Source organism: Acanthisitta chloris, unplaced genomic scaffold, assembly GCF_000695815.1.
Source record: "Acanthisitta chloris isolate BGI_N310 unplaced genomic scaffold, ASM69581v1 scaffold20020, whole genome shotgun sequence".
NCBI classification, from domain to species: domain Eukaryota; kingdom Metazoa; phylum Chordata; class Aves; order Passeriformes; family Acanthisittidae; genus Acanthisitta; species Acanthisitta chloris.
Window position 1 is genome coordinate 1 of NW_008650177.1, and position 52,716 is coordinate 52,716.

At 45.6% G+C, this 52,716-nt stretch overlaps 2 protein-coding genes across 2 annotated transcripts; one reads left to right on the top strand and one right to left on the bottom strand.

Annotated features, from left to right (window-relative positions):
• The first annotated feature begins 1,539 nt into the window (after positions 1-1,539).
• NPRL3 (nitrogen permease regulator-like 3 (S. cerevisiae)) lies at positions 1,540-40,522 on the top strand. Its single transcript, XM_009084012.1, is given in 13 exon segments — positions 1,540-1,601; positions 9,145-9,274; positions 12,342-12,416; positions 15,015-15,082; positions 15,084-15,154; positions 15,967-16,048; positions 22,660-22,797; positions 23,505-23,661; positions 25,309-25,415; positions 26,339-26,468; positions 33,995-34,184; positions 35,311-35,503; positions 40,327-40,522. Coding segments are annotated over 12 exon segments (1,461 nt in total). The 5' UTR covers positions 1,540-1,601; positions 9,145-9,190; the 3' UTR covers positions 40,493-40,522.
• A 1,656-nt stretch (positions 40,523-42,178) lies between these two features.
• On the bottom strand, positions 42,179-48,931 carry MPG (N-methylpurine-DNA glycosylase). The gene is made up of 3 exons (XM_009084023.1): positions 48,710-48,931; positions 45,495-45,699; positions 42,179-42,573 (listed from the first exon to the last, which is right to left on the bottom strand). The coding sequence occupies exons 1-3, from the start codon at positions 48,929-48,931 to the stop codon at positions 42,179-42,181; spliced, it is 822 nt and encodes a 273-aa protein (XP_009082271.1).
• Between the last annotated feature and the right edge of the window lie 3,785 nt (positions 48,932-52,716).

Sequence of the window (52,716 nt, forward strand, 5' to 3'; positions counted from 1 at the left end):
CCCCTCACACACACCCTCACACCCCACGGGGGAGCCTGGCACCCCTCACACCCCCAGGAGCCCTGGCACACCTCACACACAGCCTTCACACACACCCTCACCCCCCAGGAGCCCTGGCCCCTCTCACATACCTCCCTCACACCCCACAGGGGAGTCTGGCACCCCTCACACACACACCATAGGGGTGTCTGGCACCCCTCAGGCTCCTTATACTGCTCAGGTGCCCTGGCACCTCTCATACAGAGCTCCCACAGCCCTCACACACACCCTCACACACCCCACAGGGGAGTCTGGTACCCCTCACACTCCTCATACTGCTCAGGTGCTCTGGCACCTCTTATACATAGCTCCCACAGCCCTCACACACACCCTCACACACCCCACAGGGGAGTCTGGTACCCCTCACACTCCTCATACTGCTCAGGTGCCCTGGCATCTCTCATATACAGCTCTCACAGCCCTCACACACACCCTCACAGTCACAGGAGCCCTGGCAGCCCTCACACACCCCACAGGGGAGTGTGGTACCCCTCACACACCTCCCTTATGCCCCACAGGGGAGTCTGGCATCCTTCACACTCCTCATATTGCCCAGGTGCCCTGGTACTCCTCACACACCTCCCTCATATACCACAGTGGAGTCTGGTATCCCTCGCCCCCCCAGGTGTCCTAGCTCCCCTCACACCCCCCTCCCTCCCAGCCCATGTGAATTTAGCCACATTAGTTCCAGATGTTGCTACCTGGCTGTGCTGTGTTGTGTTGCTGCTCCTGGGGCAGGTGAAACCTCTTTGCTTTGGGAGCTGCAGGGGCAGGAGGAGGTGAGGTGAGGAGTGAGGGCACTGATTTGGGAGAGGGGATGCAGGAGGCAGTGTGAACTTGAAATGTTAACAGGTCAAAACTATGAAGCTTTAGTCCCTGGTGGAGAATAATGGGCTGGAGGAGGTTTAGTTTCTCCAGTTCAGGTGGCTGCTGCAGAGCCAGTGTTGGTTGTGCTTTTCCAAAACTCCTGGTCTGGGATGGTGCCTTGGGCTGGATTGGTGCAGAACCTAAAGGTGCCATGGAGTGATGAGGCTGTTTGACTTGGGTTGTGTACTACCTGCTCTGTATCATGGGAAGTTTGACACCCCTGCTTAGGTTGTGAGGTACTTTTTACCAGCAGAGAATCAACTTAAAATCCCTGTTCATTTTTATAGGTGAAATCTACGAAGATCTATTTTGGCTAACTGCTTCCTTCCTTTTTCCATCCCTGTGACTGCAGGAAGGGCTTCTGGAGCATTATCATTGTCCCAAAACCTCAGCACTAAAGAGGGAAATGCTTTGGGCAGAGTTTGATTCTCCACCCTCTGTCTCGAACTTCAAACTGTTACCTGTGTCAGATTCCGTGAATGTTTTGCTTTCTCCTCTAGAAGAATAAAATCTCTTTCTCCTGTTTGTTTTTTTTAAATATGTTTTTGGGTGAGCATAACAAAACACATGAGCCCACATTGAGGACATTGTTCCTTGATAAATCTGTCTTTATTCTTTGCTTCAGACAAACCACGGAGTCGATATGCTGTGAATGGCTCTGGTGACACCACGGAAGATCAAGATGGGGACTCCAGGTAGGGGGAAAACATTTCTCCTTGCCTAAGAGTTTGAAGCAGAGGGGAAAGAGCTTCGTGCTCTCTTGCCTCCTAGTTCAGTAGGCAAATTCTCTTGGACTGTATAGAAGACAACCTGCCAAAAAATGCTTTAATGCCAAGTTATGAGTAACTTAGTGCTCAGTAACCAGGAGTGTCTCATGAGGGAATGCTGCTGAATCTGTTTTCTGGGCAAGGTGCAGGTCAGGTATTTTGTGCTCATTAGAAAGATAATATTCCCCTTTCCAAACTAGGAGTTTTAATCCTTTGGCAAAATACACTTTTCTCTACCTGCCTAACTGGATATATTATTCAGTTGCCTCCAGTCCTTCCTTAGCTCATGTAATTGTCATATGGAATTGCTGTGCACTAATGAACAACTAATTTTGTTTCTCCAGACAGAGCTGCTGTTATGTCAGTGGAGTGAAGTAGTAGCTCAAAAGGACACTGAGACTGTAAGATGGTTTTTTAATTACAGGAAATCAGTGGATACCAAATGCATTGCACACAGGCAGTGTGGTGTTCAGCCTGTATGGATGGACCCTCTAATTAGTTTTTGTAGAACATTTGAAATCTGCTGCATAGTTCTAAATTTATGACTATCAGATAGGAGAGAAATCTGGGAAAGAAAAAGGGGTTTGTGTCTGTTGGCACACAGCTCAGTTGCAGAGCTTTTGTGATAGGTATTTTAATCTCCAGTATTAATAAAAGGGTAGTTGCTGCTCTTCTCTCCTGTGAGAGTACAAAAGAAGTAACAATCACTTTCCTCCAAAAAGAAGTGTAAGTTTGTTCTTAACTTTATGACTGAGAAAGGTGTAGCTGAAATTAAAATCACCCATGACAGTAAACATCATCAATTCCTTTGGTTTTCCAGGGCTGGGGTCTTATGAAAACACATTTTGATTGAAGTGATTTGTATCTCTTGCCTCTTGTGGTGCCTTTGGAACCTTCAAACGAGTGCAGTACAGACATGGCCCAGCTCCTGCTGGGTTTGGTAACTGGTGAAAGGTGTTTCAGACTGGGCTGTGGGTGCCAGGAAGGGTCAGTGCACATGTTTACTGGTTATCCCAGAGGATTTGTTGGTTGCTGTTCAAAACCTTGGCTCTGGTATTTCCCAAGACAGATTAAGACAATGTTGGAATGATACTAACTTCTGTCTGGTGCTGATTCTTGTGGCCATTTTGGCAGATTGGACAAAGCACTTGATGTGGAGCTGTTTGTTGGACGTTGTGTGGTGCTGAATTAGTGTGATGCAGAACGTGGCTACTGCAGTGGTGTAGGCAAAGCTTTCACCTTTTCAAATGTTGGTCAGGTGAGGAAACTGCTAATATTTTTCTGATGCTGGTTTTAAGTAGATTGAATGTGCATGTAACCTACATGAAACAAATATTTAGATTACTTCATTGTAGTGATGTCCAGAACTCTGAGCTTGAAATCTAGTCAGGTATCTGTTATTAATCTTTTAGTGTAGAAAAGAATTGGTGATCTCTCAGCTAAGGTCACTAAACACAAGATATCATGGTCCTAAAGTCCTGAATGAAAAAATACAGACAGAAATCCTCCTGTGTGGTGATGCTCCTCAGAACACAGAAGCTGTCACTTGTGCAGTGTTGGATATAGTAACACACACAAATTCAGGCTGCAGTGTCTGCACTTGACTCTTACTGAGGTCAGTCTTTCTAATCCTCTGGAGTTGTGCCTGAGGAAAGTAATTTATTTAGTGGTTTTATATTATTTCAAGGAAGTGTTGGCAAAAAATTCCGTTAAATCAGCACGTCAGTATCTCCATGGATGTTTTTGGTGGCACAGACTGAGGCTGTGGAGTGGGCAGACTGGCAGGTTGAGTTGGTGGTGTATGGCAAGTTTGATAATATTGAAAGGTTTGATAATATTGAAACATCTTTCCCATGTTTTCATGTTTTAGTAGCAAAGGTTACTTCAGATTTATCTTGTTGCTGCAATGGTTCTTATGAGGATTGGATTAATCCTTTTTTGTGTACTGTATGTTTGTCTTTAATTTACTAGCAATCGAGCACCAATTGTATCCTAGATAGGTTTCACTGTTGCTTTTTTCCAAAACTGTTGGAACCCAAGTTGATTACTTTTGTGCTGACCTTTCCCAGAGCAGTTGAGGTGTATTTCTTCATGGCCTCAGAAAGGACAAAATTAGATCACTTTAGGTGCCTTAGGTCCATTTCAATATAGCATATTTGTATACATGGTTGGATTTCTTTTCGCCTCCAGTCTCAATTTCCTGGTCATTGTTTTGCTTTTTGTTTGCTGGAGGTTTTTAATAGACAATGGCAGATTGTGCTAATCCTCCCTCCAGGTTACTGCTGTGTGTTTGCTTATATTAATTTCTACTCAATGAAGCTGTGTTTGGGCCTTCAGAATGTAGATTTTTCTTCCTGTTAAAAGCAAGTTGAGCTGCAAAAGTGGTTGAGGTGTGTTGATGGTGGCCACGCACCAACTGTCAAAACAAATTGCTCGTGGAGTGTCTCTCTTTGTTGGCTGCTTCTCAGCCTTTCATCATTTGCTCTCTTCCAAAACATCCGTCAGCTTCTGAGTGCTCTACCAGGAACACACACCTCTCACAGCTTATGGAGATGCCTGCCAGTCTTTTTTTTTTATCCCTGAAAAAAGTGAGGCAATTACTCCTTTGAAGCCGTGAGATAATGCTTTGTTAAATTGGTTTGAAATGGTTTTGTTGTTTTTCTGCAGGTGGTACAGTCAGCAAGCACAAATTCTAATGAAGAGGCACCTATAGTAACATATGTTACACCAGACTCTGCATTTTTAGCAGCAAAACTGACTAACTGGAGGAGGTTTAGCAAATTTGGCAGCACTGATGTCATTAATTGGCCAAAGGCTTCTGTTATAAAAAACCCAAGTTTCTGACAAACAAGGATTTGAATGTCTCTTTCTAACAAACAGTGGCTCTCCTGTGATAACATTTCTGTCTCCTCTGTCCCTCTTTCACTGGACCGTAGTGTTCTTCCTTGTATTTATGCTGAAAGGCTTCCTTTCTGTGGTCTTCCATTCATCCACCATCCATCCATCCTTCCTGTAATATCATCACTCCTTTGTGTGCTTTGTCATTTAGAAATGTTCTCTAGGTTCTCTTTTCAATATGACTGTCAAAAATCTGCTGTGTTTTGTATCAAATAATTGTTGGAGGCTTTCATTTGGTCTCCCCTTTCTGATGTGGACAATACAAAGCTTTTATCAGATTGATTTTTTTCAATATATTTAGGAAATTTGTTTCAGGAAACAAGTCCTTTTATTCTGGTTGTTAATTGGGGAGAAAAAGCATTTGACTGTTAAATTGGCAACAGGTGTTTGTGATCCAGAAGTGAGTACAGCTGCTAACACAGCTGCTCTCTACACCTGTTTTAAAGAAGGTTTTTGGATTCTTTGCCTTGAAAACTGTTTTGTCTGCTCTTCCCAAGTTTGTGCTTATTGCCTGGGGCAGACAGAGAGACAGAGAGTGACTTCAGGCGTGTGCTGCGAGTCTGGCCAGATTTGTACCTGCTCTGTGTCCCTCTGGGGGAGCAGAACTGGCTCTGTGTGCCAGGCTCCTTACAGAATCCTGCAACAATAAACTTTTCCTAAGTCTTTTGGGTATTGCAGCACCAGAACCAGCTGGGAAGAGCTGTGGGTGTTCTGAGGCTGCAGGTGATGTTCTTTGATGAAATGCTAGTAACAGTCTAGGAAAAAAGCTGAGGTTTAGCATCTGCTCTAAATCTGACTGCAGACTCTTCTGTTCCTTGTAAGGTAAGCACGGATTGAGAAGTGTGGTGTAAATGCAGCTCCAGTGTCAGTGCCAGGACTGAATTGCCTTAGCCTGTTTTTCTCTATGGTGTCAATCTAAGCCTGCAATATATCCCTGGAATTCACCTTCCATTAACTTTTGACTCTTCTCAACAGTTGTATTTCCTTTACAGGAGTTTAACCCTTAATAGTTCATCCTAGTTTTTAATATTATCTCTTTTTTTCTTTTGTATTTTGTGTACTTGCCTCGTTTATTTTCTTTTGTTGTGTTTTGTTTTGTGTTTATGGCCATGTTCCCATTTCAGAGACCAATGTCCTCTAACTGATGAGCAATTGGTTTCAGGGTAAGAACAAACGTTCCAAACAATCACCTTTGTCTAGAATGGCTTTCTTTTCTCACCATCCTTTTAATTGTGCTTTGTTTCTGGTTTCTGTTTGACACCGAATGATGAGATAATTACATGCTAAATCACAGTGTCTGTAGGAAATGTATTGCTAAAAGTTCGTGCCAAGGATAATTACAAAGGTCCTACTAACATTTCTGTGCTTCCTGTAGGGAATCCAGGATGGGTGTGGTACTGTCCCTTCTGTGAGCTGGGAAAAGTTATGAGCCTCCAAGAACACGGAGTATAGCCTTGGCATTGTAGTTGTTCCAACCAGGAGCGCTAAAACAAATTGCTTTCTGATGAGCAATGACTTAAAAGGACAGATTAGTGAGTAAACTATTTAATCCTAGAGTAATGATGGAGAGCTCTTCAGAGACCTGGCTTTGAGCAGCTGTGCTGGTTGCTTGTTCTTAGTGCCCCACTAAGCTAAGGGACATGGAGGGAAAAGTGCTTAACTCTACTCAGGACCCCAGAAATGAAAACTGTGTCTCCAGTCCCTGCTTAACATAAATGTGCTCACCTAGATACTCAGATCCTGCTCTAAACTACTTCAAAGCATTGCTTTGAATCCCTGTGGCATATAAACAGTTATTATCATTTTTTTGGGAAAAAATGAATTCATGTTTAGGGGTATTTTTCCCCTTCCTTTTCCATCTGCTGTTGCTATGCTGAGCTCATGATAGGAGTGGTAGGATATTTTGGGCAAATCAAAGCTTTTGTTTATTGTGTTTACTTTCTGCCTGCTGAATTCCTTAGTACAGGAGACATTTGCTTCCCTCTGGAATTCACAATGCTCAGACTAATCTCATAAAGGGAGAAGGAACTGTTACTGCCCAACTGTGAAACCTAATCTGCTTCTAACAAACTCTTGGGCTCTGATAAGTCAGTATTTTTAGGTTATCTTAATATACCCCAGAGATTGGAAAATTAATATTAAAATATTTAAAGTAAAAGTGTTATTTTCTAAGATGAGATAATGGATTGAAATGATGGGAATAACATATCTGCTGTGCCTCAATCTCCCTTTTGTCCTGAGGCCTAAGAAATGGGAAAACCCAAACCAGCCAAACCAATAAATCTAGGCTGTCAGAGGAGGAGAATGAGGCTGAGTCCAGGTGACTCTTGGGAGAGCCTGTGGTGAGACCAGGTGCCTGTACCCATCAGGTAGCACCCAGGTAACCCCTCACAGGGTTATCTGTCCTGGGCATGTCATCTGGCTGCAGTTCCAGTGCTCTCCCACACCAAGAAGTCTCTACTAGTGAGAAGATACGGAGGACTTTCCAAAATCAACCTTTTTATCTCCTCCTCCCCACAGAGCTGCATACAAGGTAGCACAGACAGGGCTGTTGGTGTCCTGAGCTCTCCTGGGGAACTGCTGAGCTCTTACCTTTGGCACCACATTTATCTGTTAAAAGGTCTAATTCCCTGTTAAAGTCATCATAATGATCAGTTTTCCAGCTCCCAAGGTATCCTTTGCCAAAACTGGGGGAGGGCAGGGTAACATTTCTTTACCAGCAAGCTGACATTTTCTAGTTTGCCCTCCTTCTCCTTCACTCCCCAAAACATATGCTCCTTTTGGATCCATTGCTGTTCCCACTTTCCTGGCTCCATGATGAGCCTATTAACACACAGCTGAACAGGGTAGAAAGGGGGGACAAGCTCACTGCTGTCATGGTGACTTTTTTTCCCTATTTTAATGCCATCTCCAGGGGCTGTCAGTCCAGGTCCTGTTTGAGGACACTTTGCCCTTTCTTCACACTGTTCCTGTGCTGTGCAGCCCAGTGCAGTGGCTGAGAAGCCTGGGCTCAGTGACCCCAGGAGCCTCTGGCTAGTTTCCCCATCTTTCTGCTTGCCCTTAGCTTGGAGTTTGGAGCAGAGCAGTCAGGGATTTGGAAGTCTGTATGCAGCTACTCCTTCCATAAACCAGGCATAAGCAGTGTGCTGTGGTCAGGATGATCTGTGTGTACAGACACCAGGGGCTTTGAGAGTTTGTAAAGCCCCTCCATGGTCCTTCATCATCAGTACTTGTAGGTCTAAGAAAAGAAATACCCCCTGGGTCCCACAAAAGACCTGTCTGTCTGCATTTGTCTTAATTTCTGTGGTACTCCCTAACTCAGAGAGAAGCAGGAATAAGGTACATTAATTCCTTCTCTGGGCATTGAGGGCTGACTCGTGGCCAAGAGATAAGGTGAGCGCAGCACACACCCACGCCTGCCCTCTTCTCCCAGTGATACTGGGTTATCTGGGATCCCTGCCTGCTGGAGGGGGATGGTCTGACAGGGACACACAGCTCTGTATGTAAATACAGAAAATGAAATAAACATTTTCATTCTTAAGAAACCATTCCCATCAGAAACTGGTTTGAAATTCATTTGGTTAAATGGGAACCTCTGGGAAATCAGATGAGGGAAGAACTTGGGAATAACAAGCTTTGCACTGCCCCTATTCTAGAGCAATGAGTTTACTCCTGCAGCTGAGGTTCTCTTCCCTGTGGATTTGAGCTTCACTGTCTCAAGGGACACGCTGGGGAAAACAAATGTTTGTAGAGACCAGAGCAATGATGCAAGGCCATTGGGAAGAGCAGTTGCAGAATTCCTGCCATGTTACGCTGGATTCTCACCCACTTTTGTAGCAGTAGCTGTCTCTTACAGAGCACACTCTTTGTAGATACTTGCCCTCCATCTGCAGCTGCCTTCTTCCCACCACCAGTCCAGAGCAATTCAGTAGCACCACAGTCAGTGTGGGGAAGGGCCTGCCCTGTCAGGAATTTGGTTTATCAAGTGAGCCCAGCTTGGGCCAGGCAGCCCTGGAAGGTGCTGGTGGTCTGCTGACTATGAGTTGAGACCTGTGAAGTGAGGAGCTTTGAATCTCACTGATTTGGGAAAGGAAGGACAGGCATTGGCTGTATCTTTCTTCTGATTGAATCAGCTCTTTCTTGCCTTCCCCTCTGCCATACTGGGTGGCTTAAAGATCTCTGTTGTGCTTGAGTGACAGGCTGTGTCCATATGTAGTTGCTTAGTAAGTTCATTAACCTGCAGCTAAATCCAGGCAATGGCTAACTCCAGCTGTTTTTATATTTAAGCCAACTGCATCTAATCTTTCCAATGTATTTTGCTGAGCATGTAATTAAATAAGCATGACCCTGCAGTCTTTGTTGTGAATGCTTCCTGTTTTATAATTGTGATGATCTGAGAGATGTAATTTAGGGGTCCTTAATTGTACATAATTGGTGGTACTACAGGTACAGCAATTTAGTCACAACTTGCAGCACCTTAAAAGCTTCCGACTTCAATGTATCTGTATTTGGAGGAATATTCTGGGGGGATGCTGTTGGCAAAGTGTAATAACTTCTCTTTCTGCTCTTCAAGGTTCTCGGATGTCATCCTGGCAACAATTTTGGCTACCAAGTCAGATATGTGTGGCAAAAAGTTTGAACTGAAGATTGATAACGTTCGCTTCGTTGGCCATCCCACATTGCTGCAGCATGCCCTGGGGCAGGTACGGTGTGAGGGCTCTGTGGGGACCTGTCTTCTCCACAGAATCCTGGTTTTAGTGAGGAAAATTGGGATTCAGAACATGTGTGGTGGCTTTTGATCCTGGTTTAATTCCTGACGCTCAAAGCTGGCCAGAGAAATAGAGAGTGGCAAACTGAAGGAGCTGTGTCAGTGATTACAGAAACCCTCTTTGGTTACTGTAGCGGATCAATGTGGGTAAAGAGAAGGAATACTAAGCAGTCCAGCTCAGAAAGCTGTTCCTCACTATTTTAGGTACCACAAGTTAGCTTTTTAGCACCTCTAATTAGTATGGCAATTAAAAAACACCAGCCAAAACCTTTTCAAATGCTAAAAGCTACGTCAGCCTTGTTTGGCTTTTAACTTCCTGGTGCTGAAGATGATCCACAAGATGGAATGTGTAGGATGCTGACAGAGGTCTAAAATCCTCTTGTGGACCAAGTCAGGCTGCTGCTTTATTGAGACCTTCCTCCATGGCCTGTGTTGTAGCTGCTTGGAATGAAAGCAGTTTGCCACCTTGGCTATGGGAACGGTCCTGATTAAATCCCTGATTAAATCTAGGAAAGAATTCACATACTTCTGTGTGCAAGACATTCCCTGTCCCATTCCTTCTGCCTGATTGACTGTAAGAATGAGCTAGGCTTTAGTAATTTCTGAATCCCACACTGATTTCTGTCACTGAGCTGCTTTGGTCTCATTTTTCATCAAATTTGCTAAGTCATTCTTTTTTTCAGGAAAAAAAATCTGCTTGCCAATTTTGTTATGCTTTCTAGCTATAATTAGAGGTGGAAACAGATTGTTGGTAACTGTTGCTTGATATTTAGAGGACCAGACTGCTTTAATCCCAGTGAGGAGCTGACCTCAAGCATCAAAAGATGCTAATGTTCCACTTTGGGAACTCAGTCATGACTGAGGCTACAGGAAATGTGATGGAGCATCACCAGAACTTAGTCCTGAAAAGTTTAAACTGTCTTGGAATGCAGAATTCAAGAGTACCCAAGCTGTGCAAGTCTGTCAGCAGCCCCAGACAAGGCAAGGGATGGACCAGGCCCAGGGTCTGTACAGCGACCCCAGCCAGGAGCAGGAGGAGGCAGGACCAGAGACAGGGCTGGAGGACAAGGGTGTGATGTAGTTAACCAAGGGTCCACCCAAGAGACAGGCTATGTACAAAGTAGATCCAAGGTCCATCCACGAGTCAGGCACACCTCCAGGGCCTGAACTGAGCTTAAATAGGGTTCTCAGGTCATGGACTGGTGGTGTGTGTGGGGCCCCAGCTCAGGCTGGGCAGGGCCATTAAGATCTTCTGATGCCCTCAAGGCCCTGACGGCAGTGACCTGTTCTCCCTCAGATCGGTTTTACTTCACTGATCTTGTCCAAAAGGCCCAACTTCCTAAATGTGGTGTAAATGTGCTTGAAAGTTTGCATTTGCATTTTTTAACCACATGTTATTCTCCATTGCCTGCACTTCCCAGTCAGTTTTATCCCAGTTGCATTAAATGTCACTTCATTTCAATTTGTCTAAATAAAATTGCATTTGGGTAAATAAAGTTATGAAGTGGTGTAAACACTTTTTCTGGATACTTCTTGTAGGATCTTCTTGTTGGGTGTGTCTTATCACCCCTGGAGGCACCCCAGAACTTTCCAGAACCTTCTAGAAGTGGCAGTCATCTCTGCTAGCTCATTGCAGCCTAAATCTGGGACCCTCCTGCACTCAGGAGGAAGTTAGATGGAGCTCCTTTCCCATGGAGCAAAGGCAGTGACCTGGCAGCCTCTGCTTTGGGTTTCCTCAGAGTTCATGCTGCAGTAAATTAAACCATGGGACAGCTCAGCAAATTCTTACTCAGATGAGATTCAGGAGTTACAGGAGCACAGAGATTTAATCCCATGTCGCCGACTGCCTTTTATGTAGCAATGTTCTGAATTCCTCAAATTCCTTCAGCAGTTTCTTTTCCAGCTTAGTCTCCTTCTGTTCTTCTGGACAAGAGTTGAAAGGAAATCTAGCCTGCATCCCAACTGGTGTTAGTGGTGGTAGTTTCTTTGATTTTTCAGGAAGGAACAGGATCAGTCCCTACTCCTGAAAATGCTTTTGGCTGTTTATTGAAGTACACAAGACATCCTGGAACCTGTAACTCCAGAACAAATAAGCACAGTAAAGAGGCTTTACCACCCTCCCGTCACTGCCTTTTAATAGAACATCAATTCCACTTTAGAAAAAACCAAAAATATATATTGCTTCTTCTAGTTTCTCTGATTTTTAAGACTCCTGAGAGAAAGTTCCTCAGAGGGATGAGGTGGGTGCTCGGCCGGGAGCTCGGGGAGTTGCAGGAATGTCCTCTGCTTTGTGTGCTCCATCTTGTGGCGACACTTGCTCCATCCAGAGTTGTCGGTCTGGATGTGCGAATTCCACTTGCTTTTCTTGGCTCCCACTGTTCCCCCTCACCAGAAAGGCTGTGCCTACACTAGGCATGGAGCTCTCTGCTGCAGAGAGAATAGGGGGCTGGAGACTGGGTTTGAAATCCTGCAGGAAGGGAAAATCAAGCCTTTTATTTTAGTACTGCAGCTTTGGAGCGTATTTCTTCCTGATAAAAGCAACAGTTTGTACACAACACAATCCAAATGGGGATTTTAGGAAAGGAAAGAATGGGTGTGGTTGGGGCAAGAAATCTATGGGCTTCTGTGTAGTTGACAATATCTGACAGTTGTGCTAAGGAATTTAAACCTAAAGTCCCTAATGATGCTAAAATGCAACAGTGAGGACACATGTAAGTTTGCAGTCTTAACTGTTGCTTATTTCCATGGTCATGACCAAAATGCTTTGGTTAAAGTTTTCACAGCTTCTGAGTGCTGCAGAGTAACTGTGAGCCTAATAAAAACACAGATCATAGTTTTGTTTTTTGCAAGTCAAATTTGATGGTATGATTTGATTTGTCTGCTCTTTGTTTCTCATCAGACTTGTTATTTGCCTGAGGCTTTTCTTTTTTACTATTATTTTCCCTGTGTTACTGGCTCCAGCTGACACTAGCACATGGAAATTGTAAAAAAATATTTTTCAGGTGTCCAAGACTGATCCCTCCCCCAAGAGAGAGATGCCCACTATGATTCTCTTCAATGTGGTGTTTGCACTGAGGGTAAGGACTGTCTTCATTCCATCTGACAGTGGGATGTGCTTCAGATGTCTAGGAGAATGCACTAGGCTCTCATTCCAGTAATCTCTTGTAAAACATTCAGTTTCTGATTTTATTGGGATATTTCAATTTGAAGCAACAAACCTTAACATGTAAAATATGACACTGACAATGGGAAAGTCTTCCAGCCCAGTGGAAAACAAGTACAGTTGTTTGCTTCAGGGCATTTTCCAGAACTTTTGGTTTTAAATACCCAGAGTGTAAAGGCATGCAAGAAACTCCTTTGCAAAGCAGATATGAACCTGCTACTAGTGCTGTGTGTGTCTTGGCTTGTTTGTGTGTTAGGACCACATCCACACAGCTTCCCTGGGAGGGTGCTGAGCCCCTGTGACTCCATGCAGGTCAGACCTTGGGGCCAGTTCTGCTCCAGATGCAGTGGCAGTGTGGGCAGTGGCTTTGCTTGACCAGCCTGAAGGGTCAGTCCCACACCATGGCCTTGTGCAGCCCAAGCTTGCTCTGTGCAGAGTCAGAAACCTACTCTGGCTGCTGTCAGCACTGTTTTGAGCCTTTGCTTGTGCTGTAGGACACAGACACGTGTCTTTGCTCAGTGCCTCCAGGCTCATGTTACCGCAAAATGGACAGTGTTTGATTGCTGCCTGTGCTGAGCGGTGACATCACTGCAAAGGAGAGTGCTAGGGAGCAGTGGCTGAATGAGGAGAAGGTACAACTGAGAAATAAGTAGGTTTCAATGCTCAGCAAAAACCTGGAACAAATGTTTCTGCTTGGAGTTTTTTTTCAGGCCTACCCTGTTGACTAGATGCCAGTGTAAAGACATCTTGGCTTGGCTAATTAGGTGGTAGTGTAAAACCCTAGAAATTTCATGATGTTGGCACATTATTTGATTTCTGAGCTTTCTCTCCCCAGCCCACAGGTTGTTGAAAAATAAAAGAGAGAGCTGGAATAGCTATCTTTCTAGAAATGGTTGATTTTTCTCAGCTGAATAATGTCATGATTTAAAAGCCTCCAGTTCCCTGCTTGTGAAATGACCTTGGGTTTTTTCAATTTTGGTATTAATACTTTTATTCCCACTGGCTTTCCAGCAGTGACTAACATGGACATGGCCCCAGTCTGGCTGACTTGTCCTTAGCTGAGGAGCAAGGCAATTATCCCAGCAGTCAGTCTGAATCAAGCAAGAAATGGTTCACTCAGCTCTGCTGGGGATCCAGTGATCCTATGCTTTGGGACACTCTTAGGCCAGAAGGGCTGAATCCACAACACAGGAGTTGATTTTAGGTTTCACACATTAAGAGACGTTGGTTTGGTGTGTGGCTGGAGCACTGTGCTTTGATTGTAGGGAAGTGCCTGTAGATGCACGTGCAGACACATCCATGCATATGAATGGCAGCAGAAGGGTTGAAACCAATGCTCTTTCATTCACAAGAGCTTGGTGAAATGCAGTGAGGACTGTATCTAGCTCACATTTTTCTAGAATCTAATTTCCAGTGGTTCTAGGAAGAGTTGCTTTTTTGCCCTTCAGCTGTGTGATGATACTGATGTAACCGTGTGTGATACAGCACTAAATCCATTTGCCAAATGAGGCACTCTTAGGTCACAGAGAGCTGTCAAGTTTCTGAAAAGTGCTGTGCAAGAAGCAAGTGGAATTTTTTTCCTAGCATGGAGTGGAGCAGCACAGGGGGTGGGTGGAGGCCCTCTGAGATAAAGATGAGTGTCCATCTGCAGTGGGCAGACAGAGCAGGCAAAGGCCCAAGTGCTATAATCAGCACTGAGCCTGCTGTGTCTGAGCTTCAGGGTTACCAACGTGTCATGACTCAGCAAGAACAGCAGAGTAAAAAATGATGAGTCATGATTAGCTAGTTTACATGCCAAGTGATGACTTGCCAGAAGTTTAAATTCCTTTAAATGTTTTAGCAAACATGAAGCAGCTGCTGACTCATGCTGAAGCCACTGAGACCCTCCACTCCCCCTTGGCAGCTGTACTTACCTGATAGATTTTTCCAGCACTTTCTGGCACTTGCACAACTGCAGTATTAATAATCAGCCATATTTGTGGAATGTCTGGGAGCATAAATCCCAAATTCTGGTTTGGGATGAAATCATTGGTCATGTGCAGGTAATTCTTACCTAATTCCTGCATTGTCAGGACACAGGACAAACATCAGTGCAGCAACATGGAGTGAGTTGGCCATGTTAAAGGCCCTGCAGTGTTCCCATGAGTTAAAGCTGAACAGTGGCATATTCTGCCTTGTCAAATGGCACTTTCTTTTCTCCCTGTGAAATTGAGTTCTTTGCTAGTAGGAGGCCCATTAACCAGGAGTATCACCCTCCAGATGCTGTGTTCATTTGATGCATATAGACAAGCTTAGAAATCCCCGAGTTGTCCCTTAACCTTTGGGCATCTTTGAGCTTCTGTTTGGTTGCTGCTGGAGAAAATTCCTTTTTTTTGCTTTTGCCAGTTGCCAAAGAAAACAACTATTGGTATCAACTGAAGATGATTATTTTGACTCCTTATCCATCACTGTAGTTCCTCCTGTGTGACAGGGGCTCAGTGACTGACCTGTTTGTGCCCTGTGTTGCCTTCAGGCCAATGCTGACCCATCTGTGATCAACTGCCTGCACAACCTGTCCCGAAGGATCGCCATCGTCCTGCAGCTGCCAGCACCTCACCAGGGAGGCCAAGCTCATCTTGGCTATTCAGGATGAAGTGTCTGCCATGTCAGAGAGTGAGTCCTGGGCTGAGCTGTGAGCAGCAATGTGTTTGTCCAGGAGCACTTTTTCAGGGAAGTCCTGATTGTGCCCTCTTTACTTCTGTGGCTGGGATCAGTATGGACATGTTTCAGTACTCTTTAGCATGCTGACATCTTTTGACTGCATTTGGTCTCATCCAAGATCACTATCCCTATGCAGACATGAGCCTTAGGAGTGAAGTAGCTACTTTACTTTCTGTGCTAGCTCAGTTCAGCACAATCCCTGGAGAATCCCTAAGCCATCACGTTTGGATCTGCCTGTCAGACTGAGGTGGAAGGGCTCACATGTAGCTGCTTCACCCAACCTAGAGCAAGTTTTCCATGCTTTAGTGCTGTGTGCTGAGTCACCACAGTGCTCATGTGGGAGCTTTACTCTTGCATGTTGTTACCACAAGTCGTTACAGAGCATTTTTATAGACTGTACTTCAGGAAAATTTAATATATGCAGTATTTAAGGTGAACACTGTGTGACAGTGATGCATTGTCTCGCTGCAAGCATTGCAAATTAAAACTAACATCTATAAACCCAAAACATTTTAAATCCTCACCTGTCAAATTCACAGTTATATGTGCCTAACAGAGTTGAGGTTTAGGAAAAGTTGGCAATAGTTCACTATTATTATTTTAACATGTAACTTGAGTTATTGTAAAAACTTTAAAAGATAATTATAGATTAAAAAGATAGGAATTCGGTCCCTAAGATACTGGTTGATACCCAGTGGGGGAAGAGGAAACTCTCTTTGCTTTGAAATCAGTTGTCTGCCTTCTTGTTTTGAAATTTTCCATAGCCACAGAAGGGCCACAGTCACCTTTTCATCACATCCTACCCAAATGCAAACTGGCCAGAGATCTCAAAGAGACATATGACAGGTAAGTTAGATTTTATTCCTGGCTCACAGTGTGCTGCTTCTCACTGAAACCTCTTGGCTTTGTTCCTTAGGGTATTATCCACCTCCTCATGCCCTTACTCATTGGGATTTGGGTTTTATACCAGGCTGAGCAATGTGAAGTTTAGCAGTCAGGTGAAATGTCTGCAGAACTGCTATGCTAATCATTACCTTGGTCTGTTTGATATGTTGTGCTGCTTAGAAGTTGGCAATGTCTGTCACAGCTTTAAGAAGTATTATTTTCTTAGCATAGAGGCACATAATGACAAGGGAATTGAACAATTGAAAAGTGTCATAATATGGATATCATGTCACTGTAGAAGTGCTCTAAACCTGCAGCTGAGGGAAAAGTGCTGCATGTAGCACTGATGGCAAGTCAGATATTGCCCTGGCTTCATTTGGTTACACTGTGCATGTCTGGACAGCGAATTTGGATTAGATGCTGAGACTTCCAGCAGAATGGAAAGTGTAACATGCTGTTTCTTGACTGCATTAGAAGTTCTGGCAAAGATTTCAAAGGAGTGTGGAGTTAGTGTTGAACTTGAGCAGGAGCTGGGCCCCAGCCTTCGGCCTCCTGTGGCGTCTGGCTGCTCTGCCAGCCTGTCAGTGCTCCCGGGGAACAGAGGCACCTCAGTCTGTGCTTGGGAAAGGGGCACAGAAGGCTTTGGTGGGGAGGAAGATGCTGTGCCCCTTGACTGGGGTATTTGTCAGGGGTTTGGAGAATTAGGCTGGAGGTGCTCGATTGACTGTAGGCCATGTTAGACAAACCCTTTAGCCTCCCTGGGTTGTGGATCCCCCCGTACAAAGGGGATCATCACAAAGCCCTGTAAGGTAAGGGACTGGGAGCCTCAATGATTTAATGATTGCAAAGAACACCAGAGCTGTGAATTTCAGCTTGCTTGAAGGAACGTGGTATAATTGTTCCATACAACTCACACAAAACCTGGACTAAAGTTTAAAATAAAGCACTTTTTATGTAGTCTGTAATTCTAATATTAAACTTACATTCTTCTGTTGCTCTAGGGTTGTGTATGACTGGGCAAATCTGATCGTGTTTCCAAACATTTTAGGGACACAGTGACATCTTGTGGCATTTAGCTGTGACTGGAGCAACACAGAGCCCGAGCTTATGGAGTGTGCTGGTGTGACCCTTCCATGAGATCAGGAGGAATAGACTGACCACGGAGAAACACACTTTGGTACTGCCCCCAGATGTCAAATCAGGGAGTTCCTCCCTCATTTAGGCATTGTGAGTGGGGGAGAAGTGGTGCCAGTTAGATTTTGACTTTTTTTTCAATGACATTGTCATAAGCAAATATAAGAAATAAGGTGTTGGTAGAAATATAAAGTGTCCGTGCTGTTGATTGGAAAGCTGCATTCAAAGAGTTGCTCACAGTCACTGGCTGGGTGATGAGGTGATGTTCTGCAGTGGTTTCCCATTAATTCTTCACATGAGAGCATAGGGAATAGGATTGTTACACCTGCATCAGATCAACTGAGAGGAGCTACAGCACCTTGCCAGGCAGGCATAGAGTTAAAATTATTTTTTGTAAGGCAGAGGAAGTGGGCTAGAAATAGGATTTTTATTCTGCTAGTCCAAGATGAATTAATTATTCCTGTGTGGCAGCAGCTCTGGAGTGAAGTCTGTGTGGTCTTCTGTGAAATGAGGGTGACTCATAACTGACATGGGGTTACAGAAAAGCAGATAGACAAGAGTGCATAAAATAAAAGCCTTGTCTGTAAGACAGGAACCAATCCTGCTCAGGATGGTAAAGCCCCTGCTGTAATGAATATTTTATCCAGTTTTGGACACCACTTTTCAAGAGGGATTTGGGCCACCTAGAGAGTGTGGAGGAGTGAGAATGACCTCAGAGGAAAGATGGAAAGATTTGGTCTGTTGCTTTTAGAGGAGAAAGGACTGCTGGGAAGGGTAAGTTTTCAAATGCCTGCAGTGGCAATGTTCAGATTTGCAGAGACTTTGGCATAGCCTTTGACTGTGGGAGAACAGCTAGTGAGGTGGAGAGAGCACTTTGAATTGCAGATGGAGCCCAGCTTCCCATCCAGGGTTTGCTCAGCATTCCCTAGTGCCTGCAGTTCCACCTGAATTTCCAGGGTTGCTCCAGAGATGCTGTCTAGCCCCTGGTTTCCTGTAGATGGTGCTGAGGTATTTCAGGCAACACTCAACATGTTCTGAACAACTTGGTTTGTGTAAAACCACAAGTGTGTGAATCTCTTATCGCTCAGGATGCTCTTTGTGCCTGCTCTGTAAGGCAGTGCCCCTGGCCAGGGCATCTTGGCTGTAACACCACTGCTGCTGCAGAAGTGGAATGTGACTAAACTGACAGCCTGGAGGTAACACCTAGTTCCTGGAACCTTTTTCAGCTCTAATGAAGAGAACTAGAATGTTTCTTTTTGTTCAGAAACATGGGAGTCTTCTTTCATCTTGTCCCCAAACTCCAGCGTTGGTGTGGAACAGAAAGCAATGGCTTTAGGCCCAAGAAAGTCCATTTGCCAGTACCTCCAGTGCTGAAAAACTTGCCATATGTGTCCCTTTTAAGCCAGTGTTAAATTTAGCAAATTAAGACAGCTTTCACCAAATTTTATCTGCAACTGCAGAGAAAATGTGAGCTTGACACTAGCTAACTGCCTGCCTGAGTTTTAGCACACTTCTCTTAGCTTTGTATGAGGAGTTTTTTGGGTTGGTTATTTCTTCTTAATACACAAAGAGCCTTTATATGTTTTTAGCCTGGTGGAATTTGAACTGGTTGGTAGATCTTGCCTATCTCAGCAGCTCATGGAGAATTAGAACAATTATATGAGATTTAATGAACTATTAGCTGTGATTTGTGTGCCTGTACTGTAAAATATAAACCAAGTGCAGTTATTTGATCAAAGGACAAGCCACGTGTCCTGTGTAAGGAAATGTGAAATCATTTCAAAGCCCTAAGAAGTCACAACCTCTAGGAAAAACAAACTCCAAAGCTACCAGCTCACCTCCACCAAACCAGAAAACATATTGTTGATTTCTGATAGACATAAAACGAGGTGTGTGTTTGTAAAAATTCATACCTCTGTTACAAACACGAAGTGGTGCCAATAGTTCTGAAAAAGAAGGCTCAGCTCTGTGAGATACTGTCCAGCATTTGGGCTCCTGTTTCGGGGCAGTAGCTCACAGCTGCTGTTCAGGGCACAGCAGAATAGAGCAAAAGAGCTGTGATATTCCCCAAAATATTCCCCAGCTTCCTGCAGCTCTGGAGGTGGTTTCTGTCTATTCAGCAGCTTCAGCTGATCTCCCTGACCGGAATTTAGTCCACAATCCTGTGAGCCAGAGTAAATATTTAACCACCACAGCATCCTCTGATAAGGAGCTCCATGGCTTAACTAGTTTCTGTGTTTCTTTCTGTTTCTTCTGTAATTTGCTCCTCGTGTGTATCATGACATGTCTTGTGGGTCTTATGATGGAGAGACATTAAACAGCTTTTTCCTATTTGCTTCTCCCTATCTCAGTTCTAGACTGTGATATCCCCTCTCAATGTCCTAATCCTTCCCCATGTATCCCTCACCTCAGTATGGCTCATCAGGTATTATCTAATCAGAGATTAAAAAAAAAAGTGTTGAAATAGCTTTCATGGGATAAAATGGAATGTCTTTGAAGGTTTAATAGCCAGATAGAGATGGGGAATGAAGCTATTTTTGCCCAGTTACTCTTAAATTCTGTGGGGGAAAAAGGCAAAGTTGCAGCAAGGTCTCTGGATAACAGTTAACTGATAGAACAGCAGGCAAAAATCAGTATAGATAGATGTAAAATAATGCATGTCAGGCCAAACAACACTTACGTAGTCCATAATGCTCTGAAAAGAGCTGTTGGAATTCCAGCAGATAGCTCAGTGAAATGTCAACTCAGTGGAAAAAGCTCAGGGGGAGAAATGCTGTAAAAAATCCCCATAAGATGTGAGAAGTAGTTAAGAAAGGAGCAAAGACTAAACAAGAGCCTTCTGTAAATTCCTGGTGTACTTACTGTACCTCAGAACCTCTGTGTCCCTCTGGGTTTCCTGGCAGGAGCTACATAAACTGTGTCCTGGAGGTTCATGGTGTACAGTGCTCTCACCTTCCCACAGTCCTGCATCTTCCTGGACTGTTTGCTCCACAGTTTGAGCTGGTTGGGAAGGAGAAAGCAGAACTAGAGCCAGGTGACTTCCCATTCCAGGACTTGACTGTACATCCTGGTGCATGAACCTTTGTGTCTGTCTTGGTGACATTATTTAGCTCTGCCTGGCTGAGGGCAGTCACACAGGTTGGTGCTGGAGGGTGTAGCTTATTCCTTGTCAAATTATTGGACACTTAAATTATTTTCCATCCAAGGAGGGGAAGAGATTGTGTACATTCATGTGCACAAAGCTATAATGAAGGCTGGAAATTGTACAGTTGAATGCAAATGCAGAAAAATGAAATTAAGATCCAGGTCAGAACTGAAAATCTGATATTCTTGTTGTCTTTAATTCCAGGCTCTTGTTGTATAGTGCACTGTAGACAAAATTACACTGTGGAGAGTGTAATTATGTAATTAAAGCTTCTGCCTTGGTGCACTTGGACCAAAGAGTGAAAGGAACCAAAGAGATTTTTTTTTCTGTTTTCTGAATGTTCAACTATGCAGGGAAAATCTCCCTGCAAGTGTTTCATGTTTTCACATATCCCTGCTGCTTTTGGCTAACCTGTTTTAACACCCCACCAGCTTTCAGGTGGCTTCTTGAATCGCTTGTCCCAATCATTTATTGTCATGTTTTCTCTTGTGAGGATTTGGCCCAAGAGTTAGTACAGATAACTACAGCTTCAGCATGCTCTTTTCCTTGATGTATCCTGAGGGAATCCAGCTTTATCTGTCAGTTGGTGAATGTCTGGCGGGATAAGTAGTGGTAGGAAAAACAGAGGTGTTTGTGCTTTGCATGTTCCTTCAGGGTTTGGAGCCTCTGAGCAGATGAGAGGTGGTGGGGCCAGAGAGGCAGTGGATTCATCCTTTCAGTTCCTTGTCAAAAAAGACAAGCACATACAGTATCTGCTCCAGTTGCAGCTTGAAAAATCAGTATTTTTCTGAGTTGCAAGATGTGAGAACAAAACCATGGCCTCAGCTTTTGAGAAGTATTGTCTGCAGTGAGATTTTCCCTAATGAGTCTGATCATGCATGAGCAGGAGGGGATGGTGTTTGCTCCCTCACCACTCTGTTGTGGTTTGGTGAGTAGTTACACTGGCAGCCAATGCTGCCCAATGTTTTTGTTTAAAGCTGAATTTTCAGGTCTCTCTAAACCCTGTACACAGCCAGATGAACTTGAAAAAGAGCATGTTAGTTTGTGGCCTGCAACTGAATGCTGCATATAAATGGTTAAATCACCACATAAAGAGTTTCCAAGATGTATATTTGCTCCTGGCCTGTTCCTGGCATGTTTTTTAATCTATTTTGTGTAGAGGGGAAATTCATGGATGTTAATGACACACAAAGTCGTATTGCAAATCTCAACACACTTGAATTTAAAATTCAGGCTGGGATTTTCAGAGTGCAAACCTTGAAATGTTAAAAAAAAACCCCTTCTTTTGGAAGAAAGTTTACAATCAAAGGATGTGTGGAGAAATTGAGTTCTCTGGTGTAGACAAGATTAGAGAAGAGATGTGGTGGGCCTGAGTGCTTCCCCCCTGCGCAGTCCCCAGCCCAGCTCTCCCTGCCCATGGGCTGGGCAGTGGTGGGAGGGTTTGCAGAGTGCTGCTGGCTCTGCTCCTTATGGCACATTACCCATTTTCAGTACAGATAGTTCCCTACCGAGGTATATTCCATCTCTTCTCCAGATTTACAGACTTCTCTAAAACCACCTGAGTGATGTTCACGGCTCTAATCTGCAGCTTTCTGGGATTTTTCAGTAAAAGAGGCTTATCATTGCTTACAGGCTGAACGTGGGGGTCAGACTTTATTGTCATTCCAGAGATGTCCATCATTTCCACTCCAGTCCCGTGTCTGGAGTCAGCTTAAGGGCTTAGCTTAGTCCCTGTGGTTTCCTAGAATGAAGAAACCATTTAACAAGCACATTTGTGATTTCATGTGACAAGCAGGAACAGGTTAGCAAGAAACAAACAACCTAAGCAGAACCAAAGGAGGTTGTTTTGTGGAAACATGCCACTTGTAACAGCCATTCCAGTACAGATGTCTCCTTTCTCCTTGGAGAGGAAGATGGAAATTGGAGACAAAAACATGCCCAGTTCATCTTTGCCCTTTGCAGCTCTGATCTAGGGAATTTTCCTTTGCCTTGCAGTAGATCTTCAAGAAACTCTTTTAACTTGAGACACTGCTGCAATGTTAAGAGCAGAGGGAGCAGATGATAGGTGGGGTGAAATCTTTTAGCTCTCCCCCAAAACCCTGTAGAGGATGATGCTCTGGAAGCACAAGTAAGGAAGCCCTTGGAGTTGGGAAGCAGCTGGTCCTCAGCCAGCCTGGGGATAGACAGGGTGCATTCAAGCTTTTCCTGTGCTCCAGTTCCTGTGCAGGGCTGGACCACTGTTTGCTTTTGTTACACATGGTAAATGCTGTATGTGTTACTTTTCTTATTTCAGCCTTTGCACCACAGGGGTGGTTCGTTTACACATCAACAACTGGCTGGAAGTGAGTTTCTGTCTGCCTCATAAAATCCATTACGTTGCCACCAACTTCATACCCCCAGAAGCAATTGAGAGAAGTCTGAAATCTATTAGGTAAGAGCAAGCTCTGTCCTTCCTCCAGTTCCAGGGGTGATGCTGCAAACAACTGGGGGACACAGCTGTGGGGATGGTGTGGCTGAGCTGCAGTGGTGGGGGCACATGGGCTGGGATGGGGCTCCCTGAAGCTGATGCTGTGGCACCAGTGGTGCTGCTGTCTGCCTGGTGGAGTGAGCCACAGTCTTTGCCTTAATGGCTGTACTGAGGTGATGCTGCAAGAGAGGTCTGCACTGTTTGCAGTCAGGAATTGTGTGTTCATTTTCATCTGTTGACCCAGAAGTAATTCTGCTTTTAGAAGAAAGAGAGCCCTGCCATGCCTTCCTTCCTGTATTCCACATTTGCAGCTTTTTACCTGCAAAAGTGACTAGCTCTTTCTTTCTTCTACTCCATTCTGTATATCAGTAATGCAGATGAGCATTTCCAGACTAGCCCTCCAGGCTTCATTGAGTGCCAGCACAGTGCAGGCTCTTTTTCCTTGTCACTGGGGTATCCAGTTACCGTGTAACCCTCTATTCTCTTTTAATAGGGAACATCTTACCCTGTGACATAAAAATAAGCTTATTCTGAACCCAGTTAGAGCAAAAGGATGATTTTAGAAGTTCTTTTCCACTAGTAGATTGACCCCAGGTGTCGTGGTGTGGGAATAAGTAAGCCTTCAGGAAAAGCTGCAGTTTACTGTGCAAATGTATTCTATTTTTCTGCAGGCCTTACCATGCCTTATTACTTTTAAATGATGAGAAGTCATTGCTTAATGAGCTCCCGTTGGACTGCTCTCCTGCCCTGGTGAGAGTAATTAAAACTACCTCTGCTGTGAAGAATTTGCAGCAACTGGCTCAAGATGCTGACTTGGCACTGCTGCAGGTACAGGGAGCTGTCAGGGGCTGCTGAAAGCCTTTTAAATCATGAAGTGTTCTCTTCTGTGTGCCAGTGGGTTTGTGTGGGGCATGAGCACGTCAGCTCCCTGGGTGTGAGCAGGGTGCACAGAGAAGACACAAGCCTGGGAGCATGGGGGAGGCTGGAGGAAAAAGGACAGAGGAGCAGTGACAGTGCTCAGCAGTCCTACAGCCACATCAAACCACAGATTGCATGGGGATCTCTAGTCCCCTCCACTGCTTAGAGCAAGCTCATTAAAACAGGCTGATCAGAAACTTGTCTGTTCAAATTGTGAGTACCTCCAGGGCCACCTCCCACGGTCTATCTGGTCCAGCATTTGACCAGCATCAGAGTGATAAACTTGCCTCATATCTAATGGGAATTTCTGCATGCAAATGGAGGCACCCAAAATGCAAGTGAAAGCTTACAGCTGCCATGGCCAAATACATTGCTTCTCCTGGACCTGACAAGATCTTTTCTACCAAAGACTTCTGAAGGCCTGTGCAAACCTACCCATTGTTTTCACTTAGTACATTAGTGTCTCGACTTTGCAGAGTCCCAGGAAGGAGCTCTAGTTTAGACTTGGGCAAAAATTTTGAGCCAGTCTCTCTAAGCCAGCAGCTCCTTCCAAATGCTTTTCCAGTAGTGACAACCAGATCTCAAATCTGAATTGCTGGAGGTGATGTGATGAGCCCTTGGAGAGGAAAGTTTGTGCCAGTGCAGGGAATGGGACTCCAGCACTCACAAGAGGCCACTGAGACACCGCTGTGGGTGACTGTGGTCATTAGGGATGAGATGTTCAGAGGGGAAAGCCACTCCATGGGTTAATTCAGGCCCAGGGGCACAATCTGTGCTCTGTGTGACAGGGGAGAAGAACATGGCTTGTCATCACACGTGCTCCTGGTCAAAGGTCTGTGCCTTCTCTCATTCCAAGGGAAAGGTCCTGCTTTGTAATAAAATTTCCAGGTCTGCCTGCAGTGCTCTGTGGTGTTACTTGGCATAACATAGCTTTGGGATGCACTCTGGAAATTCCCTACTGCTTCTGTAGTTCTGTTCTCCACAAAAAAGCACAGTTAAATGCATCTAATGATACAGGCTGGATTTTATGTCTCGTAGACACTATTTATGTGGCTTTTCCAGAGCCATTAGCAACCACTGACTTGTTTAACACATTAAAAGACTTTGTGTAGCTCATTACTGAAATACCTCAGTGCAGTAAAAAGGCAATGTTGGCTTCCTTTATGTTTGTGTCACAGTAGAGGCTGATTCTTTTGTTTTATTTTTCATGTATAACACTTAATGCATTTTGTGCATAAACAAAAACAGTTTTTTGAGGGCATGAAAAGCACCTAAACTTCAGTTGATACAGTCTGAAGAAATTCCTTTGAGGCAGGAAATACTAAGTTGCTTAGAAATGTGAAGCAAATCTCTGGAAATTCATAACCTTGTCAAATGCTTTTTTGATGTGCCACATGTCGTGTTAAAGCGTGAATTTATTCTGAAGGCAGGCTGAAAGCACGGAACATTTCTCTCTCATTTCAGCTCAAACAAGCCTTCTCTGTCATTGTGTGGAACCCTTGCTGAGAGTTTGAGTCTTGCTTTTGCTTCCCTAATTTTCCCCTGTTTTCAATGCAGGTTTTCCAGCTTGCTGCACATCTTGTCTACTGGGGAAAAGCAATTATTATTTATCCCCTTTGTGAAAACAATGTCTACATGCTTTCTCCAAACGCCAGTGTCTGTCTGTAAGTAGAAAGAAGATGAGTGTCTGTAGCAGCACAGTGGTGAGGAGTGCAGATGCACTTTCCTTCCCTGTCTGATGGATGCAGAGTGGGATCTCGCACAGTGATACTGTGCTGCAGTCACTGTTGCATTGTTTGATGTGATGACATTTCATCCTGTGCCTTCTTGCAGACAGAAGGCAATGTGGCCATTTGGAGAGCAGGCAGCAGCACTGCAAGGGGGATGAGGAGGCAGGGGTGGGTATTTTGGCTCTGCTGAAGATTGGCAACCCTTTCTGTGTGGGATTTTGAGACGTTTTTAGCCTCTTGTGTTGGAACTCAGTTATAGGAAAATAGTTTTAAATCAAAACTTCTGTGATGGAAGTCTAAAAATAGAGCTGGAAGAGACCTCAAGGTCATCCAGGAACAGCTGTGCCTGTGTCATATATGGCAGTGCTGTTCTTGAAGACTTTTGTAGATGGAAATTCTAAGACAGTTTTCCTAACGTTTAACATGACTCTCCTTTACTCCTGGTCAGTCATGTTGCTTGTCCTAGCCATAGGCAGGCAAGGAGAACAGCCACATCTGCTGCTGCAGTTTGTACCTTCAGAGATTGTATATCCTTCCCATCCCTGTCTTCTCTGGACTGCCCAGTCCCTGTCCCTTTGATTAGAGACTGCACAGGTCTGGGTGTTTTATCACTTTGATTTTCCTCCTCTGGATTCCCTCCACACCTTGAATAATGTACTGGAGCTGAATGTAAGGCCAAGGTGAAAGTGCATAAGTTTCTGGCTTAATTCTGCAGGATGCAACATGCCAGAAACCATCCTCAGGGTTTTTCTGGATCACAGAGAATATTTCATTTGGAAATTGGCACTTTTGTAATGCATGATGTTACCCTGACCAGCAATTCAGAACTGATTCCTGCCTTTCCCTTTCTTCTGCAGTTACTCTCCCTTAGCAGATGCCTTCTCCTGCCAGTTCCGGGGCCACAACCTGCCGTCGATGCTGTCCAAGTTCTCCCTCCCAGTGTCACTCTCAGAGTTCAAGAATCCACTCGCTCCACCTGTTCAGGAGGTGAGCTGGGGCAGTGTGCAGGGACTCCTCCTGCTCACCAGGACAAGGAATGGTGCTGCTTCTGAAGTGCTTGGTCAGCAGCTTGCTGTTACACCTTTAGAAGTTGCCAATTATTGGTTTCAGCCTTGTGATTTGCTGTTTCATATCCGTGTGCCAAAAAGCTGTGGGGATGTTGAAGGTGAACAGATGCTCTGTGGTAGCAAAGCACAATCCTAAGACCAATATTAGAATCTTTCTTTTCCTGGAATGATGTAGAAGAGAAGACCAAAACTCCATTTGGTCTGTTGAAAACTGTCAGAAGTGAGTAGGGCTGAGTGCAAGTTTGTGGATTCTTCACAATCACATTTCATTGTATGATATTCCATCTGCTCCAAGTTCACAATCTGGTTTTAAAAGCAAACTCTGTTCACATAGTTTTGCTGTGAAACTGGAATTGTTTAAAGGCTGTTGCAGGAAGCAGACTCAGCATGGAGTCAGCAGAAGTCCACGTGTTGCAGCATTAGCTTTTGAGTGTTCAGATTCGGGATAATAATGTATGGATTTGGGATTTGTGACCTGTTATTTTGCTTGTGGCATTTGTGAGATCTGGTGAAATGCAAGAAAGAGCTCAATAAGGTGAGGTGTGTCCAGCACTGCTGTTCCCAGGTGAAGGAGCTTGGAGCTCTGAGCAGAGCTCAGGGTGGCAAAGGAAGCATAGGCAGAGTTATTTGCCTGGTTTTCTGTAGTGTTGTTTTCTGGCCTTCATGCTCTGATGACTTGTTGGCTACATGAATTTAGCCACTACTCAGATATGTGGAAGATTAACGTCACTTGCGCACTGAGGCACAACTGGGAGAGAAGAATTTGTTGTAATTACAGGTTGGCAGAGATGATGATCAGAGATAAAGATAAGTAATGATGTAGGTCTAATCCCAATAGTATGTACTGGTCAGCTGCCACCTTGGGAGGCAGGGGAAGAGTAGGATTTCACTGTAGTTACAGACAAATAAGTGTCCTGGATATTGAAGCTGAAATCATAGCATTAATTTTATTCCAGCTGCAGTAGCTCCAGGAGACATTCTGGTTCTCAGTACTCCTTTTAAAATTAATCATTTGCCTTAATACTTCTCCTTCAGTACTTCTGGCTGTTCTCAGATGCCCTACTTTATTTCAAAGACACAAAGAGAATTCTGCCACTTCCTGCTGCAGTTGTGCCTTGAACCACCAGTGGGATAATGCTTGCCAGAGCTGATGGATTGCTAAAGGGGCTTTTTAGTCTGTGCCTCCTCTCTCTGCTCACCTGTCCGTGGTGGGGTCCTAAAGGTCAGCACCACAGCTTGCTTTCATCCTTTCAGAGTGTGTGGAAGGATGAGGGATGATGCTGTGAAAAGCTATTGAAGTGTCTTCTACAATCTGGAAAGGGAAGGTGAGAACAGTGCTTGCAGGAGACTCAGGGCCACACTGGGGAGATGTGCCTGGGAAACTGGAGAAAACCACCACGCACTGGTGGGTCATACTGAGCCATGGCAAGTGGCTTTTTGATAACACTCAGTGAGACAGTTCTTAGGGGAGTTTAGATTGGAGAGGGTTTTTAGATGTTTTTATATTTTTTAAATATTTTCTTCTGCTTTGATCATCTATGTAGGCCTCTTTTTGTTTTATTTTTGTTAGGAACTAGTGTTTTAAGAAAGATTACTCCAATCCCTATCCTGGGGTGGACAGGCTCCAATTGTAATTAACTGAGATCTAGTCGATCTGTTCAATCAATTAACTGAGATCTGTTCAATCTGATGAAGTGTGGGTGGGTTTTTGTTCACTGTGCAGTGATGTACAGCAGATCCTGTACTCTGAACTGCAAATATTGTCAAAATCTATTTGCTCTGCCTTTGTAAAATCCTGAACAGTGTTGGGACCTGTGCCTGTGGTTTTGTTTGCTGTGTGCACAGGAGCTGCTGTGAGGTGTTTTAACTTTGAAGATTGTCAGTAGCAGTCTGTTATCTTGTGCTTTTCATCAGGCTGATGGCACTGCATCCGTTTCTGAAGGTCATCTGTGCTGGAAGGTCAATACTGTGGGAGGGGATGTGTCCTCTGCAGAAACTGTTCTGGTCTCGTGGCATCCATCCCATTTGATTCTTGTCTTAAGCATGGGATTAGCTCCCTACTTTTGGCATGTGCATCTGGATGGGTAGAGAATACAGAAGGCATTAATAAATCCCACAATACAAACAGGAGAACTGCTAGAGCCCTTCCTCCTGTTGTTATACAAACTGTACTGCTTGATTTGAAAGGGGACAGAGTTATTTTTGTTTGATTACTTTTGCATGGGTGGAGTTGCTCCATTCCTTTGGGTAGATGAAAGAAACACGACACTGACAGTTTTCTGCTTGGGGTGCTGTGCTGTTTTTTGGCTTGTAGGAGGGGTGAACAACCTGCAAAAGGACAAGAGTGCCTTGGAAGATGGAGTGCATGTCTGCAATCTGCTTTTGGTGTCTGGTCTGTCGAGTAGGAAGGAGGTGTCCAGTGAGTGTTGTCTGCCACGACTGCCAGTGCTCTCAGCCATGCCCTGTGCCAGAGACAGGAATTCTTGATTATGGCATCTTGGTCTCTTTCCTTGCCTGTGATGTTGAGCATTGCAGTTGAATTCTGGTTGTTGTGTATCTATCAGCTGAGAAGATTTAGGTGTTCATGCAGTGCTCTCTGTGCTTCCCTTTCTCTGTGTTTACCTGTGTGAGGATGAGCCTACGCCTACAGCTCTGCTGATCTAGTGATATCTCGGTGATGCTGAGCCCAGGCCCTGTTTTTCCTTTCCACTCTCAGGTGTGTGCACACACGCCTTCCTCCCTTCCCTCTTCCCTCTGCTGGAGCTCTGGCTCCTGTCCAGCTTGACTCCATTCACTTAACTTGTTTCAGCTGCACTAGATTTCTGCCAGGTTAGCAGGTGGAATTTGCTCAGAGGGAGATCCAGCGAGCTCCAGGGCTGGCACAGAGCAAGGGAGCTGACTTCTGCAGAACTTGTGCAGCTAAGGGGTGTGAAGGAAGCAGAAACTGTTTTCCCCTTTTTGCAATAGTGAGTTGTCTGTTAGCACCACTTGTGCTGTGTGTGTCTTCCAGACTTGCAGCAATCCAGAGCAGCCTGGGACTGTCCTGGATCTCACCAGGGTGCAGCCATGGGGTGTGGAGATCCTGTGAGCTGATGCCAAAGAAAACTCATCTTCCCTTTTAGTGTTTTTACTGGAGAAGAAGTAGTTTGCATCTCCTCTACCTCAGCCCCAAAGACCCTGTCCCTGTTCTGCTGCCTGCGACCGCTGGTTCCTGTCCCTGTGCTGTCCTCTCTCCTGAGTGGCTCAGCCTTATGTGAGTGTGGAGCTCTAGGGGTGTTCAGTGTGGTGCACAGCCCTTTGTCACCCCCTGGGATAGCACAGAACACTTAGCTAACTAAACCCTTTAGGTCAGCACACACTGGTTGGCAGGATCTGTACTGGGCACTGCTGCTGGTGCAAGGGAAGGCTTTGACCTGCTTTTCAGGGCAAGGCTTGCTTTGTACACTGTCAGAGTTTCACCCAGCTACTCTGCATTAAGTTTCTTCACAAACCAAGAGCAAAGGACGATACTTGTGGCTTCCCCTCATCCATGCACTGTGGACTCAGCTAGTTCATCTGCTTCCAAAGAAGCTACAGCAGCTCTCTACCCTGCCTTGAGGACCAAACATGGACTAGCAGAAGGGATCCTCTCACCATAAGGTAAAAGGAGTGTTCCTAGGTGGATTAGACATCCCATTTCCTCCCTGCATCTATAATGCACATTGCTGTTATTATTATTGTAGTTCTCTTGTAGTTTCTCCCTTGATGGAGCAAGGATAACTGCAGAAACAAACAGACGGGAGAGCATGACAGCTGCTGCTGAACAAAATCTGTTTACCTCTTCACTTCTGTTTTAATAAGTGTGTCCACTGGGGTCAGGCACCGGTAGATGAGACCTCAGCCTGGTGAATCTGGAAAACGTGCTGTGCTTTGTATGGGGCTGGGTGGAAAATGAGGCAGTGTGTCAGGGGGTGGAGTGGGAGGGAAGCTGCCTGCAGACCCTGAATAGGCAGCTGTGTCCTCAGAGAGCCACACTGCACATGGGACTGCTCTGCTGGGCATCTGGAAGGCATTAGGAGTCACGGGAGCTTTTGTTGGCAGAGGTAGGCAAGTGGTATTAAGATGCATTTATATTCAGTTGGACTAGGTATAAAATCAGGGGGTTTAGTGTGATAGGTTACAAAAATGTCTTGCTAGGTCTAAGTGGAGGGAGTGGTTAAGCTGAGGATTCAGAGCTGTTACTTAATGTTTAAAATGGCAGTATTAGACAGTTAGTTTTCAGAGTCTGTTTTCTGTAAAATAGGGAGGAGTTTTACTAACTGATCTGTTTTCCCCAAAACAGTGTGGTTTGAATGATGAAGGAAGGTAATACATTTCAGCAAACATCCCTGCACTCCCGTGACTTGGAAGGTGTCATCGTACTGAGCCAAGGCAGTCTGTAGTTCTCCAGTCAGACCTTGAAGAGTGCATGTGTCAAGTAACTGGATAATCCAGACCAGAGAAAGGGCTCGTGTGCTTCAGTAGGCAAAACAAGCTGTGTTTTACCTGACAGTGTCTCCTCATGTAGTAAGAAACAAGCTAGGATTGAGTGCTGTTGCTGTTTTTCCTTCCATTTCCTGAACCTATGGCTCATCCCAGTTATCCTTAGCTTTTCTGGCTTGGGAAAGAAAACAGCTTTAAAGAATGCTGGCAGTAAGACATCACTCAAGAGTTTTACAAACGCTCCTCTTGCTTCCCAGAGGGTAGAGAATAAGGAATGCTGGATCTTGTCCCTCCCAAGACTTCGAGCTGAGCTTTTTTATGTCCATCCCAGACTGCCCAGCTGGGCAGTGTTTTAGGAAGCTGGTACAGCCTCTCTGTGCCATCAGCACAAAGCAGGCACTGTACTGGCTCCTTCCACACTGCCCTGCAGGCCACACGTGCTCGCTGTGCCCTGGGGCTGCTGAGCTGTCCAGTGGGAACACACAGGACAGCCCTGGGCTGATCCGTGCCTGCCGGAGTGGGACGGATGCTGTGGCAGACAGGACCCCTCAGAGCAGGCTGGGAAGAGGCAGCATGGGGGGATGGAAAGGATGAAAGGAACATGGATGAAATTTAGAGCAAATTGGTAGTTAAATTAAGCAACGAAAAATGTTTTGCTTTATATTTCTGTCACGATCCTGGTGTTTGAGCCAAAAAAGGCTGTGGATTCCTGGTGTGCAGAGGCAAGCCTGGGACTGAAGTATGCCCTTGCCTGGGAAGCTACTCCCAGCCCTTTTGGCTTCAGCAAGGAGCTCTAATCGAGTAGGCTGAGACCAGACATGCAGAAAACCCTGTACCTCTGGGAGAGAAGAAGCATTTGTGACAGCCAGTGCAGCACAGATGGTGTGGGGAAGCTTCTGCTGCTGCAGACCTGTCTGTAAGCTCCATCGGAGCTCAGGAGGAGCAGATGGAGAATGGATGGAAATTCAGTGTTTGTGTGCAGAAGGACAAACAGCAGAATGTATTAGCAAAGCCTCTGCTAGACCTTATCTGTGAAAACCCTTCTGTTGTTGGCCAGAAATGGGTTCAAACCTGGAAGAATTGGGAGTGGTGTGAGGCCCATTTGCAGTGGTGGCACAAAGCACACATTTGGGCAGGGGCAGCTGCAGGGCACTGCAGTGCTTGGGCTCCTTCTAGGACTAGATTTGAAGAGGTACCAAATTAATGGTTTAAGTACAGATAACCTCAGGGATCATCAGTCTCTCTGGCCTAGGGATGATTGTTCAGGCTCACTTCAGTTATGGAAGGAGAATTTCCTCTAGTTCTCCAGCTGGTCACAGCCCATCTGCAGCTCTCCCACCTGGAGATGGCACAGAGGCATTGGGCAGTTGTTGGTTGTACAGCATTGTGGCTGTAAAGCTGTAACACCACTTTTGTCAGGACTCTTGTTCCACTGAGCCATAGCTACTGGCTCAGAGTGGCTTTCTAGGCATTTCCATAAGGGCATGGAGGTGAAGATGCATATGCAGGATTAGAGAGTGTTGAAGAAGCCTTTTCACACACGTGGAGCTATAAGGAAAGCAACTGGCTGTTTTTGTAATTCATGAAACCACCAAAGTGACCAGAGGAGGTTGGTCTGAGTCAGCCCTACCCACAGCTTCTGCAGGTCTGGTAAGGTCTTACTGTCTCCTTGAGTTGCCTTGGATTTTTCCAGGGTTGTTTTGTGCTGTGAAACGTGCAGACCTCTTTCATTTGACGTGAAATTAGCTAACTAAATGTCTCTCAGTGCCAACAGGTTGGAAATTTAAGTAAAATAAATGAGACACTTTCCATCCAGACCTGCATCTGGGAGGAAGGTTTTCAGCAACATAATCACTGGAGTAAACCTCCTCACTCTTCCAGGCTGACTTCAGATGTTAGCAAAGCACTGTGTCTTCTGTAGATTTTCTGTTAAACATGTAGAATGAATTATGGTTTTTCCAAAAAATATGTGTTTGAAGGAGATCCCAGAGAATACGTTTTAAGATTAAAATCCATCGAGCCCTCAGAAGTGGTAATCCCTGAAAAGACAGGGTGTGGGTCTGTCTGCAAACAGAACAGGTTTCTCTTGTGATGTGATAGCAGAGGAGGAACTGAGAATTATAAGGGTTATGAAAAAAGGAAAATTATGTGGGCTGATGAACTTGGGTTTGGGGCTTTTATTGAGATTTGGCCCATTACCCTGATGATTAATGCAGCAGAGCAATCTTCCTTCTCAGAGTCTGAGCTCATGCTGCATGTGTTTCTCTCACCAAAACAGTGTTGGTTGCTATGAAATCCCCAACAGCTTTGTCAGTGAATCAGTGTTCTCAGAGCCGTTAGCTATGGGAAGGGCTGCCTGCAGTGATATGAAAAGGCTTTTTGTGCAGAAATTCAGACACAATGATGCTCCTCCCAAACTCCTGAAAACAGGCCAAGTCAAGAACCTACAAACTCTTGCCCCTCACTCTGCTCAGGGACGTGGTGCAGGTCTCCAGCTGCTCTGACACACAGGTGTTGTGCAGGTCTGATACAAGGGACATTGCTCAGGGCTTTGAGAACACTTGCCACCATTGTCCATTTGAGTCCAGTCAAGGCACTCTAACATACATTGCTACCCCACCACCCCTCTTGCTATGCCTGTCTTCTGAAGAGCTTATAGCCATCCATTACAGCATTCTAGTCATGAGAGTCATCCCACCACGTTTCCGTGATAGTGACTATATCATCACTTTCCTGCTTCCAGCTCCCTGTTTGCTGCCCATACTGCTTGCACTGGTGTCCACCCACTTCAGCTGGGCTACTGACCTCATCCCCATCATAGGCTGCCACCCCCAGGCCTTGGGTGATTGGAAAAGAGATAAACTCTTGTGTGGGGTGAAAAATCACTTCCCTGTGTGACTTAGTCACCAAGTCTAACCTTTGTGCATTGTTTTCCTCCTGTGTTTTGTTTCTCCCATGTTTAATCCCTCCTTTCTCCCTCTGTAGACTCAGCTCATTCAGATGGTGATATGGATGCTCCAACACAGGCTCCTCATCCAGCTGCACACTTACGTGTGCCTGATGGTGCCACCGAACGAGGAGGAGTTCCGGGCCCAGGATGAAGACATGCCCTTTACTGCCAGAGTTGGAGGCCGAAGTTTAAGCACCCCCAATGCTCTCAGCTTTGGTTCTCCAAGTATGAGCACGTTTTTTTCTGGTGTTCAGACTCCAGCTCACTGCAGGAGCTTTCCTTAGTGCTGCCAAGGGTCATCAGGCCTTGGTAATGAGACAACTCCTCATGCTGGAGTGCTTACTAATTAGGTCCAGCCTTTCTTATATTCAGAACTGGGCATTGCTGAAACTCTTAAGGGCTATTAGACTTCTTTCTAGAAAGAAGTAACCTGCCAAGTTCTCTTGTGGTCATGTAAAAGATTTATAGGAGAGGTACTTCTATTTTTTGAAGTAACTTCCTCCTCCCTCACTGCACTCAGAAGTGACCCCTGTGTTCCTGTGGCTGCACTGCCCAAGTTTTGGGTTTCTGGAGGCAAAGAAAACCGTGAGAATTTTCTCCAAGCAGCACTGGTTTCTGTGGGCTCTAGAGCCACCTGAGGAGACACAGCTGGCTCCCGTTCTCACACATGATTGATTTCTGTTTATGTCTCCTGATTGTTTTAATCTCCTCAGTGCCATTCTCCGGAGTGATTCCAGGAAAGCATTTTTTTCAAGAGTATGAGTCAGATAGAGTGCTGAAATCCCCAAACTTTCCTGCCTGTGCTGTTCTGAGCAGCATTCTCAGAACGCCACTGAGGTTGGCTATGGGGAGAGATTCTCTGTACAGCTTTGAGCTTTACAGAAGTCATGAATTAGGGCAGAAATGTTGGAACATGAGTCAGATAAGTCTGTGATCTGCTTATTCTGGCTCACTCACAAGAGGATATTGCTTCTGGCCATTTTGCCTTCTCCCACCTTCTGTGCTGTTAGGCTTTTCATGTTACCACTTCACGGTATTCCAGCAGAGCTGGCTAGGAATTTTCTTTTCAGATGTTTTTATGGACTGTTTATGGTCTCCAGAAGTACAGTTTTCCACATAAATTGATGATTTTGTTGAAACATTTGAATTTCCCATTGAGAAAATCACTGTGTTGTCATATGACTAATTGCAGATTGGTGGAACATTTCGAGAGCCACTTTCTCTGCTCTACAAGTCTGAAGGGAATATTTGGGAAGGCTGAATAGAAACAGCCTGAATTGATAATCTCTGCATCATTATGCTGAGGAATATAAAAGTGTTGTGCTTGTGTGTCTCTCTCTTCCCCTGATAGCTAGTAGTGATGACATGACTCTGACAAGCCCTAGCATGGATAATTCCAGTGCTGAGTTGATACCTGGTGGGGATTCACCCCTAAATAAAAGGATGACAGAGAATCTCCTGGCCAGCCTGTTGGAACACGAGCGGGAGGCGATCCTCAATGTCCCTGCTGCCCAGAATCCAGAAGATCTTCGCATGTTTGCCAGGTGAGGAGTGCAAAATGCAATCTTTGCTTCCTGTCCTTCCTGTTTTATTGAGGGACTGGTGTGGATGCCGAGCAGATCCCGTTAGCCTGGGAATTTGGAGGATGAATTCTTTTGGGTTCATTCCCCTTACACCTATTTCATCTGTGCACAGCAGTTGTTGATAAAAACTAATATATGTGGCACAAGAACACTTGTTAGCAGAGTCCTGGATGTGTGAAGGAGCATCAGGGAGTATGATTGATTTCACCTGCCAGTTTTGCCGTGTGCACATGTGGCAGACATAAAACTGCACAGTCTTACAAACCCTTCTAAGCACAGAGTGAAGTCCCTGTCGTGCTGATGCTGCCGATCTGTGTCTGTTGATTTTCTGAGCCAGCTAGCCTTTATTTTAAGGTTAGTAGACTCCGTGCAAATATGAGACAAAGAGCATGAGGCACAGAGCCAGCCTGAGTACTTCTACAGACCAGTCTGTGAGTGTTTCAGGGTCTGTTTTGCAGAGATGTGGGCTTGTTGTTAGGTTAGTTAGGTTAAAGGCATTGGGTGTGTGATGAGTAGCACACATTTTGTTGTTAAAATCTCCACACAACAAAACCAGGCACAATGTGGTTCTGCACTTCCTAAGCAGCCATCTGGGAAGAAGGTGGGGGGGAAATTCTTTCTCTTGCTAAGCATTTCAAAACAGAGTGGCATCACTGGAATGCAACTTTCACTGCTTTTCATACTTGTGGAACAGAAAATGACCCGAGGGAAGTACTGCAGCTGTTCCTAGACTTTGGTAATCCTCTGAAAACCTGGTTCTTGCCCTGGGATGGATACAGTCAAGTAGCCCAAGGAAACTAATAACAGGAAAATAATTCCCTTGTCTGTGGCAGAGTACACCTCAGGGACTTTGATGAAGCTCTCAGAGCTTGTGAGCAGTTACTGCTCTCTGCATTCCTTGTCTCCATCTTCTGTAACTGTTCAGAGGATATTCTCTGATTGAGAGGCAACATTGGCCATTTGAGAACTCTGAAGTGGCTTTTTCCTTATTACCAGCTAAGTCATTATGAAAACAGCGAGAAAGGAAAGTAAAATCAAATCATATTTAGTGATATCTCAAGACAGAATTTGCGGGGGATGCGTTGGACTGGTTCAGTGGCAATGCAGAGTCTTAGTTACCCTGGGGAGAGGAAAGGATGTCATGATTGCTCCCCTCATGCTTCCTTCATCTGGGTAAAACAGCCATTTGAAAGCTTTGGGATTGCAGATCCCAAAAATGACTGGGATTTGTGAAACCAGATGCTGTAACCAGGCAGCTGAGTGATGTTTGTTTTGCAGTTTGCTCATGCAGCAGGTTCGTCTACAGATCCCCAGGACATCCCTGCTAGGTCTGAATTTCCAGTCTGCTCTAGATGGAATTGGCACAGCAGCAGTGAGGAAGGGAGAAGATAGGATAAGCAGATGGGGCCTGTGGGCAGGATGCTGGAGTGCACAGAGAAACGTTCGTGCAAGACCCTTAGGAGACACTGTGACTTGGAGGCCATGGGTGTATTTTCTCTCTTTTTGTGCCATAACCATCAGAGATAAGTGTCTGGGTAAATCTTGCACTCAGTGAAAGGGTAACAATCAGAGAAGCTGCAGTGAAAGTGCTGATCTCCCTCATTACCCCTGTGCAGGTGCTGTGCCAGCTCTTCCCTGGAGCAGCAGCCTCACGAGGGCTGTGCTCTGCAAACAGCTCTGCCCTGTCAGCTGCCTCCCAGAGCAAACTGCTGTAAATACATACCTAGTGCTCTAAATATCCTGTGACTGCCCTTCCCAGGGTGGCTGTGTGTGCACACAAAGGGATGGGCTATTTCCAGCACAGCAATAAAGTTCAGCCTGGTACATTTTCCTGTGACTCTGAGTGCCTGTTCCTCGTTATGCAGACAGCAGAAAGTGCTGGTGCCTGTCCAGGGCTGTGCACAGCCTGTGTTTGCCAGGCAGAAACCTTAAGGGGAAATAAGAAATACTGAAGCTTGGCTCCAGCATTGGCTGCATTAACCCTCGTAACGTTGAATGGGAATTGAAATCTGAGTTCTTTCCTTAGGTGCAGCCAGAGGAGGGTTGGCATGTCCTGCCAGAAGTCAGCTTAAGAAGGAGACAAGTTCTTTTTGAGCTGGATCCTCAGTAACGTACACAAAGCATTCCTCACTGCACATTAAACTGTGCTTTTAAAGACAGTTTGATGCTTCACTCATGGTTTCTTTCCCAAGCCAGGGGTGTGGAGTTGCTTTCAGGATTTATTTTTCTTGCTCTTAGTCTGGGAGGTGAGATCCTTTACTCCACTGAGGAATGCTCATTGGCAGCACCAGGCTGTGGACAGTTCTGCTCCATTTTCAGCAGGGCTGGGGAAGGGACATCTCCTTGGCCAGACATAAGCTAACTCTGTTTGAGTAACTAGTCTGAGATAGGAACATTATGGTGCTGTTAGAGGGGCAGCTCTTAGAGTCTGAAGAACAGTGATGAGCAGCAGAAAGCAATAATATTCCATCACTGCATCTGGAAGTGCACATTTGTTAATAGACCCATCTGTGAGCCTTGGATGGGCTCAAATGTAGTGTCACTGCCCCAGTGCCATCTCATGCCCTGTTTGGGTCCTGTAAATGTTCATTGCCCAGAAAGGCAAAGGTAGTGCCTATCTTCAGTGGAGCCTCAATGCCTACAGCTTTTGTAGATTCTAGTTGGACTTTTGGGAAAGCTTCTTCCCTGGGAGGGTGGCACAGCCCAGGACAGATTATCCAGGCATGTGGAGGTTCTCCATCCTTGGAGGGTTTGAGCTTGGCTAGGAAAAGCTACAGCATTGGCAATACTCCTACTGGAACAGGATGCTGGACTAGACTTTGGATGTGTCTTCCAGCCAGCATTTTTGTGATGTTCTTTAATATCCTCTCTAGCTTTTATTGGAGTGGAAAGTATTTCATCAGACCAGACCATCCAGACTCTTTGAATATAGGATGGATTGATTTATTGGAAAACGGCTTAGTCTGTTGGTGTGGACAGCCAGGAAGTACCATTTGCACAGAAGAGCTGTGCCAGTAGATAAGCACTTGAGCAGGCACAGTGAGCAGCCTGAGGGAGGGGAGAGAACACACAGAATCACTTTGTGAGCAGTGTTACAAGTTAGGAGCTACAAACATTTGTGTTGATACCTCAGGGAATGGTTTGGGTTTGACACACACACACAAGAACTGGCACTGTCTCTGCAAACATTCTCAGTGGAGGCAGTAGCCATTGGCCCAGGGGAAAAGTTGGTGAGCCTGAGGTCAGTACCCAGTGGGAGACAGTGCAAAAGGCAAACACACAGCCCAGAGAGGGGAGGGGTAAATAAGACTGGAGCTTGTCTGTTGTTTGTTTGTGCTGCAGGTACAGAGACACAGCAGTTATGGCAGTGTGCCAGTGGGGATGAAGCACAGGGGTTCCCACTCTGTTGGGGAACAAGAGCAGGTGAGAGGAGGGACATGGCAGGTTGTGAAGCAGAGAAACACAAGTGGCAGTGGACTAGATGTGAAATTTTCTCTGTGCAGTGTAGAGGGAGGGTGTGATGGAGGGGGACTTGTTGCACAGTGACTCCTTTCCAGTCACCCGTGAAGGGTAGTGGGTGACAGCAGTGCCTGAACAGCAGCCAGGTAAGCCTTGTCATGCAGGGAAAGCACAAGAGGCCCCATCTGCTGCTGTGTGAAAACAGGCAGGAACACTCTGCTGGGTGTTCAGTGTGCTGAGGGCTGTTCCTGCATGAGGGATATATGAATGGATTGGAAAACAGATCATGTCATCTCCACTCATTTTTACTGCCAGTTGGCATGAAGCTGTAGATGGGTAATGGAACATGAGCAAAAGCTGCTGGATGTGTATCACATGTGGATGCACATCTGCCTGTGTAGCTGGGAGGTGATTCTGAGGGATGGGAGTTTGAGTAGCATGTGCAGCATGGCTCTGGTGTTTGGGAGGATGTTGGGACTAGTAAGAGACTGAGCAGAAACTTGAGCGTTGTCTGGGGCCTGGCTTGGTGTTCAGGCTCCGAGGTGGCTCTGGGGAGAGGTCTTCAGCCATCAGGGACTTACTGCCATGGTTTGTCCTGGACTCTGCACTGACTGACCGTGCAGGGCTGATGTTACCTGATGACTGTAGCATGTTGGTGCCAGCAAAAGGCTGTCTGACCTGTCTGTTTCAAGAGAACTGAGAATTTAAGATATCAGCGTGGTTTGAGCTTAGGCTTCAAGGTCTGGGGGTTCTCTGTGGTACCTGTCACCAAAATATCCATCTCCCTGTTTTGACTGCTCCACTTAACCCAAGCTGCCCAAACCTCAGTGCACAGCTTACTGTTTCGAAGCTCCTTGGTCTGCTGTGAGGTAAAATTTGCTCTTAACTTTAAAAGCCAGTGTAGGCCCTGATGCAGAGCTGTGAGGAAGGGCATTGTAGGCCCAGCAAAGGGAGCACAGAAGTCAGTCTGCCATGTCCTGACTTCTCAAGGCTTGTTGGCACTCGTGGTTCTTCACTTTCTGGAGTTAGAACTACATTGAAAAGTGGCAATCATGGGAAATGCTGCAGACTAGGAATTCTCTTGATCCAAAGAGGACCTTTGCAAAGCCCAGAAGTGGAGGAGTCCCCTGCTCTTCCTGGGGATTTCTGTGCTAGGCATGCCTGAGGCAACAGCCGATTTAATTCACTTCGCATGTAAACGAGAGTCACTACCAAACACCTTCTGCTTTGTGTCCCATGGGAGAGGAAGCCTTGGGGGTGGCAGTATGGCTCTAGCTGTGTGCCCATGCTTTGTCCCACGTGCTCCCTGGCTCTCCTCCCTGCAGGCTGCTGCACTACTTCCGCGGGCGACACCATTTGGAGGAGATCATGTACAACGAGAACATGCGCCGCTCACAGCTGCTGATGCTGTTCGACAAGTTCCGCAGTGTCCTGGTGGTGACCAGCCACGAGGACCCCGTGATTTCAGTGTTCCAGTCTCTCTTAAAGTGACTCTACTGGCACAGGAAGGGAACCTGCCACGCTTTCTGTGTGAAAAATTCCTAAAAACTGAAGGAGGTGATTTCAGGTCCTTCTCACCATGTGACACAGAGCAGGTTCTCCCCATCCACGCCTCAGTGTCCCACCTGCTCTCTGTGGTGACAGCCGAGGCTGCTCTGTGCAGAGCTCCTGGACCTGCTGTTGGACAGCACGTGCCTGCTCAGCCTGGATTCCTGCCGTGCCACATCACAGCCCTTCCCTGCCCCTGATGCCCCCAGAGATCGTGAGAGTGGGATGAGAAGAGTTCTGCTGCAGAACATCACCTTTGGGTGGACACTGGTGCATCAGAAGTGCTTCCTCTGCTCACCAAGCTGACCTCTGGGTCATTCCACCACAAGCAGCTGCCCCCAGGGCACAGCATGCATGGTCTCTGCTCCAGGGCATGGTGGAGCTGGCCTGGCTTATAGGGAAATGACCCTAGGCACCAAGAAATTCTGTTTGATCATTGTTACCTGGCAGCAGTGAGGACATGGGTAGGAAGGTAATGTACCACAAATAAACAGTTTCATGAGTGAATGACTCGCTCACTGCATCACAGCTCATTCTTTCCTCACCACAGTATCCTTATTCCCAAGTGTCTGTTGGAGCAGGGCTGTCACCAAGCAGCCTCTGCATTCCTGGGTTTTCAGGGTTCCCAGCTTTTGCCTGGGGGTGGGAGCTTGGCTGTTGAGCAGGACTGAAATGAGTTGGCCAAGCTGCAAGGCCATGGTCATACTCGTTCCACACAGCCAGAGGCTGCTGCTAAGGGCACTTGGGCTTGTCCCCTGGGATGTGTTTTGTCCCTTCATTCCTCTCCTGCAAACATGCTGTGGATGCAGGAACCAGATGGGTATCCTGGCCTGGGTGAAAGCTGTCCAGCAGAAGAATGAGAGGGCTGTTTCCTGATGTGATTCAGGACTGCTCCAGCCATGCCAGGGCCAGAACAAGAGGTGACAGGCCTAGTCCTGGGGACAGCAGGAGTTTCTGCCAGCTCATCCTGCCCTGTGTGAGGCCACTGTTCTGCACAGCTGCTCACTGCTCTGTGCTGCATACATATCTGGTCACTTAGGAGCCTGTCCCGTGGAGGTATGAATGTCCCACAGCTTCTCTGGGCTGCTTGTTCCAGTGTTTGACCACCCTCATGGTGAAAATTTTTTTCCATACAGCTAATGAGAATTTCCTGTTTCCTGGCTGGTGCCCATTGCCTCTCATCCTGTCCGACAGCAGCCTGGCTCTCTCTTCTCTACACCCTCCCATGAGGTAGTTGCAGACAACAGTAAGATCCCTCCTTTACCCCCTCCTCTCCCAGCTCTCACCCCTTCTGTCTGCCCCATGTGAGTATTCCCCTGCAGTGGCCAAGCACTGGCCTTTGATGGAGGCTGGCATGATGGGAACCTTCTCCACTCACACACCTTAGTTAAACCTAGATCCATTGGCAAGGGAGGCCATTGGCAACGCATCCAAAATCAGCCTCAGTTCTGGCTGGGAAGCCCATGCAAGTGTGCCCCACAAATAAAGCTCCACCTTGCACCATTCCCTGTGATAAAGTACATTTATTGTTAAAAAAACCCCAGGCCACTCTGTCTGCCATGATGCAGCTTGAGGCCGTTGTACAGAGCACAGCTCAAGTCCTGGTTGGTGGGACACCTGCATGACTTGTCAGCTACAAAAGAATTGTCCCGTTGCTGCCATCTCTCTCTCTCTTTTCTTGTCTATAACACTCACAAATCTGTTCCCTCGTAAGTAAAACCTGAGTGGTTTCTGTGCCCACTCTCCCGTGTTGCCAATACCAATCCTTGTGGTGACCACCACATCCTGCTCCCCCGGTGGGTCCTGGCCAGGGACCATCCAGATGGCAGCATCCTGAGTCAGGTCCCTTTGGTCAAAAGCCTTATCGATGCCAAACGCCTGGCAGAGCTTGGAGGGCCCATTGCAGAGCTGCCAGTCCTTCAGCAGCTTGGTGGGTGCTTTCCTGGAGGTTCTGCGCAGCTCCCTCATCGCATCCAAGCCCTGAAGAGGCTCCAAGGAGCGCAGGAGCACTGCAGCCCCTTCCCCTGTGCAGAGCAAGGTGGGTGTTAATACAGGGCTGGTTGTGGGAACCCCTCAGCTTTCAGCCCACTGCCAGCAGCAGCACTTAGCTCTGAGCCAGAGGAACAGGCAATCACCTGCAGTGCCCAGTCACAGGGCCTGTCCTTGCTCCAAGTGCTCTGGACTCAGCCACTGCACTCCCCTCTCTCCTCCCAAATGTCAGTGTCCCTTAGCTCTGTGGCCTTCACTTAGCAGTGTTGACTTGCTCTTCCCAGCCCCACTTGATGTTTCTAAGTCTGGCTGCTGCTCAAAGGCCTGCCAGAGGGTAAGAGGTTTTTCTTATGTCTGCACAGTGTTCAGGAATAAACACACATATGGTTCAGTTTTGGCACAGTTATCCAAAGCTGCTCCCAAACCCAGGGGATTTTTAATGAACTCTGATTACAAGAACTCCAGCTAACAGAGGTGAGGAGGAATGAGCCTGGATGCTGCCAGCAGAAAGAGCTTGCAGAGTTAAACTGGACAAAGAAAAACCTGGGAAAGAGCTGCAGGCACTGGGAGCAGCCACTGCCTCTACTGCTGCTGAGGGAGCTCAGGCTGCAGTTGGTACCAATCTAACCTCCCACTGTGACAGGTGGGATGACCATGGCCATGGGTAACCACATAGCTACAAGAGGCAGCAATTTAGACCCTTGTACCAGGGAAGCTCTCACAAGGCAGAGCCCTGGGGCAGGACAGGTCTGGCTCCCTGCTGCTGCTCCCTCACCAGCCTCCAACATCTGGAGCCATGCTCACCCCTGGCAAAGGCCTTTTTTTGTAGGCACTGACAGATCCCTGAGGACCTGTGATTTCCAGAAATAGACTCTCTCTCATACTTTGTACAAATCCCACACTAAATTACCCTCCTGGGCTCCCAGGGAGGACCTGGTTTCTGGATTTGTGAGGTGTGCCTGCTGCCCTGAACCTTCTCAGAGCCCCTGCTGCCCTCAGTACAGCTCGGTGAAGTCAACAGCCTTATTTCCAACAGCTGTCAGCAATCTGTTCCCAGGCACTCCCTTCTCCAAGGAAGGGGATTGATGCTAATCTGGCAGCCAAAAGCTGCTTCCCTGGACTACAGTGATTTAGAGCTCAAAGGTCATTTTAGATTTTTAAGAACATGTTCCATGTCCTAATTCTGCTTTTTATCCAGGCACAAAGAAACATCCTTCACATCGTGTTGCTGCCTCACTTGCCAGGAACAACTATGAGATTCTGAGCAATCACTAATTACATTACTTGCTTTCATGCCTCACAAATCCAAGTGGAAAGTGGTCACACTTGAGCTGTGTCCTCAGGAGTTCATGTGAGACAAGCACTTGGAGAAACTGCAGGTGCTCCCAGTGCCCTGGAGAGCGTGGCAGGGGTATCTCCCCACATTCTTTCTTGGAAAACATCTGCACGTGGGCAGACAGAGTGAAGGAGCAGCTCCTGCTTGCATAGCTGCATCAGTGATGCACAACGTGGCACTGAGTGCCTGGCAGTGGCAGCTCTGCCTGGTGTCAGCATAGCTGCAGGTGTGACAGGCTGATGGGCAGTGAGTTTGTAACAAAAACTCCAGTGAAATCCATCACCACAGTGAGTTCTTCAGCTGATTTGCTACAAAACTAAACACAGGTATATAAGGACAAATGTCCCAAAGTATACATTTCAAAGACATCTTTCTAGAATTCAAAGGCTAAGCATCTTTTTTAAAAAAATAAAAATTATTATTACTAATATTTCAAACACTGACTGATGAACCATCCTGACTAATGAACCATCTGCTTTCATGATCTGAACAGAGTTGGCAGAGACAATGTAATGAAATTCACATGTGTTCATCCACCAGACTCCAGACCTCCGTTTGGAAAGACAAGCTCTTCCCCCACAGCATAACCCAGCACTGTTTTCCTGCTTGGCTCTTGGCCAAAGGCCAAAACCTGAGGATTAATGGTCACTGTTAGATTTGCTTTCCACTTAGGAATATAGAAGCTGCGATTTTTTTCACTTTTCTCTTTGAAACTGCAAAAAAGAAAGCAAATTTTTTCTGAGATTTTTTCTGACAAAGTGAGGATGTACCTAGGAAATAGCTGCTGCCACTTCAAGGTGTCTAATTAAGCAACGGTTTTATTGCAAGGCAAATACTGTCATTCTTACAGGGCAGGAAAGTTTCCAGTAACACTTGTATGCTCAGAGGAGCTGTGGAAGGACAGTCTCAGTAAATTCCAGAATAATTTGGTTAGAGCTTGACTGTTACACCTTGAGTATAATAAAAGAAGATCATAGATTCTGTAACAGCTTGGGTATTTTGATTTGGGTCAGGTTTTTTTGGCTTTAAGATATGGCAAAACAGGTAAAATGCTCCTACACTGAATCCTTGCTTAAGCTTAGGACATCTCAGACCTTTTTGTTTTCCTCAACATTTACAGCCTCTGAAGATAAAGGTGGGAGACAGAAGAGTTTCTTGTCATGACAACAGACACCAAGATTTAGGCTGTCATTAGACTGCAAGTTTGCTTCTACATCCCTTCTTTTGAGGAACAAAGTTCACTGGATCACACGAATGAGGCAGCAGCACAGGTCATCAAAACTGAAAGCTCCAACTTAGCCAGATCGTCCTCCAGTCCTTCCCCTTTATTTGTGTGCCTGGACAGTTGTCACAGCTGGGACCAAAGTGGGCAGCTGATACAGTTCTCACAGCTGGGACCAAAGTGGGCAGCTGCAGATGGGCCCTGCTTGCCTTGCTACCTGTCCACAGATACACAGTGGTCACAGTGGCAAAACCCAGTTCCCAAGGAAAGATCGTGACAGCAAGTCCCTGACTGCACAGAGCCCACGGGGAGCTCACAAGTGACTGCAGCCCTGCAAGTGGAGCTTGAGATGTCAGCCCTATCCTGCAGGCACTAAACCTCTCCCAGCCTCAGCTTACCTTGGCTGGAGACATTGATGCAGAAATAAATGCCATAGATCTGGTACACGTACAGAGTTCCTGGTTTCATGAACATTGCTGCGTTCCGCTGAGTTTGCTTCCCACCTCTCGAGTGGGAAGCTTCATCTTCCCCACCCAGATAAGCTTCTGTTTCAACAATCCTGCCCCAGAGTTCTCTGCCATCAGGAAGTTTGCGGACTAAAATCTGAAAGAGAGGTCAGAGAGCATCAGTTAGCAGCCTCTGTGCAAAATAACCAGAGCAAGAGCTGTGGAAACAACGAAGTTGGAAAAAAAGACTTGATGGTACTACATGCTCTCCATCTAGCAGTGCTTTCTGTAAGCCAACACCAACTGCTTCAGCTCCCACTGTCCAGGCCACTGCCCAGTACAAGGAGTTCCTACCTGTCATTCACAGAATGCCTGGAGTGCCTAGATGTGGCAGTTTCATAAAGAACCAATTTATGATCCTACATACACTAACACCCACAGAGTTGCTTTTGTGGTTATTTTCTGTATTCTCCACCCCAATCCATCAGGTTTAAAGCAAAAAAAGCACCACTGATACCAACCTTGAAGCATCATGAATGTGTAATCTTTAGATCAGAAGAAATATGGCAGTGGCACAATTAAATAACTGCAATGATTAGATAGTGTCTCTCCTTAAGAGATGTTTCAGGCAAGTCCTGGTCCCTAACCACAGAGATAATCAACACCAAAGTGAGCATCAATGCTATTTCTGTGCCACAGAAGGGGCAGTGCAGGAGAGCTGGGAACTGCTTTCAGGCAGACAACAGCAGATATTTGTTATTAGTGTGTTCCTTGCCGCTGGTACCACCTTAAATAAAACAAAGCAGATGCAGGGGAAACAACACATGACAAGGGCAAAGATTCTCTTTCAAAATGAAACAATGCCTAAACTTCCTATGAAGATTTCTGTGGTTCAACCTGATTTCTAAACTTCTTCTTTTACTGAATGTGTACAAAATATGCAGCATACTCTCCTTTAGGCAACAGCTATCAGTTTAACCATACTACATTCAGCACTTCATGTCTGAAAAGCAGCTGTTCAAAAATGACCTTCAGGAAACAAAGCTTAATGCCTAGCAGATGTCTGTGGTGCATTGCTAACACAGATATTGATCTGATGCAGTCTGGATGCTCCAGAAGGCAGTTTCCAATGTTGCAATTCCTGTAGATCACAGCTCCCCTACAGCACTCATCAAATCGTTGAAAACAATCAGTTTATTGCTGTTATGGCAAATGCAGTGACTTGAGGAAAGCACTGGTGTTCAGCACTGCCTGGGGACACCCCAAAAGCAGAGCCCTGTGGCCACATTTCTTTCTCACTATGATGAAATGCAGTGGATGCTTTTAAATTCCTAACCTAACCACTGCAACTCCCAATCCTTCCCAATACCTCACAGTAAACTACTCCATAGAGGTTTTTCTCTCTCATTGAGATGTACCTTAATGTTATGGCAGCTCACTCTGAGAGGTTATTTACTGCATGCATGTTTTGGGGTATGTTTTTGTTTCCAAGAACTCAAGTAGCATGAAGATAAAGCAAGATTAATATACCAGATGCCTCCAAAGTTTGGTAGAATGAAGATAATGAATGAAACACTGAATTACTTTTCTTGTTATAATTCTAAGCAAAGAGGAGAGTAGGCTGAGTCATGGGAGACTGGGGGTTATACTTCAAAAACTGTAAAATGAACACAGAAATCACATGGCTTGTGATTCTAGGCCTAAAATACAGAATTAGGACTCAAATATCATCTGCCCAGAGTACCTGAATGCATAAGGATGTCAGTGATCAGTAATGGGAGACCTGAGGTATCCCCAGGAAAACCAGGTAAATGCCACAGTAAGCAGGACATGGGTGATGTTTTCTTAGACACCACCAAATGCTTTACAGAGTGGTTAATCAGGATCTCACCAGAAAAGACTCAACTCTTAAACTGATCCAGAGCAAAACACAAAGTCTGTTCCAAAGACAACCAATCAACAAACTTTCCCTGACAAACAACTTTTTATCCTGACCACGAAGTTCAGTGTCTTTTCACAAGCATTGAGGTCCAAAAATAATCTGCCAGAGTTCTGCTCACCAGCAAAAAAAAAGGGAAACTACATAAAGTGAGGAAGCTTGTTGGGAAGAACTGAAGAGAGGCAGCCAAAGGTTAAGGCTGGGAAGGCAAACCTCGAGCAGGATATCTGTAAAGATAGCAACACACATGGAAGATCATAGAGAGGTTAAGGCAGAGCAGAAAGAAACCCAGCAGGGTTAGAAAGCACAGCAAAGGCATCAATTACAAGCCAGACAACATCCTTAGAAAACACAAAAGAGCTAGATGCAGCAAAACAGGCCAAAACCAACAGTTTGTGGAACAAATTCCTCAAGTTATCTAAACCCACAAGAACCCGAGAGTCTGCTCACCCTACAGACAATAAAGGTATAAAAAAGGCTCAGAGAAAATAAGACCACAGCAGTGAAACTAAACACACACATTGCAACTGCGTTTAGGAGGTCCCAGACTGGAACTTTTTATAGGGAAAACACTGGAGGAACTCCCTCCCATGGAAGCAGCAGGAGAGGGTTTTGAAGGACTCACTAAGCAGCAGAGGCATATTTAATCTCCACCACTCTGATTTCCAGAGGCTTTCAACAAGGTCCTCAAAGTTTCTGCAATGGGATGAGGGAGAAGGTTTTTACATGAACAAGTAATGACTTGGAAACTCAGAAACAAAAGACAAGGACAGCAACTTTTGGAGTGAAGAGAGTTTAACTGTGGGACAGTGCAATCCTTAGCATCACAAGACAGTAAAACAGAGGCAGACAAGATGTTGTTGACTGCAGAGCATTACTTCCCACTGGGCCAAAACCTGAAAGGAAAATAATGAATGGGCCTCAAACAACCTTCAAACCACAAAGCATGTTTCAGTAAACAGAAAAAAAAAAAAAAAAAAGGGGGAAAACTCCACAAAAAACCTGATTCTAAAAAGTGACAGTAAACTAGACCTGAAAAATTACTCCTCTGACCTCATCCAGAATAGATTTGGCTCCCAGTCTTTAAATTCCACCGCACTCAACATGAGAAGGAATGAGAGCTATTCCTGAAATAGCCAAGTCTGGCAAAAAAAGCATTTCATCCTTTTACACCAAGGTATTAGCTAGCACATGCTCCAGTACAGGAATCTCAGAGCTCCTGTCTTACCTGTCCCAGAAAGGACTTGGCCAGACTAACACATGGCTGGTTGAAAAATTCTGCTTGTAGCTGAGAAGAAGTTTTGTTCTCTGTCACAAAATATTTGCTGCTTTTTGGAGAAGAATCTCCACCAGGTGTAGCGTTTGGGTTGCCCAAGGCATCAATCTGAGGGATGCTGGAGTTGTTTTGAAGAGCACTTAACTGAGCCAACAGCTTTCTTTTCCTGGGCATAGTTCTAGAAAAATGGATACAAGCATAATTAGGAATATAAAGCTTATTTAGAAGGTACCTGGTTCCACAAACTCCTGTTTTGACACATCTCAAACTCCAGAGGCAGGTGACAGATTGAGCTGTGTTTACACCAGGTTGGGCAAATATTGGACTCTACTGGTAAGCAAACAGAAAACAGCAGTTTGAGTGTTCATCTTTTAAGGACTGCGGATGAAAAGCAACTCTGCTCCACCTCCTCTAGAATAAGTTTGCTAATTGTTAGGTTAGGAAATCCGGAAATTCAAAGCTAAAATGAACCAATATTAGATACTTTTAACCTAAAACTAAAGTAATCTTTTAAGCAGAGAGAAATAGAAACCAACCACTTCAAAATTTGTGCTGCCTCAGAAAGTCTCCACAAGTTATGCATCAATCATTGTAAACTGCAGTGTAGCTGAATCAGAATCTGAAACTCCACAGGACACACAATGTTGGAGGTGGGACGTGCCCTGTTTACAGCCACAAACTTGGCTGTCATACTCTAGAAATGTTTTAGAATCTCCCCAAAATAAGCTTGAGACTCAACCTACCAGAAAGATGAAGAGCAGTTTATTCCAGTTAACACATGTACTTGAGGCAACTACATAACCTGCAGTTGTTCTTCTAACTTGGTCACCAATTTACCATGTGAGCTCCAAAAAGTCAATGTTTCTTTTTCAGTGCTGCAAGTCCTTCTGCCTGTGGGACAGGAACAAACACTTACTCACTGCAGAAAGCACTTCAAACAGGCTAAGAGGTTTCGAAGCTGGAGATATGATGCCAACAGCACATCATTAGCTCAAACTCAAGAACATTTTGTAGCTTTCTGTTGGTCCAGCAAAAATCCATCTCCCAGCTGGGGCAGTGTTGGATTAGCCTGTGTTATACAGAAGGCCATGAAAGCACTGGGGAATACACTTTGCCTGTACTGAATACACAGAAACCTAAAGCCAGACATTTAACATTCCCCCACTGGCACTAAATTTGGAAAGTGGCAGCCTCAAATAGGGACTCTTACAAGAGAATTTAAAGACACCAGGTTTTAGAAGAGGCCTCATCAGTTCTGAAATTCAACCACGTGCAGATGTAAGGGGGAAAAGCAAAGGTTCAGCATCATACAGAATTACAAATGGATAGATACATCTATGGCTGAACCTGCTATATACATACATGGCTCAACCTGCAAGGGAAGTATATACAGAAGAAAATAGCTGTTGCCACTCATTTTTCACAGGATCATCAGCTCTGAAAAGTGACTACAAACACTGTCACCATCAAACCCAATCTTTATCACGCTCTGATGATTCTCACAATGAAAGCTCCACCAGCAAGTTTCCTTGAACTACCCTGAAAGAAATTCAGCATTGCTACACTCTGAATCACCAGTGCCAAATCCCCAGCAGTGTTATGTTTCACTTCAGAAGAATCCAGACACAAACATATAAAAATAGGCAGCAAAGAAAATAAATCACATTGGCAGGACTGGCAGAGAGGTGGGATGGGTGTATTTCTTTTCTAAACATGTCATTCCTTATTGCAGTAATTCAGTGATGTCAGAGACTTGCCAGCTCCATGCCAGAGATTCTGCTCTCAACTCTGGCTGTCACCTGGTGGGAATACCTAGGAATTTTCTCAGAATTCAGCAGCCTGCCTCAGACCAAACTGCCTGGTGGCCTTGGCAAATGAGTTCTGCCTAGGAGAAAGGGTGAGAATAGCAACAAGGGTTGCAGGAAGGAAGGGATGGAAGAAGAACACTTTCCCCTCTCAGACTGACCCTCTGTAATACTCAGGCAGGGAATGCTCCCCACTGAAGACAATACCTCCAGACCTCTCTAACAGTGTTAACTGGAACTTCCAGCTCATCAGCCACGCATAAAGACATGCTGAAAACATGGATGATTGGAGTGGAGCATTAACTCATTTGGTAATTTGTGCTCCTAAGGAATGTGACACTAGAAACAGGATCCAAGTTGCCTGGCACCTACTACCATTCCAATTAAACAATTCTTAAAAGCTGCAAGTGCTCTCATGTACAAGTTCTCGCAGCAGCCTCAGGCACTTGTGATTTCATTGCTATGGGCTGATCCCAGACACAGCTCAGCATCCTCAACTGTCATGAGAAAGAGCAGCAGGAAAAGTGCCTTATAGCCAGGAGAAATGGGTCGCAGAGAGAAAAATGAGAGCAGAATGAGGGGGCTGCAATACCATCTCAGAATCCAGAAAAAACCACCAGCCTACCCTCTGTCTCCCTGCTTGTGCATACCAAGATAGGAAACACAAAACTCTGCCTCAAAGCCTATCTTCTCCTGTAAAGGATGCTGCTGGTATATACAAACCTCTTCTTGCCTAGGAAAAAGCTGCAGAAGACCTTTCATGCCACATATCCAAGCCCTATTTATGTATTTGTGAAGCAAGAGACATGACCTCTTCTGTAAATCCACCACAAACTCTGAAACTCTTCATTTCAATCTAGATTTTCTTGCTTGTATAGCAAACAAATTCTATTTCTGGGCCTCAATTAACCACCTGTGGGTTTAATTGCTTCTTATGAATCCTGCTGTACCAAACTAACTACACATTGTTAAGCACATGTGTGTACACACATTAAAAAAAAAATGTATGGGAGTCAGAAAAGGAAGACCAAGAGCTGTGTGAGCCTGAACAAGGGCCTGGAGTATTGAAGGCTGTATGGAGTCAGAAAAGGAAGATCAAGAGCTGTGTGAGGCTGAACAAGGGCCTGGAGTATTGAAGGCTGCTGGGCTAATCTTGAGCAAGTGGTTCAGGACCCTGCAAGCCAGAATTGGAAAGGCACTGACAACTTGTGGAAAGCACAGCTCAGCAGCAGATACACCCTGGAGTCAAAACACAGCAGAGCCTACAGAGACTTTTTTAATCCTTCTAACAAGGCTGCATTTGCTTTCACTAAAAGGAGGTAAAAACAACTCCCACCAGCAATTTACATGTACTTTTGGCTCACAGGTCCTGATACCTGCAAAGCCTTTCTTGGACACATCTGTGTTTCTGACAGCATGATGAGCAAGTGTGTGTAGAACACATTGCCACTTCTGTTTAGACAATTCCTCATGCCAGTTCCCAGTTGCACAGACTTTATGTGGGATACATGGACAGTCAATACAGGGTCAGACTGAAGGACACCTCTCCCTGTATGCTGCTCTCCAGTACAGTCAGAAGCAGCAGCCTGGAGAAAACCAGAATAAACACACAGTGTTTCTCCACATCTGTACACTGGAACCTTCTGTCCCAGCCACAGTGTCTGTCTACTTCATTCAGCCCTCCCTGAGCTTGTGTTAAAACCATCCAGAGACTTCACTGACGAAGAAACCTTCGTAGGATTAATTCCTGCTCCAAAAACTCAACTCACTGCTCCTCACCCACATGAATCACTTTATACCTGCACTTCCTCACCTTCAGCCCTCCACCACCTCAAATAAGGTAAAGCCAGACTCTTTTTCCCACATCATTTACCAACCATCCCTACCCCTCCCTAAGAGTGTGACCACCAGCTCCCCATTTACTCACACCCTCTTTCCTATCTTTGCAGCAACTGTTTATTCAGGATGGTGAACTCCCTTCTTATGTCACAGGCTGCTCAGGTAAGACCTCCTATTTAAAAGCTTCCTGAAATAGTGCAGACTCTAAGCCAAACCTCTCTACTTGTTTACTCTAAAATTAATCAGCGAGGTGAGGGATGGGACAGCAACACAAGGGTGGTCCAGGCTGAGCCAGACGTGCTCGGCAAGGCCTTA

What these genes read in the sequence shown, in the direction of transcription:
- MPG (XM_009084023.1), bottom strand. Translation starts at nt 48,931, where the DNA reads ATGCCCAGGAAAAGAAAGCTGTTGGCTCAGTTAAGTGCTCTTCAAAAC. An exon ending in CCAAGTCCTTTCTGGGACAG is followed by an intron (nt 45,700 to 48,709) that starts GTAAGACAGGAG and finishes CCTCTCTTTCAG; the next exon opens with ATTTTAGTCCGCAAACTTCC. An exon ending in CATCAATGTCTCCAGCCAAG is followed by an intron (nt 42,574 to 45,494) that starts GTAAGCTGAGGC and finishes TGCTCTGCACAG; the next exon opens with GGGAAGGGGCTGCAGTGCTC.